At 41.8% G+C, this 70,259-nt stretch overlaps 5 protein-coding genes across 11 annotated transcripts in view; 1 reads left to right on the top strand and 4 right to left on the bottom strand.

The window, feature by feature from the left end:
• Positions 1-4,974: 4,974 nt before the first annotated feature.
• ripk4 (receptor-interacting serine-threonine kinase 4) lies at positions 4,975-16,645 on the bottom strand. Its single transcript, XM_018755518.2, has 8 exons — positions 16,316-16,645; positions 11,842-12,133; positions 11,123-11,271; positions 10,682-10,731; positions 9,227-9,385; positions 8,574-8,683; positions 7,158-7,401; positions 4,975-6,901 (listed from the first exon to the last, which is right to left on the bottom strand). The coding sequence occupies exons 1-8, from the start codon at positions 16,495-16,497 to the stop codon at positions 5,634-5,636; spliced, it is 2,454 nt and encodes an 817-aa protein (XP_018611034.1). The 5' UTR covers positions 16,498-16,645; the 3' UTR covers positions 4,975-5,633.
• A 4,881-nt stretch (positions 16,646-21,526) lies between these two features.
• prdm15 (PR domain containing 15) lies at positions 21,527-36,361 on the bottom strand. 2 transcript variants are annotated; one of them, XM_018755089.2, is made up of 25 exons: positions 36,312-36,361; positions 35,392-35,431; positions 35,119-35,212; positions 34,235-34,388; positions 33,931-34,083; positions 33,726-33,828; positions 33,504-33,593; positions 32,714-32,938; positions 31,290-31,443; positions 31,070-31,191; positions 30,881-30,975; positions 30,643-30,730; positions 30,343-30,513; positions 30,154-30,248; positions 29,904-30,035; positions 29,387-29,530; positions 27,122-27,285; positions 26,869-26,948; positions 26,551-26,670; positions 26,286-26,417; positions 24,640-24,723; positions 24,310-24,485; positions 23,964-24,044; positions 23,659-23,865; positions 21,527-22,979 (listed from the first exon to the last, which is right to left on the bottom strand). In XM_018755089.2, exons 2-25 carry the CDS (start codon positions 35,420-35,422, stop codon positions 22,434-22,436), a joined length of 3,441 nt encoding a protein of 1,146 aa, XP_018610605.1. In that variant the 5' UTR covers positions 35,423-35,431; positions 36,312-36,361; the 3' UTR covers positions 21,527-22,433. The 2 variants fall into 2 exon arrangements, with proteins under 2 accessions (XP_018610605.1, XP_018610604.1); XM_018755088.2 differs by having other exon boundaries at positions 30,881-30,993.
• A 2,838-nt stretch (positions 36,362-39,199) lies between these two features.
• c2cd2 (C2 calcium dependent domain containing 2) lies at positions 39,200-52,741 on the bottom strand. 4 transcript variants are annotated; one of them, XM_029251414.1, is made up of 15 exons: positions 52,278-52,741; positions 51,848-51,943; positions 50,311-50,430; positions 48,196-48,297; positions 47,760-47,876; positions 47,255-47,372; positions 46,543-46,651; positions 46,377-46,441; positions 46,047-46,162; positions 45,793-45,946; positions 45,384-45,494; positions 44,879-45,006; positions 44,451-44,718; positions 42,723-42,759; positions 39,200-41,572 (listed from the first exon to the last, which is right to left on the bottom strand). In XM_029251414.1, the coding sequence occupies exons 1-15, from the start codon at positions 52,560-52,562 to the stop codon at positions 41,380-41,382; spliced, it is 2,019 nt and encodes a 672-aa protein (XP_029107247.1). In that variant the 5' UTR covers positions 52,563-52,741; the 3' UTR covers positions 39,200-41,379. The 4 variants fall into 4 exon arrangements, with proteins under 4 accessions (XP_029107247.1, XP_029107246.1, XP_029107248.1 ...); XM_029251413.1 differs by having other exon boundaries at positions 45,778-45,946; XM_029251415.1 differs by lacking the exon at positions 42,723-42,759.
• A 787-nt stretch (positions 52,742-53,528) lies between these two features.
• atg101 (autophagy related 101) lies at positions 53,529-56,433 on the top strand. Of its 3 annotated transcripts, none has more exons than XM_018755197.2 (3): positions 53,529-53,678; positions 54,054-54,325; positions 54,952-56,433. In XM_018755197.2, exons 2-3 carry the CDS (start codon positions 54,074-54,076, stop codon positions 55,354-55,356), a joined length of 657 nt encoding a protein of 218 aa, XP_018610713.2. In that variant the 5' UTR covers positions 53,529-53,678; positions 54,054-54,073; the 3' UTR covers positions 55,357-56,433. The 3 variants fall into 3 exon arrangements, with proteins under 3 accessions (XP_018610713.2, XP_018610711.2, XP_018610712.2); XM_018755195.2 differs by lacking the exon at positions 53,529-53,678 and adding an exon at positions 53,744-53,930; XM_018755196.2 differs by lacking the exon at positions 53,529-53,678 and adding an exon at positions 53,761-53,791.
• Positions 56,434-65,692: 9,259 nt separating this feature from the next.
• Positions 65,693-70,259, bottom strand: part of zbtb21 (zinc finger and BTB domain containing 21) — a 4,589-nt gene continuing 22 nt past the window's right edge. Inside the window, exons 1-2 of the mRNA XM_018755036.2 lie at positions 70,068-70,259; positions 65,693-69,180 (exon numbers count right to left, since the gene is read on the bottom strand). The exon at positions 70,068-70,259 is cut by the window's right edge and continues 22 nt beyond it. Coding sequence (XP_018610552.2) covers positions 66,143-69,180; positions 70,068-70,176 — 3,147 coding nt within the window. The 5' untranslated portion in view covers positions 70,177-70,259 and the 3' untranslated portion in view covers positions 65,693-66,142. The remainder of the gene's footprint in view (positions 69,181-70,067) is intronic.

The raw sequence follows: 70,259 nt of genomic DNA on the forward strand, positions 1-70,259 counted from the left end.
ATAACTCATAATTTGAAGGAGACCTTCTTGCAGCTGCTGTTTCCAGATCTTTCCCCAGGTTTTCAGTGGGATTTAGATCTGGACTCAGTCCAGTTCATTCCGAACCATTCCTGGGTGTTTTTTCCAGTGTGTTTGGGGTCATCGTCATGCTCAAAGACTTATGACCTGCAACGGAGACCCAACTTTGTGACTGGATTGGCAAATAGTGCTCCAAAATTCTCCTGATTTTATGATACCGCACACATGTTCGAGGCACCCGATTGCAGAGACAGCAAAGCAACCACAAAACATCACTGAACCTCCTCCATGTTTCACTGTTCTTTTCTTTGAAGGCTTCCTTCTGTTTTCTGTAAACACACACAATGGTTTGTTTTACCAGAAAGCTCTCATTTAGTCACATCTAACCACAGGACATTCTTCCAGAAGGATTTTGGCATGTTCATGTGTTTCAGAAAGGTGCAATCTTTCTTGTGCGTCTTTTTCTCAGCAGGTTATAAGTCAATTCACGTCATACGGATGCGAGAGTTGGACAGTGAAGAAGATGGAGAGGAAGAAAACCGACACCTTTGAACTATGGTGCTGGCGAGGAATCCTGCGTTTACCCTGGAGGCTCGAAAAACAAATGCGTAGGTATTGCAGGAGATCAAGCCAGTTCAGACGGCACAGCTTTGACTCTCTTACTTCAGACACATTGCGGAAAGGACAGTGAATGGAAAGGGACATCATGCTGGGCAAAGTAGAAGGTAAACGTAGAAGAGGAAGGCCTGCTACACAGTGGATCGACACAGTCACCACAGCCATAGATGCCCCACTTTCAAGTCTTAGCTGGTTGGCAGAAGACCGGATGCTTTTCAGGACAACTAACCGTAGAGTCGCCATGAGTCGACATTGACTTGACAGCACCTAACAACAACATAAGTCAATGTCAGTATTTTCGGGCATGACTGTAGCCGAACTGAGCCTACGAGCAAAACGTTGACTCTCCTCTACATTCAGCTCTTCAGTACAGTACAGACTGACGGCAAACGGCACCATGAGAAGAGTTTCCTGATTCCACTAGATGCAGCGGCTTCACACGGCCAGCAGATGGCGCAAAACACTCAATCAACTGAACGCTGTAGCGCTCTCATTAAACCGGTAGTGAATTTAGTGTAAATAAAAAGCCGCCCAAGAAATAAACATGTCAGATCTTGACTTGTACTTACATTTGGTCACACGTGTCACAGCAGTTTGCCGAAAAGGCGGAAGAAAACATGTGAAAGTCGATTTTCATTTTAAATATACTGTTAGCAAAAAGCACACCGTATGTTGCATTATAATTATACTTTTAAACATTCAATCAGGCCTACATGGCTTTTTTTGTGCAATATCCACAACTCCTTGCCTGAGCAAGAGCCCACTGGGAACACAGGGCACAAAGCCAAGCAGGCACATCCCGGACAGGATGTTGGTCCAACACAAGGCACCCCTAGCAGGGCAGGGCTCGAACCCCAGACCCATCCCACAGCAGGCACAGGCCAAACCTGCTCTGCCACCACACCCCTACATCCCCCTCACCTACACACTATTAGAGCATTTTGGATTTCATTTAGCACTTGTCCTTCACACACTTCAAATATTTAAGATTAGATTTCAGAAAAAGGTTTGGAGAATTTGTACTCTTCTGTAATGAAGGCTACATTGACATTACAAAAGATACCTATGTCTGCAGTAGTTTGGGGTAACTCTGCCACCCCCTCCCAGCTTTTCCCAGTCCACACACTCTTGGAGAGAAGAATAAATCAAATAGACTGTAGGGGAAAGGTCCACAGAAAAGCTTTCTGTCTCTGTAAATCAGTAACTTTTCATGAGGTAAACAGTAGCCTCATTTACATGTTCAGTCATAAATGTGGGAATTGGCGAGCACAGTTACACAAATGCCGTGACTCAAGCTGGTCTTTGCACTGTGCATGTAACAGCATGCTGAAGCCTTCATCAAAAATTTGATTTTCTTGCCAAACCAGTTTTGCTTGGTTGGGATAAACACTCTGCTGTTGCCAACAGGCCTCACGTTGCAACACTGAAGAGATCCAGCTCACGTCTGGCTTGTGAACATAGTGAGAAAGTTTTTAAAACCACAGAAAATAACATTTAATAATCCACCCTATCAAGTAATTTAGCTATACATCATAATAAACTGAATATTATTAAAACTATAAAGTGTCATGGAAAAAGGTCACTTACAGGCCAGCTGATTACAGTTGGACCTCTACTTACAGACTTAATCAGGACCGAGAGTTGATTCATGATTCCAAAAGTTTGTAAGTTGAATGTGAAACGGAGCAGACAAAGGCACTCCTCATCTGTTCTGTTTTTAATTCTATTAAATTTATTCAACATGCAGCTACTCCTATAGTGTGTGTCAACAAAAATAGTGGTACTGGACAAAGCAACTGCTGTGAGAATCGTATCTCTATCTGTAACACTTCCTTAGATGTGAAATGTGATTTTGTTTTGTCTGAGTTGTACATTGCTTCTAAGAAAAGCATCTACTTAATGAATAAATATGATGTAAATGTTCCAGGCAGCTTCAGTGGGGAAACAGCTGGGTGTTTTGGCCGGGAAAAAGGTGTCATTGTAGACTTTCTCCCTCTTTTTAGCAGATTGGACGCATCAAGGAAGCAGACAGTCCTCTCTTTGGTGAGCCAGGATGCCTTGTGCAAATGTTTGCATGTTCTGAATTCCTGGTAGGAATATTTCCAAGAAGGCATAACTAACTAAGAATGCCCAATAAAAACCAAACCAGGGTGTTGGTGCTCACCGGCAGCTCTGCAATCCCTTCTTTTACTCTACACATGACACAAAATTCACTAACACTAAAAACCAAGTTGTATGTTATTTACCATGAAGTACAGACAACTGCGTGTAAATTTCAAGCACAATTTATTACATGGAGGTGGAAGAGGATGGAGATGCAGCACTTCACTGATGGCTGGTAGAAGGCAGAGGATCATCATTCACCTTCTGTTTTCTTTTAGAACTTCTCTACTATTTTGAAAAACTTAAGGCACTGCTTTCTATTTTTGATCATCTGTTGATGTATTGGGACACTTTGGTGTGCGATTTTAACTAGTATGCTAGCACTGTTTTTGTGAAAAAATAAATATCTCAAAAAGTTTGTATCGGAAGAAGTTCATTACTCAGAGTTTGTAAGCTGTTGACAAACTGTACTCATTTTAGAAAAGTAGTCTATGGAGCCTTGGAATGTTGTCACCTCCAACATTAATAAGCAAAATGTCAGTAAGAAAGGCACCCTGTAAAAGAACGCACAGGAAACACGACTGCCGTGTAAATGGTAATTCTGCAGCACGCAGTTAGTCACTCACTCATCACTATTAGTCATTTGCACTGCATGTCAAGACAGCGCCTGGCCTGGGGAAATTGCAAGGTGGATGACTCATTTTGATAGTGACTGGTTGTCTGGGAGGGATCAAACTGACCTTTGTGGCAGATTCCACAATGGATATGTTATAAATATACCTATCTCCAAATGTATGACATTATTCTCATTAACCTCTACTTTTCTAACACCTTTGTCCAAGGCTAGTTTACAGTGACACATTTACATAGTAACATATCAAAATTCTTTATTAATTTTTTCAACTAGGTAATTTATGCCAGAGCAGTTCTTGGTAAGTACCTTGCTCAACAGTTTTATACTAAGTTCAGGGATTGGAAACCATGTCTTTTAAATAAATTTTAAAGAAATAATTTTAACCACTATAGTACTCACTGTCCGCTGTGTAGCATATAGCAGTATTCCACCGACAAGCCTATGACTACCAAAATACGCATTTGTGCTTTCGACAGGTTGTGTTATCATGGGCCCTTCCTTCACGGGCCTCCTGTACCTGGTGACGTTCAGATGTTTGACGTGTGTGTGCCCTTTGTGGAGAACAAAGAACCCATTGAAGACTTCTGAAACACTGTTGGAATACATCTGTAGTTTTACATGAAATGCTGCACGATCAGCAGGGTTGTCATTTCCAATCTAAATGTAGTCATCCTGACTAAGTTATATTAGCAGAAACACTTTCCTTCAAAACAAATTTAAAAAGTAAACCCATGTTATTTTTCTTTATATGAGCACAGTACTGCTTTGGAGACACAGTAGTGTTGCTATAAAATGGCAGCCAGTGCTGTTTCCTAATACTATAACACTATGTTCCTAAGGTTTTAAAGGACCGATAAGAGTAAATGCAGGTGTTCAGATGTTTTCTTGAGATAAGGGTAAGTAGGACAATTTTTTGTCAGGCTGTATTAAACAAATATATGAATCATCAGACCTTTGCAAAGACAGAAATTAGGCAAAATCTTTCAAGTAAAATAATTTTTTATACATAGTCAGATGTGTGAATGTGATTACATGTACAAGTCAGCTGATGTCCTCTGTGTAGATTTCTCTGTCCATCAACACTTGAGAAGATTGATTGATGCACTCAACTCCAATCCCAGTCCCCATTAAACGCGGCAATTTTTGTCCGGTCCCCATTCCCTCCCAGACTGCTGTGTGTACTGCTGTGGAGCCATGAAAAAAAACCTTTTCTCCAGGTGTGGAGGTCACAGACAGTTACTGAAGTGATGAAAAGGCAGAGTGGGTGGAGGAATTAGCCAGCAGCTCTGGCCACCGTGCACTTACCCCATGGCGCCATTCCCATGGCCGAGCACAGGAGGTTCCTCGCCTTGACAGAGCCAGACATGTCGGCCTCGACCCAGAGCTCCAAGCAAGAAGAGAACTTCCTCACTCGTAAAAAAAGCCATCTTCCACAACAAAAAACACGACTTCCTAGCTTTATTATTATTTACAGTGCCCTTATATGGCCTTTCGGTTGTTCTGTACAACATGAAATTTGATGTTATGACAGGAAAATTGATAATCCATTTACACTTTTTTTTTTTTTTTTTAAACTTGTGCAATTTTTTTGTTAGTTTTTTTTTTTTTTTTTTTTTTTAAATATAAACGCTGACAGGTCTTCAACATAAACAACCCTGGAAGTCTGAACTGAAGCTTCCTGCCTGTGGCACATAGAAGAGTAGAAGTAGCAGTACAGTAAACTCCAGCAGTGACACACTTGTAATGACAAATAGCCAGATGAGTTACGGAGCTAATCATAAGTGTGTGGTGCAGTAGCTGGAAGACAGGAAACCAAGTATCCCTGGGTATCCCTGTACCACAGTAAAAACCAAATACAAGTGTGACTGCAATCACACAAAAACATAACTATAAATATACATGTGCAACAAAATATGAAAACCATGCACTACAGCAGTTTATATTTAGAGACTAATGTTGTAGCCATCTATCAGAGCTGTATTATATACACAGTATAAATATGTATCCTTTTCAACATACAAATTATATTATGAGAGGTAACGAAGGACTGCGGAAAAAGGATTAAAGGAAATTGTATCTCGCCTGACAAGTAACTTCCTTTACTTATTAATTACAAAATATACAAAACATAACTAATTCTCCATCCCCTCTTTCCTAAAAGGTTTAATCACCACAAGTGAAAGCCCAGACAGGAAAGGAAGGCAAGAGTGTTATATTCAGATGTAGGCAGTTCTGTACAATAAAGAGTCCTGCACTTGCCTCAGCTGGAAGCTGAGGTGCCGAGAGATGCTTCCAGATCTGGGGGGTCAGGTGTCTCATGTTCTGTCAGTTTCAGAATCACAATCCTCCTCTGGGACAGCTTCAACATGGTGGACTGGCTGCGATCCTCGTCTTGCTGCGGCACATCCTTAGGTGTTGGGGAGGGCGGAGGCATTTCGGCCCCGTTGGAAAGAAGCGTGTGGATGATGCTTGTGTAGCCTCCTCTGACAGCCAGCTTCAGCAGTGTGAGGCCCTGCTGGTCTGGCAGATTAATGATCTCTGAGCAGCTCTGCAACAGTTCCTTCACGATCTCACTGTGCCCTTCCTCAACAGCCAGGTGACAAGCGGTGCGGCCAGTGTGGTTGACACTCCCTGGGTCAGCTCTTTCCTCCAGCAGCATCTTCACAGTTGGCAAGTGACCGTGCTGGGCAGCCAGATGGAGGGGGGTGCAACCCTGGGTGGTCTGGGCCTCAATATCTGACTTGTGCTTGATGAGCAGCCTAGAGGTGCTGGTGTGGCCTGTCTCAGCAGCCACGTGCAGGGGTGTTCGTAGACCGGCGGCGGTTATGTGGACGTCTGCCCCCAGCTCAATAAGGATGCGTGCCACCCTGTACTGCCCGCGCTGGGAGGCTAGATGCAGCGGTGTCCTTCCATCAGAAGTCTGGCTGTCAATGTTGGCTCCAGCCTGCTTTACCAGCAACTTGACGATGGACAGGTGACCCTGCCAGGCTGCAAAGTGCAACGGGGTCCAGTTGTCTTTCCCAAGCACGTGGATGTCAGCCCCACGACTCAGCAGGACCCGCACCACGTTCTCCTGCCCATGCTGGCAGGCTATGTGGGATGGGGTGCGACCCTCAAAGTCTGGCTCATTGATGGAGGCATTCTTATCCAGAAGCAGCCGGGTGATGGGCTCGTCACCGTTCTGAGCAGCAAAGTGCAGCGGTGTGTAATGGTCCTCGTCCTTGGCGTTGACATTGGTCTTACGACCAAGCAACAGCAGTTCAGCCATGTTGCGCAGCCTCTTCTCAGCAGCCAGGTGGAGGGCTGTGGAGCCCTTGGAGTTGGGCAGGTTGGGGTTGGCATTGTTGAGGAGGAGAAACTTCACTGCCTCCTCGTTGGCCAGTTGTACCGCATAGTGGAGGAGGCTGCAGCCTCCTTCCAGAAGCAGGTCAACATCCTGTGGCTGTAGGATTTTCATTAGCTTGGTAATATCATCCATTCTGATAGCTTCACACAGTTTCTTTCTTTGGACATCCAGTGTTCCCGAGTCTAGAGACAAGTGGAGTTGATCACACAGACTTACTCTTTGCAACATCATTTTATTACATTACATACAAGCTATACAGCACAATACAAGCATAGTGACAGACATACTTTTAAGATATACAATAAATTAAAAATGGATGAATTGCACAACAACGTTGTCGGTGGCCTGTGCTCTTACTTTGTAAGTAGCTTAATCAAAATATGACTATTTATGATGCTTATGCCTTCTGGCCCCAATGTGCTGTGCCATGCCACCTACCGCTGGCCGAGTTCTCTCTCTCAAAGGAGAGTGTGATGGAGCCCTGGGAGGAGAAGGCTGAGTCCACAGAGGAGATGCCTGAGAGCCTCTTGCCAGTGTTGTCCTTGGCCTGGCCACAGTCCTCCTTGATTCGGTCAAAGCTCCGGGAGATGCCAGAGTCCACCTGACTGAGGAGCTCTGTCAGGCTGTAGTCCTTCTCAGGCAGCATGGCAGACTTTGGCCTCACTGGTCTTGCATCTGGTTCCTGTGTAAGAAGTACATCCCTTATGAATAAAAAGCACTTTTAACTGGTAGCTCTTAAAAAAAAAAAAAAAAAAACACTGCATGCATGCATGCATAAAGTCATAAGTCACAAAGATATGATGAATTAACCACATTGACTCTACATTTAAGTGCAGAATATTATCTGTGAAGATAAAAAATACAAAGATTTAAAGTTTGCTAATTTTTGACATTATGAATAATTTCAGTCAATACGCTTGTGGAAGATTGCAGTGAATCACTTTTCTTAAAGTCGATTTCCTCCTTCTTTCACCACTGTGTCAGGATCTAAAGACTCCATAACAGAATGACATGACAGAAGTGGTTGTCTGATCTACAGTATGTTGTCAAACAGCATTTCTTTAACTGATGACTAATCTTTCCAATGTCTCCCTCAGCAGTGAAGTCCTTCTTGGTCTCAGGTGAGTTATATACACACATTTCCAAGAAGAGATGGTTACATGCGTGGCATGTTTCAAGAAAACAAAATAAACTACTTGAGACATCAGCGTGCAAAATATGTCAGATAACCATAGAGATTTTAAGATTTTAGCCTAGGTCCTTTGGAATGTTGACTGTTTTTGTCTTAACTACCACATCAGACTTTTCATTACTTGAAACTCACAAGTGTTTGATATAAGTTCAAGCAAACAAAAACATAGAGCAAACATATCTTTAACTTATCTGGCTGAAAATCAGATTGGATGAAGACTACAATAAAAGTAATCAGCAGACAGAGCAGTGGTTAGAGCCTTTGCCTTGCTCTCAAAGGACCCAGCTTCAAATCCTACCAGTTTTTAAGTTAGATAAAGAACGAGCCGGCAGATGAGATGAGGAAAACAAAAAGCTCCCAACTGCAAAGAAAGGGAGAAGAAAAAAAAAAAAAAAGGCACTTTTGGGTCCAAGTACCAGTGATTGCCCACGCATCCTGGGCAAACTAATGTGTTAATCCTTTTGGAGAAAAGCATCAGCTAATAAATGAATATATAACATTTAGTGAACAAAAGAGGAATATCACTGTTTATGTTTTGGCAAGCAGAAACTTAAAAATTCTTGGGAGACATGAAGGAACCAGAATTACACAGTGCATTCATTTACATTTGGCCTGGTGGAATAGCCATGATGTGTGAGAGAAATGGTGGTCAACAGATATACCTGGTCAGTGCAGCCATGTCCAGTGCAAGGACCAGCCTCTGGTTCAGCAGTGAGACACTTGGCATCTTCCTGGGGTTTAGAGCACAGCTCCTCTGCCTCTGATGTAATCTCTGGAGGGAAGATCAAGGGCAGCATGGTAAGCATGTTCACTGCCAGGGCAGCCGATGGGAGTGGTGCACTTATTTATGACACATCACTCCATAGCCGCGCAACTTGTTTTCATCCAGAGGAACAGAGCTGCGTAGTAACAAAGCCTCTTTGTAACTCTCCCCACCAGGCTGAATTCTATGTTTAGTTGGGGTTATCGAGTTCTGCCTAAAGTATGTACTGTACAGCTCAGAAAAGAGTATCTCAAGAAATAAAAAAAAGTAGAGTTTCACATTTATTTAATCTAACTGATAGGGAAACTGATAGATCAGTAAGAGAGCAACGTGTGGATGCTATAAAGCAAGTCCTTGAGGAGAACTGTTTGCTGCTTTTCCAGCTTTTAATTGTTTGATGGAATTATTTATAAAACCACATTGACTATTATTTCAGTTCAATGAAAGGAAGCTGAGAGACCCAGAGGTCTTTAAGCAGCAAGCCAGACCACCGAGTAACAGCCAGGTCCAGAAAAAACAGGGTCTTGTGCAGCCTAGTGCAGCCTGACTTACCCTGGAAGCTGGGCCTGGCCTGGGGTGACTCATGCCAGCACTTTTGCATCAGGGCCATGAAGCCAATGCAGGCCTGGGGCCGATTGCGGGGCACTGCCCCCAGATCGGGTCGCACACCCTTCACCACCTTCACCATGATGTGTAGAATGTTATTCTCCCCTGTAGATAGAAAGAATTGGGGGGGAGAAGTTAGTGAGTGCAATGCTCACATTACATGATACTCCCTTTGCAAGGCTAGGACCTCTGGGTATCCCCAGACCAACATGTGACATTTGAGTTTGCACTCCAGAGGGTTATCATCCCATAGGAACTTCATATGATTCTTAAATGAATTACAATATACTGCATTGACACACACCTTGGTAAATTATTTTATATTTGCTTTATATACGCTTTTACATGCAAAACTGTCAAATTTTTTTTTCAGAGCAGCTGATAAGCCATGTGCTCAGACTTAGCGTTAAGTAGGTATGGGGATTGAATTGACTTTTTTTAATAAATGGAGGACAAATGCCAGGGAGTCCTCTGTGGACTTCTTCAAACTCAGACCTTGTCCACACTGTAGATGACTGCTAAGCAAACTAAATTTCTCCCATCACATAATAGGCCTGGGAAACACAAGTAGCCGGCGGTTTTCGTAATTCCCTGGAATTTTGCATGGAAACTATGCTCATACCGAGTAACCAAACCGCTTGTGTTACCAAAGAATTACAAAAAAAAAAAAAACAACACTTACAGGTGACCGTGTCATACTGTAAATGTTAAGGGAGTGTAACAGTTCACTTCAGGGTTCTAACACAGGGTTCCCTTTTTCAGTGGAAAGGGAGGTAGGTGAAAGTCATGACCTCATAAACCCAAACCTTATCAGTTTTCAAATGTAATGCAACTGGACTCTTAAGAAGATTAATCTTATGAACTCGTATTAAGTTCTTTATTCTATAGGTACTTGCTCACTCATTCACTTTTGTTAACCACTTGTTCTTGTCAGGGTCATGGTGGTCTGAAGCCTATCCCAGAACCACTGGGCGCTAGGATAGGATGGGTATACACACACACACACACACACACACACACACACACACACACACACACACACACACACACACACACACACACACCAGAGTGAATTAGAGAGCTAGTTCATCTATGCTGTGTGTATTTAGATGTGGGAGGGAAAAAAAGAGCACCCAGAGGAAATCCACACAGAAACAGGGCGAACAAACAAACTCCATACAGACTGAGCAGGATTCAAACCTGTGCAACCAGGCCAACCTACTGCACCACAGTTCCACCCAATATTCTACAGGGAGCATTTATTTAGTTTTTCAGACCCCTTAATATTGAGTTTAATGACATGTACTGCAAACTGAAAGAAAGTGAATCCACTTTAACTGTTTACACAGAGAATTATACTTTTTAAAAAAAAAAAATCTGTTAAAATGCATCTTTCATTACCTTGGTATGGCTTCTTTTGGGTGAGAATTCCCCAGATCACAATAGAGAAGCTGAAACAGGAAGTGCAAAAAAAAAGTAAATGATCACATGACAGTTTTTTTTCCATGCACTGATTGCAAAATAATCTTTTATAAATACCGGACTCTTTTCCACTTTTGAGCACGAAATCAACTTCAAAGTAAAATTCCTGCCGTAAAATTTAACCACTTCCAGTAACAAATACAAAGTTAGGAACACTGATGATAGACAGGCGACTAAATTGTGACGACCTTCAACGATGTGAGTAGACTAATTGACCTGGTGACCTTTGCGCAGGAAGAATGACCATGGCATGAAGTAGGGACCTTGAACCCAGCAGTCACAGAAAGCTGCCACTACCCTGATGACTAGACTTACATAAAAAAAGTTTAGCCTCTGAAAAGTCCGGATGAAGAAGGTCACCTGTAAACATCGTGCTTGGTGTCGGAGACCCTCTCCTTCTCGATGATTCGCTCTGGCGGGAGGTAGGCGATCGTGCCACAGAATCCATCACGGCTGATGTCGTTGGCCCCAGAGAGGCCGTTCCACCTTGCCAGGCCGAAATCAGATATCTGCGAGACAAGGCAGCATGGGATGTGTTCAGACAACATCTTGGCATGTGCATGGCGAACGCAGTCACGGGTTAACGGGACAAGCTCCAGCAGGCCGACCAAGGGTGACCCCCGCCCCCCTCCATCGGGCTGCTCTTTGTCTGGCTTCAATGCTTGGTGGGTGTGTAAGCAGCCAGGCCCCTGACGGGTGCACTGGAGAACCTGACTCAAAAACGCCTCTATTTTGAGCTGTCTTTCACGGGTGAGCCCTGGCATTACCACAGCTCACCTATTCGTGTCAAAACAGGCTCCGCAATCCGTGTTTACATACAGAATTTATAAAGCTGTGCTGCGGGGCTCAGAGTTTCCACCCTTCCCTTCCATTAGTCATCCCGCAAAAGGTGCTGCAATACTGCTGGGAACCGGCTTCAGGGCTAGGCTAAGTGCTTTTGCCCCAGGGCAAACAATGCGACAGAAATTAAAAAGAATGAAAACATGTCGACCAACAATGAAATAAGAAATTTAAACACCAGGGTTCACATTGAACTCTACCTCACATTACAGTGCCCCTTGTATGCCCTGCTGCCTGACCTTGACATGGTAGTGGCCATCAAGCAGGATGTTGGCAGGCTTGAGATCCAGGTGCAACAAAGGGGGGTTCATGCAGTGCAGGAAGTTCATGCCCACAGCCGTCTCATGGATGATGCGGAAGCGAAGCTCCCAGGGTAATGGCTCGGCAGCCAGCAGGGTCTCCAAGGAGCCTGTCTCCATATACTCCATGACCAACCCCAGGGGGTCACCACAAATGCCGTACACTGGTAGGATGTAGCGGAACTTGGCGGCCTCCATCTTCTTAGCCTCCTCCAAGAGCTCAGCACGCTCCCTGGAAGATGTCATTGGAGAAAACACATGAATGGGCCAGCAAGAGTGACAACATTAATGGACATGACGTGGGAAAGACTGACACAAAACTGCCTAAATGGATTAGTCAATGTACACGTATTGAACTGCTTGGCTGATACAAAGTAATCTCCCTGCAAACTATGATTTCACACACATTTGTATAGTTTTCTCCATAAGATAAAGTCTCCCATATCGCCTTTAAACTGACCCATGCTTGGACTGCAACATTTTAAGCTGCTTTTAATACATATGTGGTCACACACAAGTAAGCAATCCAGAACAACAGATTTATTAGGCAGGACTAACTCTTGAATTTGTGAGCAAAGGGTTCGCTCCAAACTTAAGCTCTGCTGGCATTTGACAGTGTTTCCTTTACACATAAATCAACAAACCTCTCATACCCTGAAGTATTTTAGACATTATTACGCTCTCAAAGCATTATTATACTCTATTATACTTTAACTGTTTCACAGCCCTGCCAATCCAAAAAAGAGCTCAAACAGCAGAGGCAAAAGGAAAAGAAGGCCAGATTTCTCTCTCATTTATACACATAAATCCAAGCACAAGTAGAACACATTTCCTTATTTGATACAGATCACACTGAAAGCTTTATTTGTATCCCAACCCCAAATGTGTATCTTTAAAAAATTTTAAACCTAGGAAGGGCCAGTCTTTATTAATTTAAAAGGAGTTCCACGTCATTCATTTTAATGTGCTATGTTAGTTTTCTGGTAATATAACCCTTGGACAACAGCTGTGTCTGCATGGCCTTATGGTTTATGATCATACAAGTAAAATTAAAAGTTACAGTTGGTGGTCCAGTTAATGTTTTTTTGCATTTGTATTTCACATTTTCGTTGAATAAAGTCTGGCATTTCTTTACAGGCAGACTGTATGAACTGCGTTTTCAGCTCCACTTTCGATCTCTTGGCCTCTTTGTTGCATAGGATCAGCTTGATTTCCATTATCAACAGATATCTAACAATAAAACTTAAGTTCATATTATGCTAGAGAGTAAACATGGGCTGATACGGAGAATGTATGCGCGATATCTCTACAGAGGGCTAGTGGTGGAGGGGAATTTAGGAGCAGGAGCCCTCAGGCTGATTTCTCCACTGAAGTCACTCCTGGAGCTCCTCGGGATTAGTCCATTTTTAATTTTAAAGGCAGTCCAGCAGAACAGGTTCTGCAGCTTACAGCTTCAGTCATTGTCTCCAAAAGCAGCGAGCGGGGAGAGCTTGGAGCTTGGCTCAACAAAGCATTCTTGTAAGCCAGAGGAGCAGACATATCAGAGCTTATGTTGCCTGCAGATGCTTAGAACTGATAGGCTTTCAGTTCAGGTTTGCTCACCAAGCTATGCAATGGGTTCAGTGAGGTCACCATTGTTTTGTACAGGTCAATAACTTCCTTTTTGTGCTTCCTGTGCACCTAAAGGTGAACGGTTATCAGTTGTCCATTTGGTTGATGCAGATCTGAAATCTGCCTACATCAAATGACACAACAGAACCCTGTATATAAAGGAACAGGCATATCCCTCTACATAGCATATTACAAAGCAATAATTTGATAGGTCACTGTTCCCGCTGTTGAGGAGCTCTCATCATACAAAGTAATTATGACTAATGCTGTGGGTGTGGACACACCTTATGTCTTCTTTTCATAAAGCCATTTAAAGAAGCTTTCAGATGTACTGTGCTAAATGTGTGCGCACACACAGACACACACACACACACACACACACACAGTCTGAAACCGCTTGTCCCAAGCGGGGTCGCGGTGAGCCGGAGCCTTACCCGGCAACACAGGCCGTAACTCTGGAAGGAGAGGGGACACATGCAGGATGGGACCCCAGTCCATCGCAAGGCACCCCAAGCGGGACTTGAACCCCAGACCCACCAGAGAGCAGGACCCGGTCCAACCCACTGCGCCACCCGCCCCCCCGTACTAAATGAAGGGATCCTAATATTTCTTTTTTCCCCCAAGTCAGTCTCTAAAAAAAGTGACAACAAACTATACTACAGGAACCAAGAAATCAAACGAACTACAAAAAAAGGGGGAAAAAAATATGCAAAATATCTATGAAATGGAAAAGGTGAGGAAGAGCGGTACCCATTAGGGCACAGAAAGATATCCAAGTCCTCTTTTTAAGTTGCCCAACTGTGTACAGATACACTTTCCATCAACACGTCAAGAAGCTTCCTGTTGGTTTCAAAGCGGAACACAGTGTTCCAGAGAAAGCGACAGGAATCTTCCATTTCAACATCCTTATGGCAGCGTGATCAGGCACTCGCGTAAGCGCACAAGTGGATATGAGGTAGGTATGCTGGCAGAGGAAGTGGTGTGTGTGTGTGTGTGTGTGTGTGTGTGCGTGCGTGCATGCGCGTTCCCCGTGTTTAAGGCAACAACCCAGTGCAGACATTTTTGAAAAACCTGTGTCTGTACAAAGGCATGTGGACGGCACCACCACATGCATGATGCACTAATTTACACGCGCATACTAAAATAAATATTGAAATACCTTTTATTCCAAGATATAAACTGCAACATTTCACTGCAACTTTTTCCACATGACATATCACCTTATGGTTCAGAAATAAAATATGGAGAGCACTTCCTAACTTGGGCAGCAGGTAGCATGGAAGTTAAGAACATATACTTAGAACCTGAAGGCTTTTGATTTAGGCCATACTTCCTACTGCTGTAGTACCTGTGGACAAGGTACTTACTGTGAATTTCTCTGGTAAAATATGCAACTGTATCAGCGGGTCACGAATTGCAACTTGCTTTCGATGAAAGCATCACTAATCACTAACTAAAGATGTTTTTGTCTGTATTCTTTGTAGAGGTTTTGATTTGCTTGATGCTGTAACACCAACACCCTGTTCTCCAGTTTTGTATCATCAATAAGGATATCATATTTTTCAAGAGTTTTTGCTGATGTAATCACCTTGGTGGAATTACTTGACACGTTATCTGACGACATTGTATTCACAGAGCTATGACTGGTTTATTCATGACTTTCTTCCTAAAGCCTATTCACAGAGAACGCTACAACAGTCTCAATACCAATTAAAATGAGTGATATCTCTGTCTGCAAAACTGTATCAAATTGTATTAATTTTGTAAAGAGATTTTAAACATTACACTTAAACTGTCCATTTTCTAAAAATTATCGTGACTAAAAAGGTCAGATGCTGTTTTAGAGAAGCTGATTAGAAAATTTCAGAAAATAATGCACCATTTCAAAGATTAATGTCTTTATGAAAAGGTTTTGTTTTGACTTATGGCTGTTTCATTAAGTAAATGAAATACCACTGGATTACAAATGAGGTCAAATTTCTATAAATGCACATTTCTGATGAAATCCTTCCTAAGGGGAAAGAAGCTGTAAATTGTGAATCCTTATTCAACATATCCAGTATAACATATTTAACATGCTACCACCAAGGAAGGCTGAACATCCAGGGCTGAGAAAAGCAGCTGCTGTGCAGTTAGGGGACAGTCTCTAACACATATACATACACATATGCACACACATTAACTGAAACTGCTTGTCCTGAGCAGGGTCACGGCAAGCCGGAGCTTAACCCGGCAACACAGGGCAGAAGGCTGGAGGGGGAGGTGACGCACCAAGGACAGGATGCCAGTCCATCAAGGACCCCACGCAGGACTCGAACCCCAAACCCACCGGAAAACAGGCACAGGCCAAACCCGCTGCGCCACTACACCCCCCACAACCCGTATACACTCAAAATGTGTTGTTAAACTCACAAAATGTTGCTATCAATCAGTGCTAACCACTGGACCTGAGTTGGGGGGATACACAGCCACTTCACTTACAGCATTAACGTATATACACATATTACCAGGTAGTAAAACTTCCCAGCCCTAATCAAATACAGCTTTTCTGGCAGATGATAAACCAGGGACATTGCAGGGATCAGCTGAAGGCCATAAAATGGCTAATGAGACTGGCGGTTGCTGGGAAGCGTGTTGGGAAGAGCCCGGTTCCCGGTCCCCAGCATACGTCACTCCTATGGCCCATAAAACGGAGTCCAGCGCCTTCTGTATTTACACCAGGGACAAAAAGGGTCATGGGGCAGCAGAGTAACCTGACCCTTGCCCCTTCGATAGACGATAAAGAGGCTGAAGAGCTACTTACTTTTCGTCCACGTGGAGGCTTGGAGGACACTTGATTGCGAGACACGTTTTCCATTGAACATGTCTCACTTTGTATACTTGTCCAAAGCCTCCCGAGCCAATCTTCTCCCAGCTCCCAAACTCGGAGTAATCAAAGGTTCTCAGTAGCCCCATAATCCCAGGAGAGCTTTCCGGCGACTCCATGTCCTTCGACACAACTGCTGTATGTCCAGATGATAAGATCCCTCGTTCTTCTTCTTGTAAGCTTCAACATTCACGCAAACACGAACGTGCGCACACACGCACCTGGCTGCTCCTTTTGCCTGTTGTTTTTTTTTCCTGCTGCCTGTCCAGTTTCATAGAACTCCTCCCACAGACAGGTATAAGGAGGGGCGGCTGCAGGTGACATCACTTCCTGGCCGTGCTGATCTGCACCACAAGAGGCCGTGCCAAGAATCTGGGCCTTTTCAGTTACTCTTCTCATTTGGCCTCTATACTTTAACTTATAGTAGTTTCAGTTGAAAATTAATCTGAGTTATCAGTACTGAAGTCCAAGTGTGCAATGTTACACAGTGTTTTTTTTCTTTTTTTTTTTGTGAAACAGATTAATAGGATTTTCAAACTCCATACCAAAGGAAAATTAAAAATATGTTTTAATACTATGTTACATGGTACAGCTCAAGCGTGGAATAAGGTTTTTTATATTGTGCTTAATATTTATATAGTTTAAAATCCTTTCTGTGGAAATTCCAGATTCAGGCCTTTTTTATGGCCACGATTAGTTGCTTCCTTAATGAGTCATTAAGTTACTATCACATTGACTCAGCATGTCTGCATGTCCACTGTTTCTAACACTCTTTTTATTACTGGTGCTCCTTTGTCAAGTGGCTCTCTGAACTGTTCTTCGGACTGTGTTGGGAACTACGTGACACGTGTGTTACAACAATAAAATTCAGAGCAGTTAATTAATAGTTGATGATTACTGACTAGGGGTGGTGGTGATATACTGCTAGAGCTACTGTCTTTAGTGTTGGAGGTCTCCGGTTCAAATCATGCTCCTTCCTCTACTACCTTTGAACAACATATTTATGTTGAATTGCTGCAATACAAATTACTTGGCTGTATAAATGGATGAATTGGCATAGGTCGCTTAAGCCACTTTTGAGAAAATTGTCAGCTAAACAACTAAATTATTTATTCATTTAATAAATGATTCATTGAGCTGATGCTTTACTCCAAAATAATTTACAGCATTAAGCTATATATGTAACTTACAAATCAGCATCACATACAAAACTTGGTAAACAGAGAAAAATCCTGAAATAGAGAAAAATGTCAATGAACAACCTGTTGATGTTCGACTGCGTTAATGGAAGAAGTGGAGGATTTCAGGGCCATGATGTTTGCGGTCCTGTTCTCCATACCACTCTTTCAGATCCTCTCCAGCCAACAGGACTGAACATGTTTAACGCTGATGTGAAATAAGGAATTTATATTAAATTATAAAATTAATTGAGCTGGACACAGAATTACAGTAACATTTGTCTCTGGAGGTAGACTGTCTGCTGTCACTCATGGAAGGAGTGTTCAAAAGGTTGAAATCATTAGCATTTGGAAAGAGGTCACACTTGTACACTGGGTGTCATGGGGGCCACTTTTGAAATGCAGGTATGTGGCACCAAGAAACAGTTTCACCCCTGGAGGCTATGGAGACAGTCCAATGGTAGCACTCTCTCCCAGAGGGGGTCCAGACAAAACCCCCGTAAACCCCCTCAGGACAAAACTCCCCTCTTGTAAAAACACAGAGTGGGACAAAACCCTCTCTACTGAAGTTTAAAGTAAGAAAAAACTTTCTTAATTAAATTAAAAATTTACAAAAGCCCCAGATTTTTTCTGTTTTTGCACTTTAATGCCATTTAATACCATTGTAATTGGAAATACATATATATATATATATATACTGTATATATATAAATTAATTAATTTGTTACTTAAAAAATCATAAAAAATATTATAATCTTTCTCTGTGTTGCTTCATTTAATCTGATCATTGGTTTGTCTACTTGAGTAGTTTTCTAACAGTGATCTGATGTTGTCAGGCCATCACTTAGAGCTGCTAAGGAGGGCAAATCAGTTGTGTCAATAAGGGTGTTAGAGGTAATCAGAGGCATCAGTTCTACTTCAGCCATCATGGAGATCATCAAGAACAACACAGGAGGCCCTAAATTATGTACAGAAGGCTACTTATACATGAAGAAGAGCGTAAACAAGAAATGAATACGTTGGGAATGTTCTCAGAGGAATGACTTCCTGATGGAATACTTCTTCCAGTGTGCATGGGAAGGATATCTCCCCTGTTTCCACCATAGTTATGGAATGTCCATCAGACAACCATTGATGATGAGGATTGCAACAACCTATGTGAGAGTTGGAATTTTGCTGTTCATGGGCTTGTGGGGCATGCCCACCCAACCATATAGAAGACCATTGAAGGTATTAGAAAGGATCAAGCGCTTGCATCAACAGCCCTAACTAAGAATTCTTGTGGTGAGCCTCCAAGACAATGAGTCAAATGGTAGTAAATGAAATTTAAATAAACCTTAACACTCAATGGTGTGTTTAATATGAATTTTTTCTGATTGTACAAGTAATTTAATGTTGTAAAACACTGAGCTGTGAATTTATTTAAAAAAGTATTAATGTAGGCTACAATAAATGTAGTATTTTACAATTCAGAGATTTGTTCATAAACTACAAATAATCAGAAGAATAAAAATTTTTTTGTTAATGATTTGTCTGAAGGGGTTATTATCCTGGGGGGGGGGGTGTTGTCCTAAACTCCTCTGAGGGGTCATTGCAGTCTTACAGCATAAATAGTTTCCTGAAAGAGTCCTGATCTATACCATTTGAAATCTTTGAATTTCTGAAAAAAACTTAATGACAAATTTTTAAAGGGAATTCCACCTTTCTTCCAGACTAGATTTTCTGATCAAGGTGGTTAGCATGAGATGGGTATCATTGTTTTATTTCATCTGAGCTGAGCATTCCAGAATTTTCTGAGAAGTTGTGGCAAGTTTGTGTGTGTGGCTCCCCCTGTTGGTTAATGTCTCTTCAGACCAGACCTGTGTTGTGGACTTCGAGCCGCTCTAAGCACAGTGAACAGAGCTTCCACACGGCCTACTTTCTCCTTCAGCATTGACTTTATTTGTCCTTGATGTTCAGAAGACACAAATCAGAAGAATGGGAAAAGAGGAGATGTAGTCATCTGAATTATTCTTTTAAATGAAGCTCTTTCACACTCCTGCTTGTCGCAAAATCTGCAATGAAATTGTTCTGATTTATGCTGGTGCAGAGGTGCACTTTACATTTTATCCATACAGCTAAAGTATAAAAAAAACCTGTGTAAATTATTAGAACATAACATTTATCTTACAACTTTCTCATAAGCAACTTGCAATTATTTATCCATTTATACAGCTGTGTAATTTTACTGGAGCAATTTAGGGTAATTACCTTGCTCAAGGGTACTACAGCTAAAGGTGGGATTCGGATCCAGGGTAGCAGCTCTAATCGCTACACTACCAGCTAATCCCATATAAACATGACCCTTACAGTGTAGTGGTTATGCAGTTTATGGAATATGCTACCGAGGGTTTTGAAGGACTTTCACACCAAATCTGCTTTGGAAGCATGTTATTCATGTCAGATAGGAACGTATTCTTAGTCACATTCCCCTGTAGCCAAAAGCAGCAGAACTTGATGTTAGAAGGTGATGCCAGATAAAGATCTGTAGATATGGCTCTGCAAAAGGACACAGTGGAGTCACATACTTCGCGCTCAGTGAGGCTTGGTTCCTCTCTGTGACCAGATAGCTCCTGTCATTCTCTGTTCCAGCACATATTCATTACACAGCTGTGCAGCATAAACTCAAAAAGCCAAGGTCTGTATGACCTTCATGTGCTATACTCTGTAAAACATTCAGCATTCTTTGCAGACCAAGCTTATCACCAGGTAGAAATCCTTTTAGGAAGCAGGAATCAAGTATCTGCTGACTTGGTATACTGCTAGAGCTGCTGCCTTGCGTGTTGGATGTTGCTGGTTCAACTGCCACTCTCTCCTCTACTATCTTTAAGCAAGGTACTTACATTTAATTGCTCCAGAAAAAATTACTTGGCTGTATAAATGTGCAAATTGTTGTAGGTAATTGTCAGCTAAACAACTGAATTATTTATTCATTTAATAATTAATTTCGCTGATGTTTTAATCCAAAGTAATTTACATCATTAAGCTATACTGTATGTAACTTACAAATCAGCATCACATGCAAAATTTGGTAAATTGTGAAAAATCTTGAAATAGAGAAAAATCTCAATGAACAACCTGTTGATGTTCGACTGCGTTAATGGAAGAAGTGGAGGATTTCAGGGCCATGATGTTCGCGGTCCTGTTCTCCATACCACTCTTTCAGATCCTCTCCAGCCAACAGGACTGAACATGTTTAACGCTGATGTGAAATAAGGAATTTATATTAAATTATAAAATTAATTGAGCTGGACACAGAATTACAGTAACATTTGTCTCTGGAGGTAGACTGTCTGCTGTCACTCATGGAAGGAGTGTTCAAAAGGTTGAAATCATTAGCATTTGGAAAGAGGTCACACTTGTACACTGGGTATCATGGGGGCCACTTTCAAAATGTGGCACCAAGAAACAGTTTCACCCCTGGAGGCTATGGAGATAAAACTTGTTGCTAGAACATTGAAGTGTGTCCAAAACAGAAAAAAGCTGCTTCCTGGACTGAGAAACCTCCCCGAAAATTTCACACCGCTTCCACAAGACCTGCCATGTGGGACCTGGGCAGTGATTTTGTTCAGCCACTCACCTTCTGCCTTGAAGTGGGAACATTTCCTTGACACCTACGAGAGCATCAACTGTGTTGTTCAAGCTGACGAAACATCTCAGACCTGATCTGGACATAAGGTCACAACAGGTGACAAAATGGTAGATCACAGCCATTAAAAAAAAAAATTACAGATGAAGTATTTTGCTGACAACTATAAGTATTATTCATTTCTGATGAACCCAGTGAGAGAATGGAAAGTGCAGTTTTCTCTTTTTCTATTCCAATTTTAAAACCATTCCTTAAAAGTGATACTGCAAATGATCTGAACACTGCTAGACATGCATGTCTTATACTTTCTGCAATAAAGTTTATATTTATTTTCTTGTTGCTTTTCTGTTTGACATAGTAAAGACTGAAGTTCAATATAAATTCTGCCACGAAGAAGAAAATAAAACTCCAGTGAAGTACACCCCATTCAGCTGGCGTTCAAATGAGGTTCATCGTAAAATAAAATATTGTAAAACAAATAGTAAAACATATTCCACTGTGAAGACCCTTGGCCATTCAGCATGGTGTTTGGCTTTTCAAAGAAACATTTACATTTACACTTTTCTACTACAATCTGTCCAATCTCCAGTCCATACATTCTCTGTGAAAAAGTTCCTGCAACAACAGTATGGAAACACAAATCCTGCACAATACACACACTACAGCAGTCCAGATAAAGGGCTGTTTCATTCAGGTAAAGCTCACATGATGTTCTTTTGCAGTGGAAAGATAAGGACACAAAGATAATATTTTCACATTATTTGTTTGGTTCTTTGATAGGCAACTAATTTACAGTGAGTTAGTCGATTATGGTAACTAGTGCAAGCATGTTTATGACAGAATTCAAAAACATTTTTAATTTGTATTAAATTTGTTTTCGGGTCTCTAAACTCCATTTAAAGGGTTGACTTGGTGAAACATCTTTTCCTCATACAAAACTGACTTTCTTGTAACTTTTAGACATATTTTCAAATGGGAATTTCCTAACAATTTAAGACTAAAGGATGGCATGACTGAGTGGCTCAAAATTCACACACGAGGCACAACCTTTGCACAGAACCCTTATTTACCTTTAGCTCCAGTTTTCAGTCTATCAAGGGTGAGAGTGTCTCAAGCTCTCACTTTTGCAACATGAGGGCATTTTTTTTTTTTTTTTTGATTTTCCCAAGAAGCTTTCTCTATACCCATCTCCAGTTGCATCAGTTAACATGGATGTGGGACATGGGGGAACGCTTTATGCTCTTGGACTCTAGTAGCTATACATCTGCTGTGGGGCAGGCGGTTGCTGCGGCTGTGCTGGGGCCTGTGACTGGATGGTTTGGGTTGGTTCTGATTGCGGCACTTGTGGCGGGCCGGGAGCCTCGGTCTGAGCGTCCTGGGGCTCCGCCTGAGGAGCGTCAACACCGGTCGTGGAAGGGCTGCCCTCAGATGGTGTCACGGGCCTCCAGGCCAAGGACGGCTGTTCCAAGGGGTGGGCGATAGGGTTAACAAATGTGGTGAGGTTGATGAAGTGTGCAACAGACTGAGGGGTGGTGCTGGTCTCTGGTGGCAACTCTGCTGGCCGGTTGTGCAGCACAGCAGAACCACTGACTGCATCAAATGTAACCGTTAGTATGGAGCTGTCCAGGGTGAGGGGCCGGTCACTGGGGGTGAGGTGGCCCATGGCCACGGGCTGGAGGCTGGTGAACTGAGCAGCTGCTGGGGTGGTGATGGGAGTCACAGTAATATTGGTCAACCCCACAGAGCTGGAGGGCGAAGGCGAGGCTGTTGCACTGGGATCTGTCAACACAACCACCTGTCCACATAAAACATATACCCACTATGAGCAACAAAAGGACCAAAGTTCACTCACTGTCAATAGCTGCTTCTGCCAGAAGCACATATGTACTACTTTTTTAAAAAATTAAAATAAATAAATAGATAAATAAAATTACAGCCACACGACCTAATGCATATGTTTAAGTGGAGACAGCTGGTAGCGTAGTGATTAGAGGGACTGCTTTTGGACTCAAAGGTCTCAGGTTTGATTCCCACCTCTAGCTATAGTACCTTTGAGCAAAGTATTTACTCTAAAATTTTTCCAGTAAAATTACCCAGCTATGCAAATAACTGTAAATACCTTAACACTGTAAGTCACTTTATAGAAAGTGAACAAATGTAAATATAGGAACCTCAACAAGTTACTATTCAGCTTTTTTTCAGGGACAGCTGGTAGCATAGTGGTTAGAGCTAATGCCCCTGGATCCAAAGGTTGCATGTTCAATTCCTACCTCCAGCTGTAGTGCCCTTGAGCAAGGTACTTACCCTAAATTGCGCTAGTAAAATTACCCTGCTGGGTAAATAATTGTAACCTTAACATTGTAAGTTGCTTTGGAGAAAAGAGTCAGCTAAATGAATAAATGTAAGTGTGGGAAGATGCAAATGCTCAAACTGTATGGCTGCAGGTGTCACATCTGCATAGCACCAACACTCACCTGCTGGATGCTCTGCACTGCAGAGCTTGTCTCATCCCCCACAGCTCCTGTGAACTCTGGGCCTTTGGCTGAGAAGCTGGCATAGTCATCAGAGTCTGACAACTCCTCATCCTCTTCCTCCATCGGCTTCAGCTTTTTCTTGGGCGACTTTGCCACTCTGGAGGGCTTCTCAGCTGATAATGGCTCCTTGTCCAGGGCCAGAGAAGGCTGCACAGGAGACACACAGAAGCTCAGCATGAAACCCCATGGCCTGTCAACTCTTACGTCACCAACTCAATACCTTTTATAGAGGGAACTCTAAAAACCTGCACAATGCTGATAGTAGAGGCATCGACAGTCGTGGTTTCCTGGAGCTCATCGTAGTCATCCACTCTAACAGTCACGACCTTTGGTTACAGAACAAAGTATGAACGTTTAGCTGAACACTGAGTCATCCAAAGAAACAGCTGTGATCTTCCTATGCTTTATGTTTTGTGGAAATTTACTAAGCACAGGGAAAATACTACCTAGATATTTTATTCAGGTGCTCTGTACCATCCAACCTCAACAATCATGGAGACTTGTGCTAAGGAACTGTAGCTACTGTGCTACTTGTCGTAGTGTGTCAACTCAATTTAAGTAAAACGAATTCCTAAATGCTGGGCCACTTACTTCAGGGTGCTTACGTCGCATGTGCCGGTTCATGGAAGCTCTTGTAGACACCTTGGTCCCACATAGATGACAGCTCTGGGCCTCCACCTTCTCATGGGTCAGTTGCACATGTTTCTGCAGCATGTACTCTGTCACATACTTCTTATCACATATAGAGCAGGACCACGTTTTCCCCACTGTGGGCAGAAAATCTGCTGTCAACCTGATGCCTCATCGTTTGAAACACCGCAGATCCAGATTGACTGCATAATAAAAGCTAAAAGACGTAGAGAAATATTTCCCAAGATTAAGGCATTTTTAGTGACACCAAAATGAAAAGGACACACATACCAGTGTGAATCAGTTTGTGAGTCTCCATGGTGTTCCTCTCACTGAACGTCTTCCCACACAGCTCACACATGAAATCCTTGATTCCTGGGGAAATAAAGGCTGTTTAGAACTTGACCTCTCACTGCAAACAGCAGCTCAGATAACAAAAAATATAAGGCAGCAGTCTGAAAAACAATGAAAGGAGGAAGGAACTTCAGGCAGTGGAGGAAGCAGTGGGCGACTGCCAATGAGTGCTGGTTACAGTGATAGACAGTCAGGAACCCATGGTGATATGCGGGTACATGTATGCACCACAGGGTAAGACCTTGAACTTTACACTTTTATCTTTCCCAGAGACCAAGTGTACCATTGAGCACACCAGACAATGTTTTCATGATGAAGCATTAGGCAGCGAAAGATAAGGAGACAATGGAAATGGAAATCTGTTAGAAAGCTGCTGCAAAAATTCACTCCCTCACTCCTCACACTGCAGCTAAGCATGCAGGTAGGGACATGATGGAATTCGAAAGACACTAATAATTCATCTTTCTCTCTCAAGTATAGACTGCAAACCACTGGTTCTATTGAGACCACAGTGTGGAGGAAATAATGAAAACAACTACTCATACATTCATATCCAGGACAAAATGAGGAGTAGGGTGACTTTTATCCTTCAAAACAGCTTTAGTCTTTCTCGGAATGCTGTCATACAAGTTGCTGACATTCAGCATAGTGGGATATTGCACCACTTTCAAGAAGTGAATCACCCATTTCTCTGAACGACGAAGGTGGTTGAAATCTACTTCACTCTCCAGAATTTGTCATAAAGGTTCAATAACGTCTAGATGTGGTGACTAAGGAGGTTGTGAAAAGTACTTGACTTCATCCTGGTGCTTATGAGCATTACTATCCAGGAATCTGGAACACCAAGAGGTAACAGAGTTTGCACCATACAGTGCACCTGGTCCTGTAAAATGGCCTCACATTCCTTGACCATTGACTCCCGTGACATGGCTGTTCATACTGTTACGGACATCCGACTACGTTTAACAGCTGGCAACAGACATTGTGGGGTGGTGATAAGGTTTCTTCAAATGTATTGTTCTCTGACATGTAAGTTACTTTGAAGAAAAATGTCTGCTAAATGAATAAATGTAAACATGTCCAAATAACCTTGAGACAATATTACATATACTTTGCTCAGGGGTCCAGGTTCTGCGTTTATAAATTCATAAATTCCATGGTCATAAATTCAAGCTTTGTGAAGCTCACAATGTTCAGTTTTTCTTGAGACTGGATCACAGAGGTGCTGATTTGATCCATTGTTAATTTTTGAGGCTGTACTTTGGTGACATTTAACAACTCTCCTCTAAGGCGTCTATTTATCCCTGTCGGTGAGTATCAACTTGCGACCACTGTTTCTCCTTGCCAATGCAATCTGTCTACTTTTGGAATGTGCTCATGATTTTTCAGACCGTTCCTGTTGTCAGCGCTCTTTTATCATATAAACATACTGCTAACTGGCAGTCTACATAATACGACTCACCTTTCTAATTGCATTTGTAATTGTGATTTATTAACTTCAAAATTAAACTCCTTTCTCATGTCGCATTTCCATTATTTTGTTCACCTGCTGTAGCCAGCTTGACTGGTTTCCAGACACTCACCAGTGTGACGCTTATAGTGCTTCAGCATGTTGACCTTCTGGGCAAACCTACGGTTGCACTGCTTGCATTCATACTCTTTGATGCCCTTGTGGAGCTTCATGTGATGCCTCAAGGCATGCTTGGTCTTCATCCCTGAAGAGAGAGGACACATCAAGCAGCTGCCTCGAACACCGAGCTCATTCTGACAGCTTCTGGGGAGCATGACGTTGTGAAAGATAAAATAGGGTACTTATAAGGGGCAAGGAGGGACTCCTCCTGACCTCACCCTTTCCACACTCAGCACAGAGGAAGTCCCGAATGTTGTCATGAACCCTCAGGTGCTCCTTGAGCATGTCCTTCCTGGCAAACGATTTGCCACATTGATCACAACTGTGACTTTTCACACCTGGTATGAAAACAGAAATGCACACTGCAATGAAAAATTTGATCCAGGTCCATACCTTTCCATTATAGAGGAATGTTGAAAGAGCAAAAAAATACAACTTATCCATCAACAATTGTAATATCTACATCACATCATCATTTTCTCAAAGAAATTAAATGTTCACTGATAAAAAATAAAATAAGCTGGCCTTGCACTCACCTGTGTGGATGATCTTATGCCTCTCCAGGTTGCCAATGCTGTTGAAAATGCGGCCACACATTTCACAGGGGTGAATGTACCTTTAAATGAAACACAGATTAATGCATGTTTCTGAGTATCCTTTGATTCTCCATCCCCTTAGTACTAGACTCACTAAAATAAACCAGCTCTAGATGGGCACGGCTCTAAGAACACAAAGCACACCCCTGCCCCTGAAGGCACATTTTCATAGCCAGTCACCATCTTCCTGTACCTCTGCACCTCCGGATCTGGGAGCTGCTCGCGGTGGATGACCATGTGGGCATTGTAGGTGGCCTTGAGGGCGAAGCGCCGGTTACAAATGATGCAGCCATAGCCTCGCTCCTTGTGAAGTTCCATGATGTGCTTCAGGTAGTCTCTGCCTTTGGCAAAGGTCACCTGGAACAGAGAACAGACAAAATACTGTTGGTTCTCAACTAGGGTGATCCACTGACGATTTTACAGCCAACAGAATCAGTGACAATGAGTCCAGGACTGACTAATTCTCATGGAAAATACAATTTATGCATTATGTAACTATGTAGTATTATCAGCCCACACCTTATTTACCAAGGTGACTTACACTGCTTTATACACTACTTAAAATGGGTCACTCATCCATACATTATATTTAGTAGGTGCTTTTCTCCAAAGTGATGTACATCTCAGAAAAAATACAATTTGTGCATTACATTAGGAGAAAGAGAAACAGCTGCAGACATGTGATTCTTAAGTAAACCTAGTTTGTTTCTTTCCGCTTCACACACCGATGTTCATTGCACGAGTAGGTGCATAAAACTCATGATAAACGAACCCTGATCACCTTCCTTACATTTCGTTTTTTTTTAAAAAGGTACACACACACATTTTCAGAACCGCTCATCCCATACGGGGTCGCGGGGAACCGGAGCCTACCCGGTAACACAGGGCGTAAGGCCGGAGGGGACACACCCAGGACGGGACGCCAGTCCGTCGCAAGGCACCCCAAGCGGGACTCGAACCCCAGACCCACCCGAGAGCAGGACCCGGTCCAACCCACTGCGCCACCGCGCCACCGCGGTACACAAACATTTACATACAATACAGGAGTAGCGGCTGTGTAAAGGCTTATCTGGGCATGAGAATAAAGTTACAGTGCATGAATATTTGCACCATACATGTGCTTGAGAGATTATGGGTGAAGCGAATTCAGAAAAAGTGAGTTTTCAGATCCTTCTTGAATGTAGACAGAGTTTCAGCAGTTCTTAGTATGAGAGGAAGGTCATTCCACCACAACAGAGCCAGAATTAAGAACCTCCATGCTTTACCTTTCCTGTGCGGGACCACCAAGCAAGCAGAAGTAGACAAGCAAAGCAGTCTGGTTGGGGTGTAGCAGTTGATCAAGTCTTGTAAATAGCTAGGATCAGTTCTATTGATGCATTTGTAGGCAATAACCAGCATCTTGAATTTGGTCTGGGCAGCTATAGGAAGCCAGTGCAGAGAAATGAATAGAGGAGATACATGGGAATGCTTTGGCAAATCAAACAACTCATGCAGCAGCATTTTGTAAAGCTGTAGAGGTTTGATGGCAGTAGTGGGAAGGCCACACAGAAGAGACTTGCAGTAGTCCAGACGGGATGTCACCATGGCCTGGACAAGTAGTTGGGCAGAGTCAATTGTGAAGTAAGGACAGATGTTACAAATATTATGCAGGATGAATCTGCAGGTCTAGGTTGTTGCTTCGATGTGCTGAGAGAAACAGACTTGAGTCAATCATCACTCCCAGACTCTTAGCCAAGGAGGTAGGCAAAAGAGTGAGTTGTCCACTTTGATCGATAGATCGTGACAGGAAGAGAGGCCAGCTGGGAGGTGAAGAATCTCTGTTTTGGTGGGTTTGAGTTGGAGTTGGTGATCAGACATCCAGACAGCAATGCATGCAGAAATGTCTGATGCTCCAGGTGGAAAGGAGAGGAAGAGCTTGGTATCATCAGCATAGCAGTGGTATTTGAATCCATGGGAGGCTATGACCGGGCTGAGGGAGGAGGTATAGATCGAGAAGAGAGGAGGACCCAGTACCGAGCCCTGCAGGACATCGGCTGAGAGAGGCAGAGGAAAACAGGAGCTCTGTCAGACCACTTGATAGGATGTCGGATAGCTAGGACTCAAACCATCTTAGTGCCGTTCCTTTGATCCCAAGCTGACTAAGAGAGGAGAATAGAATAGAATAGAATCTGGTGGTTTAAGTGTGTTCCATACATCAGTGGAACACATGTTCTCTTGTCATTCACACACTATGGGTGAACCTGAACATCTTTGGATAGTGGGAAGAAACCCACACAGACACGGGGAGAATATGCAAACTCCAAACAGACTGAGCAGGAATCAAACCCACATCCTCGTGCACCACTCAGGTCCTGTGAGACAGCAGCATTACTCGCTGTGCTACGCTGTAGCTGTGACTAGGGCTGTAGCTGAGAGCTCCAGCTTTGTAAGTGGTCAGCTAGTTGGTTGCACAGATTACCTGACATTTTTTGCAGCTGTACTTGTGACTCTCCGGATCATTGTCGGCATCCTCCTCGGCAGAGTTGCCATCGCTGTCTTCCACAGAGATTCCAATTTTCCGGATGAAATCCTCCCTCTCCTGCTCATCCATTAGTGCAATGTCCTAAAAAATTACAATGAAAAGGCGAACTGGTATATAAAACAGAACATCTCTTAACATGCCATGCAGCCCTTAACTTGATCCGACTTAAACTTGCTGCAGTGGTTCCACTTTCATGAAACTGGGTTTTGGTATTTTAACACCAAAATGAAGCAATGTAAATTAGAAAACATTTTTCTTTTGAAGAGCTAATAAACAACAAGCATTATTATCAATTACCTCAAACAATTCATTTATTGGAAACCGAAAAAAAAACGAACAAGTTCACTTTTTAAAATAAATTATCAAAAAAATTAGTTATTTACTAACCAAAACAAAAATTAAACCAGAATAAAAAGCAGTACTGTTTAGGTAAAAGGGTGTCTACATCTCACACCTTGAAGTGCACGTGAATGTGATCTCTCAAGACATCAACACGGAAGAATTTGCGCCCACATATTTCACAGGTGTACTTCTTATCTCCATGTGTTAGCAGGTGCTTGTTCATATTGCTCCTGCAAGAGAACACCTGAACCAAAAAGACAAATTCAAGGATGACTTCTGATGCACAGTACCTATTTGACAGCTCGAACCCTTAATTTAAAATTAAGTCTTGGAATATATCTGTATTATGATTAAAGGAGCACCTTTCCACAGATGGGACATGCTGAAGGCTCTTTCCTGTATTTTGTTCCCTCTTCACCATTGGCTTCAAGTTCCTCTTTCTTCATGTGCTTTGGCCCTAGAGAAGCGGTGGGGGGGGGGGAACCATTGCTCTTAACAGCACCAATTAATAGTCATCTGGTGATGAAGCAACTGTGTGTCACAGAACGCACCCACAATGGTGTGTCGTCTTTTATGATCCTGCATGACATCCTTCCTGTAGAACATCTTGCTGCAGATCTCACAAGCATACAACTTCTCTCCATGCTTCTTCTTGTGCTTCGATAGGTTGCTATTGGTGGAGAAGAAGCGGGAGCAAATTTCGCACTGAAAGGTCTTATCATCTGTGGGAGGGAGGAAAAAATATGCATCCAGAATTCATTATTTGATATAGCATTCACTCTACACAAAGACGATGGTCAGTATACAAAATAAACAACCAGAAGGGTTGCTGAAATATGCATGTGCATTACCTGTCCTGCAGTTGTGAAACTTCAAGGCATTTTCAACACGGAAAGACTTCTCACAAGTAGTGCACTTGTACTTGTATTCCATGTCGGGCTGTGAACAGAGTCACATGACAACACTGACTCTACATGTATGATGGTGAACAGACCTAAATAAGTAGGCAACCACTTAATATATCCTGCTTACATTTAAATTTGCACACAAGACCTAAAACCCCCCCAAAAAACTGATGTATCACAATACCTCATTTTTACTGTGTTTGTACGAAATGTGCTGCTTCAGACTCTCTTTGCGGCTGAACATCTTGTCACATTCGTCGCACTTGAAAAGTTTATCGCCTGAAATAGTACACATGACTGGAGCAGTTTGTCAAACACATAGCTTTGAGAAGGTTCAGATGGAAGCATTTGAAGGAGGGTCAGGCTACCATACCGTGGGAACGGATATGGCGGTTGAGGTTACTGCTGTTCTGGAAGACCTTGTTGCAGAGGCTGCACTGGTATACCCGTTTATGTTCTCCGCCCTGCTTCAGCAACCTCTTCCGGATTGCTACCCTACAGTGGAGACAGATCACAGTACAATACTATCAACACAAAGACAAAAATGACACCTTCTCGCCAAAATCCACCTGTAGTCACGGAGTGGTCCTTACTTCCCAGAGTGCACTGTGTTGCGGGGTGACTTTGGCAACTTCAGTGATGTGCTGCCAGAGCTGATCACTACATCAGAGCTGCGAAGCAGAGAGAGGCCCACATCTGGTGGCACGGTACTGAGGACCTGCTCCATAGGAACCACGGAAGCAACACCTGACAGGAAAGGCAAACAAACCAGAAAACTCTCAGGTAATCCTAAATATTCCTCCCAGGAATCTCAACAATTAAAATCTGAGCAACTCAGCCAGCTCGTAAACCAGACTGGCCAAATTCCATCTTGGTCAGATGCACTTCATGCCATAAAACATGAATGTTTTCAAAAGTATTTTATCAAGAAAGCACACTATTAATATCCTTTTGCTTTAACAACAGTGTAGGCATCCGTTGATTTACAAACTCTCTTTATACAAAATTTTGGTATAATGGCTCATGACTTCTGACAGCTAATTATCAATTTAAGGAACAAAATTCATCAGAATCATGTCCGAAAAATTTGAAAAAAAAAGTTTTTTTGCAAGTGAAGCAAAATGCAGCGATGGACTGAGGTGGGCACATTTGGATCCAGCTCTCTCTGTTGGTGTATTGGGAATGTGAGAGTGTTGCTATAAGAGTGGGGCGTTGTGGGAAGTGTAAAATGACTGCAGAGACAGCAGAACAATTAGCAGAAAAAGTTTAGCTGATGTTTTTTGTGTATGTATTTGCATTTTGGCAGCAGTTTTAGAAAGCTGTTCACAATAAATGCAACATGCTTAGTGAATCCCTACTTGGTTTATTGCTCATCTGCCAGAGAATTGATCAATTAAAAAGAAAAGTAGGAATAACCCTAGAGCACTAACTTAGAAAACTTTCCTTAGTTTTTGATCATGCTCTGGAAGCAGGACAGCAAACAGGTGTAATGCACTTTTTTTCTATTAGTTTTTCTGAAATGTATGTTACTTTAGAGAAAAGCATCTGCTAAATAAACAGATGTAAATGCAAACGTGTTTTACATTGTGCTGAAATCATGGGTTAATAGTTATGTAGTTGTTTTACAGCATTGTAGCAATATATTTGTGAAAACTGGTTTCCTGTTTTAAGATATGTAATCTCAGTCTCTTTCCTATTTAAAATAATTGGAAATAGTTTTTTTGGTATTCAAAATTGTGGTATCTGCATCTTCAGGAATTTCACGATTTATTTAGTAAATTGAGGGATGCCTGCATTTCACTTTTGTTAATGAAATAATTTATATTATTGCATCTTATTGAAATTAATGTTTTTGTCTTACATTAGGGATTTAAAGGACAATAGGATTCAATTTGTTAATGTTTTGTTTCATGTAACAGAAAATTAAAATAACTGTGTGTATATCAGCAGAACCAGGACATATGTTCATTATTAGAACTTAGCTGAATCGTACAAAGTGGTGCTTTTGGTCACGAACCTTTTCTTGTTTCACTTTCAGGTGGAGTTGCTGCTATGCAAGATGCCTTGGGACCTCTTGTCTTCCGTACCCGGACAGTCTTTTTCTTGATCTCTGGTGAGGCTGGGACTGCCTCAGTGCCAAACACATTACTGGGGGTTGCCATCTTCATATCTTGCTGGACAGGGTGGTTGGCAGCTGGTGGAACTATGCTCTTGACCTCCTGCAAGTGACTTAGCAGATGGTCTAAGGCCAGGGAAGAAATAAGGGAGAGAAACACAGTTCAGTACTCCTGGACTAGGAACAAAATGAAGCAAAAAAAATAATGCACACGAAACGAAACCAACATGATAAACTTTGGCTGCTTAGGGTTCCCAGCTGGTGGTGATAGAACATAGGTGCCAAACACCTATTAGGAAGTCAGGCTCTAAACATTTAGATTTATTTATTTAGCCGACTTTTCTCCTAAGCAGATTACAATGTTAAACTATGTATAATGATTTACCCAGTTATACAGCTGGATAATTTTTACTGGAACAATCCAGGATACGTGCTTTGCTCAAGCTTAATAAAGAAGGACATGGGATTTGAACCTGGACCTTGTCAGTGAAAGGCAGTAGCTCTGACTACTATGCCACCTGCAGTTGCCTCGGATATAGTTTATGCACCCAGAGATCAAGACACTTGTTTTTTTTTTTTTTTTTTTAAACAGAGAGATGGAAAGAAAAGAGTGTGTTAATGGGGCTGTCTTTCTCAGTGTGACCAAAGTGCTGAGGATCTTGAGAACCTGATGTGGAACCTGGTGACACACCTGCAGCATTCTCTCCGGTGGATGCAGAGCCTTGGCTTGCCCCAACACTTGCCTCAGTCATTGTCAGCTTTGATGGGGACATTTCCATCTCTGAGAGAATGAAACAAAGGCCTCATTAAGGACAGCAGTGAAGCTGTGCATCCAGACACATATCTCTGTGGGGTTAGTGGGAGCAAAATCAAACTGAAGTGTCAATTGATAAGATGCTGCTAGAGTTCATACCACCTTGGGGCGGGGACACCAGTGGCTTGAGGAGTGGCTTCTCCATCTTCTTGGCATAGAATGCCCCATACCAGACCCTCAACTCAGCACCTGGCTGCAGATCCTACAGAAAGAAAATATTTTTAAGAGGATGCAAACTAATTTGTTCACTAATCCACTGGAAGAGAGAGAATAAAAGTTCATAATTTCTGCTTAGAAGGAGTACCCGGGATGTGTTGAAGTAGACCTCATCATCCTGCTGGTAAGCTGTCAGATTCTGGTGTTTGTAGTCTGCTGCTGGTCGCACCAACATCATCCAGTTGCAATCGTCTTCATTAGAAGTGTCAAAGCAGACCACTACCCCGTCTCTCAGGAAAATCTAGAGAATACAGCCAATGATCATAGAAAACTACATTTCAAAAGCACAAGCTTCAGCAGAATGGGAGACCGTGCACCAGTTTTTATGGCCAACACTGGCAAATGTTGAACTTCTTCATCAAGATCCAGAACTTCTACAGCGTTACACACACCTTTAAAGGAAACTGCACTTGTTTGTCCAAACGGGCCACTCGTTTTGCCTCAAAAGGCCCAAACCGTGTCCTCTTTACCAGGTGCTGCAGCACAAATACCCCTTCCTGTCCATCATCGACCTGCCTGATCTCCAGACTATCAGGTAGAGAGGACCTGGACAAACATAAATCACAGTCACATCAACCACTCAAACTTACCGTATAAGTCAGAAGAAATTTCTAATTTCATGTATATGGCTGGCATACAAATAGTAATTAGAAAATGATGCCCATCAATAAAACAAAAGTGCTCCTTGGATTAACCCCTTGGATAGAAGGCACAGTATCTATGAGTAGCTTGCATGAGTTTCTTCACAGCAACAATTAAAACAAAGTGTGTGTGCGTGTATGATTACTTTTGTATCAAGTACTGAGAATTTCCCAGGAATGTTAACCTAACAAAAAGTATTTGGAGCAGAATTTCCAAAGGCTGATGCATTTGGTAAGGGGTACTGAAAACCTGGCATCACTACACAATCTTGCACAAACTGTGGCTGTATAAAGGTGGAGCTTCATTAGAGCAGCAGCTGAGCTCTCAGACCAGAGCAGAATATAAGGCTTAATGCCAGGTATAGATGAGGGAGCAGAAACAGGGCAAGATTTATACAACAAGAAAGACTACATGTAGGAGGGTCTAAGCATGAGTAGCAAAACACTCCATGCAGACAGAATATGAACACTTTTCACTAAGAGATGGCCTTAAATCATGTTAAACTGCATCGCTGAAATGTTTGAGTCAGGCTCAAAGCCTTAGTTTCTTAGCTTCCCTTGATGCGGTTCTTCATGTACACTGTTTTGCTGCCAATAGCCCTAGCCCTTACCATGTGACAGACTCGCACACTCACCGAGCACGGCTCAAAACAAAAGAGTCCTGGACCGTGACCACAGGACCCAACTCTGGACACTCCGAGTCATGGAACTGTCCGCAGTCCTCACACCCTGTCACATGGACATATGGAGAACTTAAACGACAGCCGTAACGCACTTCCCTGTCAGTCATCTTCAGGGGAAGACCATACAACTTCTCACTTGGGCAATACATGTGTGTCAGTGTCAACAGACAAACATTCTGAACTTGAAACAAAAGAGGCTGGGGCAAAAATGGCCCCGATACTCACAAATAAACTCATCTGGTGTCCCATCAGCCATCCTGACCAACTGAGAAGGAGAAGGCAATGGAAACAGTTACCCCAAAAATTTCCGCACAGGTGCGATTTCAACACTGACAGGTGTAGTAATGTTTAATAACAAACAAACAGTACTTACAATAACAAATAAAAATCAAACATTGTTCATACAAATTGGGTCTTCTATTTAGAAATGCATAGGCTCAAGAAAGAGTCGCTACTGCTTCCAGAATATATTCATTCAACACGTTTGGTACCTGTGGGGGAGGAACACTTTAGCAAGACCCTTATTTTATTAGTGGAACTGACACTGGGTCTTTATTTACGATTCGTAGTTTTGCAAGGTCCTCTGTCTGGTGTGAGACAAGGCATGGCGCTGTACAGAGAAATACTAGTTAGGAGCTGCTGAGGGGAGAAGGACTCTCATTGTCCAACTTGTGCACATGGTGGTCAGTGGCCTTAGCCACACGCGCCGCGAAACCAGCGGAGCCATCGAGCACGCGCAGCCACGGCTCTGCGCTGCGAGCCACTGACTGCGAGCAAAACAAAAGGCAACGGCAGCTTCCCCACCAAGAGCGCCGAAACGCACGGCTCTGGGCTCAGTAAACAGAATCCGGCCGAGACGGGATCCGGGATTTCACCAGATTCCAACCTCTAGCCGGGTTTTAACTCCGATCTCAGCCCACTCGCTCTCTTTTAGTAATGCAAATGTAACAAAGAACAATCGGCATGGCGGATGGAATGGAGACGAGTACCGCATCTGGATCCTCTACACATGAACGTCTAAAATTGCAGGGATATGTCACTTTCCAACCTGTCTGGGCGCCGTGCACGCTACAACTACACCGTTAGTAAAAACTGCTGCAATAGCGCAAACAAAGAGGGCGTAAGTGGATGAAAACAGATATTACCTCCTTTCCAACCGACCACACATTTATTGAATCCTGACTCCGGGTTCCAATCCGCTCCAGAAACCGCGCAGGACCGGAAATAAGATGCGCTAAGTGCGTCATGGGAAATAGAGTTTTATTTTCTTCACTCGTCTCCCATGATCGAAACAAGGGGAGTAATAAGGAAGTTGTTACAGATGTTTTCAGAATCAGAGTCAGAACGGGCTTTATTGCCAGGTATGTTCGCACATACAAGGAATTTGTCTTGGTGACAGGAACTTCCACAGCACAGACAGAATGACAGTGACAAGACAGATGAGAAGATAGACATAGAGAGTATGTGAATAAGCCTAGGGATGAAAAATATATAAAAATATACAGTACCCAATATTATATACAAAAATGGTCACTAGTTACAAATGCAAGGGAATGTGAGTAAGAGATATGATGTGATAAAAAGTTATAAATATAAATATAAATAGCATTATTATGTATTGCACTGGTGTACTCTCTAGAGGGGGGGATTTAGCTGTTCATGAGGTAGATGGCCTGAGGAAAGAAACTTTTCTTGTGCCTGACAGGTGCTCAGTGCTCTGTAGCGCCGGCCAGATGGCAAAGGTTCGAAGAGGAAGTGGCCTGGATGTGAGGGGTCTAGAATGATTTTGCTAGCCCTTTTACTGACTCTGGACGAGTACAGTTCTTGGAGAGCTGGGGGGGATGTGCCGATGATTCTTCCGGCAGTCCGAACTATCTGCTGCAGTCTTCTGATGTCTGACTTCGTAGCTGAGCCGAACCAGACAGTTATAGAGGTGCAGAGGACAGACTCAATGACTGCGGAGTAGAATTGCATCAGTAGCTCCTGTGGCAGGTTGAACTTCCTCAGCTGGTGAAGGAAGTACAACCTCTGCTGGGCCTTCTTCACAATGGAGTCTATGTGGGGCTCCCACTTCAGGTCCTGTGAGATGGTGGTGCCCAGGAACCTGAATGACTCCACTGTTGCCACAGTGCTGTTTATGATGGTGAGTGGGGATAATGCTGAGGTGTTTCTCCTGAAGTCTACGATCATCTCCACTGTTTTGAGTGTGTTCAGCTCCAGGTTGTTATGACTGCACCAGACAGCCAGCTCTTGGACCTCCTGTCTGTAAGCAGACTCGTCACCATCCCGGATGAGGCCAGTGAGTGTGGTGTCGTCTGCGAACTTCAGGAGTTTGACGGAGGGGTCTTTAGCGGTGCAGTCGTTGGTGTACAGGGAGAAGAGCAGTGGGGAGAGCACACATCCCTTTTTTTACATGAAAAAAGTTTTCTGTCACCGGCGAAGTGTGAGTCAAGCATGGAAATATCTATTCCTTAACAATCGCAAAGAAACAATAATATTGCGCAGAATAATAGAAATGTACTGATTTAGTAAAACACACACACACACACTTTCAGAACCGCTTATCCCTTACGGGGTCACAGGGAACCGGAGCCTGCCCGGTAACACAGGGCGTAAGGCCGGAGGGGGAAGGGGACACACCCAGGACGGGACGCCAGTCCCTCGCAAGGCACCCCAAACAGGACTCAAACCCCAGACCCACCGGAGAGCAGGACTGCGGTCCAACCCACTGCGCCACCGCACCCCCTACATTTAGTAAAACATTTTCTTTTTATTTTCAAAATAAGTGTCCAGTCTCTCCCAACTCCCAACTCGCAGCCCTCTCCCACCACGAAGATGACGTAACCTCATATCAGTGTCAAAAGAAAAAGCCACTGGACTAACCAACTTAGAGAATATGTCCGTATCAGTTTTGGCTTTAGGTCTATGTCTTGCAGTAGGCCCTATGCTTTTATTATTATTGTAACGACCCGCGGGAAACAGGTCTACGGTAAATAGTTGGATTCTGGGTAAATTGTAAATAAAGTGTTCAACCACTGGGGGGAATTCCGGGGAGTGTGAAGGGGGGGGTTGTGTTTGTGGGTGTTGGGGGAGAAAGCCTGGGGGCGCTAAGTAGGCTGGGAAGGTTGTATTGAGACACATGTCCTTGAGGAAACAGGGTCTTTAGACTGAGAGTATCATTATTTCTCTGTATGCGGGTGTTTTAACAAAACGTTCATTATGAACGCTGCATGTGCGTCCTTCTTCGCCCCATCCAAACCCAGAGCGCCAAGTGCCACATGATTATTATAATCTTACAACTTAATTTTACAGTGATATACCCATGCAGTGTGGTATTCTTACTGTATCAGTTATTATTCATTCTTAGCCCATAGTAATTTAGCTTATATTTAATAATAAATATTTTGCTCAAGATAACATACATGATTAGACCAATTCACATAACAGATCAGACGTGCATGCTCACAAACTACTGGCAATTCAGAATCAGTAGTTCGCATGAAATACATGTCTTTGGTTGGACTGTAGGGACACCAGAGCATCTGGGAAACCCAGAGCAAAGTGAGAACATGCAAACTCTACGGAGACATAGCGAGATTAAAACCCACATCTAAACTTGCAGCTCAGGAGATGTAAGACACCAGCTTCCAGTTGTGCTGCTGAAAGTACTTAATCAAAAGTACTACAGCAGAGGTGGAATTTGAACTGGAAACCTTCCAGTTACACTGTTGTATGAAATATTAACCTCTCTTGGAATTCTTCCTATTGTATGGCTGTCTGTGACACAAACATGGTTAGAGGTATGTCTATATTGTATGTTGTAGTAATAAAAAGTTGTGATTATTTTAATGCAAAGCAATAGCTTATTCACCCCAAAGGCTAATTTCCTGATTAATACTTAAGCCAAAACATGTATTATTAGTCTGGAAACTCAAATGTGACCAATAACAATTAAAAAAAATCAGTTAAATTGTCAGGATGCTTGAATGAAGACAACTACACAGTTTTTATTTACTAAATATTTATTGCTTGAAATTATAGTCCTGATGTTATAGTCCCTGCATTGCATTGACCAATCTGTATCACGAAGCATCAGATATCTAATTTTTTTTAGATGAAACTGATGCAAATATAAAATGCCAGTAAGCAATTAAACATTACAGGCCATCTGCACGTTTAGTTATTTAATAATCTAAAACATTACAGGTAGATTTGTTAGACTCAGCAAGAGTCTGCATGATTTAAATGTACTCAGTTTCTGGATTAGCATGACTTCTGAATATTTTTGGTTTCTGCATATAAATCAGTGGCAAGATAATGAGCTGAACAGGATGCTTACTAAAACAGTAAATATTTAATCCACCACTGCTAAAATGTAATGCAAATGGGGAGCCTGTAACCTGGCTGCCGTTTAAATCACACATTTTGGGGAGACAGGTAACATGCATAGGGAAGGTTTTTTCCTTTACACGTCTGCTGAAACCTTGCAAAAGGCACTACATAACATCCCCCACTGTAAACACAAAGCTGCTGCTCCATCTCCTTGTACAGTTCATATTTTCAAAAGTAAAGGGATTCCACTCGTTTGGTACAAGTGATGACAGCAAGCAACGAAAACCATCCATGCTAAATGTCATTAGATGCTCTTTCGCACTGGTCTCAAGTGAAAACAGATAGGGACTTCCTAAAAAGCCAGAAATCCATATACAGCTCACACAGTCAATTAAAGGTTTCTTGCATACTAAATACAATGTAGGAGCAGCACCCACCCTGGCAGTAACTGAATGCTGCTATGTCAACCTGGTTTGATCCAGTGTATGGTAAACAGCAGATTTCTGGCTGTACAATGAAGTTCAAGATTTCAAGTGGAGCCCACTGTAATTCAACATACTACTGAGCTATAATTATGAAAATCATCTCAGTAGGCCTTTTCAAGGAATAGTATAGTCTAAACCTGTTTAATGCAAGTCTGATGCATTGCTCATAAAATGCATTCCTACTGTAGGTAAAATCCTGTAAGAACAAAACACACATCCATTATAGCCACTCCACCAAGAGAGCCATGTCCTTTCATCAGGGATTTTAAAATTCCCATTTACATCCAAAATGTGTCTGTATAAATGAGAAGTCACATGACAGGTGTACAACTATATGATAGCGACAAACTGTCCCTTATGGCAATTAGTGTTTTTTTTCCTGTTCTCTACAAACATTTGCCCTCTAGTTTGTTCAGCCACATTTTAACTGAACAAGCAACTGGGTGATAAGAAAATCAAATGGAAATGTCTGGTGCATATGATTTCTATGATAAAGTTAAGCATTAAGAAATATTAAAGGCAAGAACATTCAGATGTTGATTTTCAACAGCCCAGCAATGTTCTTTTACCAAGCGAATGACAGAGCAGGAGTGTTCTGTTAAATTAAATTACACCTCTCAAAACACCTCGCTTTCACTAAGCTCGTGAGTCTCTGGACGCCTAAAATATATAAAAGCAAAGACAGTGAGATGAGTTTTTCAAGATAACAATAAGTTAAGATTATGTAAAATGTATGTAATTAAAATCAACATGGAATCACAATGAGATATACTGATGAATAAATTCTTTCCATTTGCCTTTTATGTGACCTTAGGGTAGAACCTGCAATAGAAACTGACTGGTTTGTCCCTAAGAATTTAACTTCCATTGTGATACAAAGTAATTTCATTGAGATAATACACAAAGCATGTGTAAAGCAGAACCATCACTTTAGCACACAAGTTTTGCTCTTGTATTAATGCATACAGAGGAAGCTTGGACAAAGCTAAACTTATAATTACCATTTTTCTTCCAGAAAATGTGCAAATCATCCCAATACTACTTCCTGTTTGTTTTCTCTCAGGTCAAGTCTATAGATATCAACAAACAAGTTTTATATTCTGTATCAGGTATAGCATGACCAATGTGTTCAGTGGAACAGATTTTAAAGGCCATGGTCTTATACATAAAGACAACAGCACTTCTGTTGCAAGCGATGATAAAGTCAATGGTTGAAGTGTCTTGCGCTGCATCTCTCTGCTGTGCACACCACATCCTGCTTAAATGTTTAAATGGAAGCACAATGGGTTCTCCATCACCGTATTGAATGGGTGGGTGGGGGGTAGGTGTGCTCCGCAAGGACCCTAAACCCACAAAACAGGCTTATGGTCAGGAATGTGGCTAGCCTGCTGAACCATTAGCTTTGCTCTTGCTCTTGGGCAGCAGCTTCCTGCTGACAATGCGAGTGAGGGTTGCGGTCCTCCGTTCCTTGTCCACAGCTGTGGGCTGCTCCAGGTACACCAGGTCGTTCTGAGACTGACTCATACCCGGGTCCTTGCGTTGGTGTCTGCGACGAAAGAACAGCTTGGCACTCTTGTGCAGGAAGCTTCCTGAGGTGGGGAGCAAGACATTAAAGTAGAGTTAGTCTTGCAAATTCAAGTGTCGCAATTGATTAACCTGTCTTTTTTCTGGGAATCAAGAGCAAAAAAAATCCCATCCTCCTCCTATGCTGACTACCACAGTAAGTACAACACTACACTGCTATTGGAACATTCTCCACCAAATCCACTAATCAATCCATGCAAAGCCTCTTGGTTTCCCATAAACATGTTCATGCCAGAACTTGAAACCAGCATCTTATAAGCCACACAGAGGTCTAGATCTTTAACTAAAGAAAACAAATGTGTCAAGTCAAAACAATGCCTACAAGACATAATGAAAGTTGGGGTTACATCTGTTAGTATTTTAAGGGGCTGTGGCCTGTACTGTGACCTTAATATTTTCCTAAGCATCTTTCTTGGTTTTGTTATAAAAATCATCTAGTCTCAGAAGAGTGCGGATAAATGTCAGAATTGTAGTGGTACATAAAATACTACCACTGTCCGTGACAATCCATAAACTAACTAGGTATACTTAACACTAACTATACCTAATGATGGGCAGCACAGTGGCACAGCAAGTAGCACTACTGTCTCACAGTGCCTGGGTGGTGTGAGAGGACATGGGTTCCATCTCCACTCAGTTTGTGTGGAGTTTGCATGTTCTCCCCGTGTCTGTGTGGGTTTCCTCCCACAGTCCAAAGACATGCTGTTCAGATTCACCTATAGTCTGCGAGTGACAGACAGAGTGTGTTCCACTCATGTATGGATGAGTGACCCTTTGTAATTAGTATATCTAACACTGTAGGTCACCTTGGTGAGTAAGATGTGTAGGCTGATAACACTACATAGAGTTCACTGGAAGTTGTTTTTGAGGAAAGCATCTACTAAATAAGTAAATGTAATGCTACTATATAGAATAAACGATCCCTTTTACACAATTGTAACGGTCTTCCCTGATACTAAAAAAAGTTATACTTCACAGAATACCACAGCCATTTTGATAATGGCTATATTGAAAGAATGAGTGTAAAAACAGACAGTACTTAAAACTAACCAATTCTAAAGGTTACAGAGAATTAATGCCTATAAAAGTTTTAGGACACACTATATTTGCAGTAACTCTACGGAAAAATGGGAAGCTGCTCAACAGGAAACTTACTCGGAAGGTAATAATTTCTGGTTAGCACTTGTTTCCTCTTAAGATGGCAAAACAGGGAAAAAAAAAGTGATAGGGAAAGGAACAAAGGATGAGCACATCAGAATGAAGAGACAATGAAAAGAAAATCTGAAACACATTTACACACATACAGACTAGACAAAAGGGAATATTTGGGGTCAGTAGATTCAGTCCCTCAGTAACACCAAGTGATTTTAATCTTGTAATTGCTCTCCACGGTGTTTCATACACAACATTAAGTAGTAGTAAGAAAAAGTCTGTGAACCCTTTGGAATTAGCTGGATTTCTGCATTACTCATAAAATGTGGTCTAATCTTCATGTAAGTCCCATTAATCTGCTTAGAACAATCTGCTTAAACTAATAACACAAAAACAATTGTACTTCTAGTCGATACTGAACACGTAAACATTCACAGTCCAGGCTACAAGAAGTAAACTCTCATTTGTAACTGGTAGAACTTCCTTTAGCAGCAATAACCTAACCTCCATCAACATTTCCTGTACTTGCTGATCAGACCATTGCTCTTTGTAAAACTCTTTCAGTTTATTGATCTATCTGGGATTTCTTACTTGAACAGCTCCCCTCAGTTCATGCCACAGAATCTCAGTTGGGTCTGGACCTTGCCATTTCGGAGCGCAAACTTTCTTTTAAGCCATTCTTTTGATTTACTTCCTGATGGTCACTGTCTTGTTGCATCACCCAACTTTCACAAAGCCTTCAGGTGATGGACCACTACACTGGCATTCTCCTGTAAAATTTAATACAATTTTGAATTTTGTTTCTTCTGTGACAGCATGCTGAGGTATCAAAGCAGCCTCAAACCATGATGCTACCTCCTCCACCATTCTTCCAAACTTTGTGTGTGTGTAATTTTTTTTTTTTTTTTTAACAAATAGGGCAGGGTATCTCCAACCTGTACATCCAATCTCATCTCATTGACAGGAACACTTGACTCAAATTAGCTTCTGGAGAAGTGATTAGCCTAGAGGTTTACATACTTTTCCCAGCCTGGACTGTGAATCTTTAAATGACATATTCAATATCAACAATTAGTACAATTCTTTGTGTGTTAGTTTAAGCAGATTTAGTTGAAAATCAAACCACATTTCAGTAATTCAAAGTAGAAAGAAAGAAAGAAAGAAAGAAAGAAAGAAAGAAAGAAATACAAAAATCCAGGCAATTACAAAGGGCTCATAGACATTCTTTTGCAACTGTAAACATACACCTTCAAATAATATTTCATCAGTCTGCATCATGTTGGCTTAAAATGTGAAGTTTTGTATGAAAAGACTCTTGAATATTGTGGCTCACTGAATCGTAGAGCTTTTAAATTAAATCTATGCACAGGGAATTGGTGAGATATCAGCAGACATTCCATTTCTGCACTTTGCTTCAAATCCGGAAATGTCCAATGCCATCTGTGTGTTACGCAGCAGATGTACGGGATTGGCAAATCATTTCAAAAGTTTCCAATGGACTTCAAGAAACTTGGCAAGCATACATACGGCTGGCAGAACTCCTAGTGTAACTGTTAAACAGCTCTTCTCTGTAAACTGGATGTAAAACAGTCACCAAGTGTCGTGGTCACTGTGGTTCCTCTTTAATACCAAGAAACAATGTGATTGTGTTTGAACCCTTATGTTATTCCTGTTGAATCTGCAAATTTTATATTCTCCCTAAAAACACTGAGCTGCCTTTCAGTGGCTCACCTTTCCCTTTTTTTGAACCAGTCTCTGAGACACAGAGGGACAGAGCAGACTTCTTGTCCGTGTCTGCATCTTGTGTAGACCTGCTGTCCCAGTGTGTTGCATCATCTGCTCCACTGGGACCCTCCACAGGGTCAGTTGGGTCCTGTGGACCAGTGTTGGCTACAGATTCCATGCACATGTCATGGGGGCCACTACCCCCCATAGAAGCATCCATAGCAGCAGCATACCCTGCCATGAGTGCCAGCTCATCATCCTGAGACAAGGGAGTCTGAGTAGAGGGGTGCAAAAAAAAAAAAATTGAAGTGGATAAATACAATCTACAAATATGCAGAGGTTTCTCTTATTTCAATTATTTCCTACAGAATTGTGTGACTTTGTGATGAGCACTAACAAATGGGTTTCTAAAGCTGATAATGTACCCTGAGTACCTTGGCCACTCCTGAAATGATTATGGTGCTCTTTTTCACTGGAGACTTCATTTTCTGTTTGGCCGACTCATGGAGCTGTCGGAGGGCTGCCTCTGCTACCGGGTCTGTCCCGTTCAGCATCAGGAGCTCTGGACATAGGAGATGGAATGCAGTGAGAAACACACACACACACACACACACACACACACACACACACACACCTCTGGTCAATGTACCTGTCCATGGGAATGTAAAGACACAGCATTATTGCTAAAAGGACACACGTACATCATTACTGCATATATGTGCTTAAAGCTGCAAATCTGGTTCTTTTTCCCCCTTGAGTGAAATGCCCTGCATGATGCATACACATATCCCAGATAAGGTTTTAGTAATCTGGGTTAATCCATTTCTTTGGGCACCTCTTTCTTAGCAGGGGAATATAAAACAAAAGGTAACTTTACAGATGACATATGATGTGAATGTTGGCAATCTCCTCAAAACAAGTCTAGACAGACCAGCTGACCTGTATCAGAGGAGGACAAGGCCTTGTTCACGGTGGTGCCCAGCAAAGACTGCTGCTCTGAAACTCTTCTTTCAGCTAGTTTTGTTTTGCAAGGTGCCTTAAGGGGGGATTCTAACAGAACAAAGCAAGAGAAAGGATTCAGGACACTGAAATCAAATATTCAGACACTAGGGAGAATGCTTAAAATGGTGAATTTTAAATTAAATTTTTTTATATCAAAGTAAACAAGATCAACATGGTGAAACAGCACTGAAAATATAAATGCAATATGGGAGAAAATTGGGGGAAAAAAACAGCAAATTACACCTTTGTGTAACACTAGTTATGCCTTCCGAGTTTAAATTGTGAAAAAACTCTAATCTTTGAACATTACATGTAAAGTAAAGCGGAGCACCTGCAGGGAATCCACCTGGAGAGGGCCGGCCTGGCTTGCATTTGACAGCAGTGATGGTGGTGACGACTGTGCCGCAGGGCATTACTGTGCGGTCCATCTCTACCTTCTTGGCAGGTGTGGGGGTGGGAGTTTGCCAGGACCGCACTTCACTGGGCTCCAGGTACGTCAACTTAATAGAGGGTGGAAAGGGCCAACAAATTACTTGCAGACAGCTAAAATACCTAATAATAATAATAATGATGATGATGAACAAAAATTCACATATTTACCTCAGTAGAAAGTGAGCCAGTCACATGGTCTTTGACCATGAGGGTAAATATCTGCAGTCCTTTAGGCTGTTTCTTAACCAGGTCAAAAGGCACTGCAACCTCACCCAAAAATGAACCTACCACAAAATAAACAGAATCTTACAGGAAATTAATTCATCCTGTTGAAGTCAACTCCAAACCTCAGTTACTTTTTGAAAGGTGGAAGGCAGTTCCCTCAAAAATTCAAAGGATGGCTATTCTCAGCTGACTACAGCTGAATTTGACTACTCAAGCTTTACTGCACCTGATCCTCTTAAGTCAAATTAAATGCATCGTAGCTTTAGAACTTACTCTCCTGTGGCTTCCCCTCATCCAGGAGCTGGATTTTCAGTTCTTTTGATCGCCCACTCAACTCACTGGAAAAAGAAAAAGGGAGACAGCAGTTGACAACACCGTCAACCTGTGAAATCTGGTAGACAGAGACTGTCAGCATCAGTTCTAAAAATTAAGTACTCACAAGATAAAAGGCTGGTCCCATGAGGGGCTCCAGGAATTCTTGGAGACTGGACTGGATAGTCTTTGTGGAGGGTCATCAAGTTGTAGAACACAGTAGGAGTTCATGCTGCCTGAAAAGTCAAGTGGAACTGAGTACCACTGAGAGACTGGAGACTACAAAAATGAGCATGAAAATCTGTTCGGATTAGAAGAGCTTTAATCACTTATCAGCCAAGAAAGACGAAGGATGTTACTGTAGTACTACTCTGAATTCAGGCCCACAGCAAATTTTTCTCATGGTGGCCTTAGGAAGAAAGGGGGAAAGGCTACAAGGGACTAAAAGTCTGAACACTATGTAGCAATTCATTTCTGTTTGGAAGAGGAAAAAGTATTTTCTGAAACAATAATGCAAACTTAAATAGCATTAGATACAACCAGCACACAAGCATCAGAGCCATTGCAGCCACAGTAATTATTAAGCTACATCAGACTGTGTGCTTAAAAGATGCAAATCTCATCATGATGACATTCAATATACACATTATTTAATGCTCAAGATATTCAACACGCTTATAGCTCACTTCAGTCATGAGGACAACACAATAATTGTCATAAGTTCATTAGACATTGCAGCACACATATGGGGACATCTGGTCTTCGACGGTATGAAAATTACACAATTCCAGCCCTAGCGGCCTCATGCTAACCATCCATTCTGCCACAATAACACATACCTGCAGCACCATCCTCCTGGGTAATTGTGGCCCTGATGTTCTTCACCAGGAGCTTCCAGTCATGGGCTCGTGGGGGCTTCGGGGGTGAGGCCACCTGAGAGACCTTATTTCGCATCTCCTGGTAAATATAGCAAACAGAGTGTGGCATAAAGGAGCTTGTGCACTGATGATGATTAAATGTCCTCTAAAGTGGATAATAAGGAAAGACAGTCAGCACATTACTGCACTGAACTACAGCAGTTTGGAAAACTGCTCTACAACAGCATATATACCAGGGGCAAGAACATAACAGAAGTACAGAAGTGTACAGTTATAATACAATGAGTGAATATCCAAATGAAACTTTTTCCTGAAGATTCGATGTGCTGAAATGTTTATTTAGTTATGCATCCTCCACAGGAAAAATGTGAATTAAAATGACAAAAATATTTTAGTGGAATGGATGATACAATACTTAATTCTGCATTCTTGTGGTCCACACTAATTGTATTTGAGAGGGGCTCACCTTCAGCTCTGCTCCCTGTGCAGGCTGGCTAGTCAGCAGCACCATTGGGTGGGCTTCACACAGGATTTGCCTAACAATATCCTTGACTACTGCTATGCTGGGGGCTGCTGCATTGCTCTGTGATAGACACACACACACAGACATACACAAAGTTGCAGCACACATGCCTGTGTGGACAAGTTCCATATTCCCAGATCCTGCTGCTACTTTCGAGATTAGAAACACAGTTTTTAATCAGCAGACGTTAAAACCTGAAATGTAGAATACCGTTAAAAATCCCTGCATAATAAACGAAAAATTAAATGTTTTAATGTTCCTGAAAATCAGAAATACTGGTTGTGCAACACAGTAGTCAGAAATTCCAACAAAGCACATAGTTGCACATGCAAAATCTGCCTGAGTGGCTTCAGATCACAGCTACAATTTTAAAGCACACCTGTGTGTGACTGGGTGTCATCTGCAAGTCCCATGTGTCCAGATGCGACAACGCCCAGGAAATCTGCACCTCCCCTGCTGCCTCTCGCATCTGCAAGTCCAGCTGCAAGGTACAGACAGCTCAGTCACAGCCTCAGTATGATTATAGCTGAGTAATGTGACATGCATGGATATATCCATATAGTGATGGACTTGAAATATAGGAAACAAATCACATACTTTACTTCTACAATATAAAATGCATTCCTTGAAGTGATGATTTTCACAGAATACTCAAAGAAAAAAGTGTGAATAAAACTGCTTCTTTTACAGATGTTCACAACTGAGAGAAAACCAAAGGGTTGCTATATTTCCAGTGTTAAATTCATGGCAGATGCATTTGACCATGAACGTGAATGTTGAAATTATTTAAAAATTGCACTTTTTACAGATGCATTGGAAATACTGCAGCCAAATTAATGGCAAAGACAGAGCACAATTATATCCATTATGTCAAATTAAACACTTAAATTACATTCCTGGGGCCACCTACTGCAAATGAAAAGCCTAGAAAGGTACACAATGATGAAACAAAGAGTGAATACAATGCTTAAAACACATGCAAGTACAACACGGTGGCTACTGGCAGGGTTACACAGCCAAAGCACACTAGGCAAACAACAAAAGTGCATGTGTGCACATAAACATACCGTACAAAAGAATAACTAGTAGAAGGACTTTTCTAGTGTTACTCACAGTCTTAATACTACAGTATATTGCAAATGCCCATGGACTTTTGTAGATGAAAGTGAAGCTAATGAATAAACTTAAATAATGACTCTCTCAGTGCTGGGACGGAGACAAAAAACCAGTTGTTCCTAACAATTAAGTAACCAATTTAAAAATTCTTATTTTAATCATGTCAGGTACTGTTAATAGCTGAAATATGCAATGCCCCATGTCCAGAGCAAAACCAATCAAGAGGAAAGCATGCAGCCACTTCAAGCAAACTGCCAGCCTTCATGGACTGCCTTTCCCACAAATAGCCAGGCCAAACTTCTGTGGATTATGGCTATAGGTACTTTCTTCCTGGATGACAGTTCTATGGTGATATGTACATTTATTCATTTAGCTGATCTTACAACGTTAAGGTCTTAACAGTTATTTACCCATTTATATGGCTAGATAATTTTACAAGAGCAATTTAAATCAAGTGCCTTAGTACTACAGCTGGAGATGAGATTTGAACCTGTTACCTTTGGGTCCAAAGGCAGCAGCTCCAACCATTATGCTACCAGCTGTCCCAATCCTGATTCCCCTGTCCACATAAAGAGTCCTCCAGAAGCAGACTCTCTGTACAGCCTGCACAGTGCAGAGTCAGCATGCAGGGAATTGGGTCAACGAACTCGTAAAATGCAGACTAAAGATCTTGTCGGTGTTTTCAGCCTCTCAGTTGTATCAAACTGACTGCAGTTCACTTGGCTGTATTTGCCAACAGGCCCACTAAGGTTAAAAAGCTGCATTCACTGAAAAAGTTCCTAATCCCATTGAGGACATGCAGTTCCCAAATGACAATGCACCTTGAAGTACTTGCACAAGTTTCCTGGAGCACTTCAGTGAAGTGCGCTGCAGCTGACAGTGATGCAAATAAGATCTTCAGGCCATCCCTGCAAGCAGCAGTGGACTCACAGCAAAGTGCATCATACCTAATAAATCAACCATTCAACCCATAAAACCATGGAGGAAAGTCAAATTGATCCATCTCCATGCAGCTCTCTTCTTACAAAGAGTGCAAAACACATTTTATGGCCATTTACAATAAAAGCTCCAAAGTCAAAATGTTTCACGTTTTAAATGCTGGCATCAGTCACTATGAAAATTCTGAGAAGCCCAGAAAAAGATTTGTGTTGCCGATCAGCTGTGGTGTTTGTGCTGACATATGCTCCTGGTGTTTTCCCCACTGTTCCCTGACACACCTAGCTCTGCTTCCAATATTGATCATTTCTGAGAAGAAACACCATCTGACTGAAATCTGTAAATATGTGAAACATAACATCAAAGCTCAGCAAAGGATTATAGTGAGAATTTAGCATTTTCCTGTTTGGTGGGAAAGAGCTAGATGAAATGAGAAAGTTACCTGCAGTTGGAGGGGGGAAACTGTAATGTTGTATCTCAGGGGGCCTGCATTTGTGGTCGCCATGGGTGACACACAGAGGGAGAACTGCAACCTGTCCCCGATCACCTGGCAACATACGTTCTGCAGACGAACAAAGAAAAGCACTACATATGCACACATGTGTCAGATAAGGACAACACATTCTGCACACTCACAGTCTCACACAAAGCTGCAAGGTGATCTCTCAATTAGATGATGTGAAGCGCCTGCTCCCAAAACACTATGTTGCTTCACTCAATATAATGGCCAAGAATGGCCGTTAGGCTCATTTCAGAGCCTCAACCCAACAGCGGGGCTCTCCTTTCATGAAAAGGGGAAAAAAAAAATCCTTTTGTGTTAAGATGGTTAGTCCATTTGTAGCACTGGCTTTGTCATCACTTCTTCAAACTCCATCTGCTTAGGTGTGCCAATTCCTAGAGCTGCAATGTAATCTCCTTAAGGCAAACTTCTTGGGCCTACGCAGAAATAAGCTCCTGCTGAGTGTTTACGAGCAAGTAGCACTACCTGCTCACAGTACCTGAGAAAAATGCAGAACACACAGCCAAAGGTACATCTGGTTTGCAGGGCAAAGCTGTACTGAAAAAATTTTAGGTGTAATTAATGGAGCTAAATAAGTTCTTTGTGATTCAAGTCTGCCTACAGTACCTCAATGAACTTCGAAACATATTCAGTTTGACAGGAACGCTGCAAGGGAAAATGTGTAAACACTGGTAAACCAGTAACCAAAAAAGTGTCAAGTAACTCACATCTTAAAATCTAAAGAGTGAAATTAACTGCAAGTTTCAGTGAGGTACACAGCCATGGACTCTGTATGATGAAAATATTATGTAGGGGGGGCGCGGTGGTGCAGTGGGTTGGGCCACAGTCCTGCTCTCCGGTGGGTCTGGGGTTCGAGTCCCGCTTGGGGTGCCTTGCGACGGACTGGCGTCCCGTCCTGGGTGTGTCCCCTCCCCCTCCGGCCTTACGCCCTGTGTTACCGGGTTGGCTCCGGTTCCCCGTGACCCCGTATGGGACAAGCGGTTCTGAAAATGTGTGTGTGTGTGTGTATTATGTAAAAAAGGAAATGGCACTGGCACAGGGATCAAAGTTCAAATACTTAGTGATACACAAGCAACTGATCATGTACATATGCACATGGTTAAATGCAATAAAAGAGGAAAAAGTTCCATAATAAAATTTCAGAAAAAAGTATACCTACAGACTAACTTGGGTCTTATGAAAATCAGCAATATCCTTCACTGTGATGTTAATTGTGCTACATCAGTGCACTTCATCTGTGATGTAGTGCCTATGCCAAAATTACTCAAGAAGCATACACACAGCTAAAATTTAAAAAAAAAAGGGGGGGGGGGGGGGTTGCAGGTTGCCCCATGGTGTTTTTTTTTTTTAAAAAAAAAAAAATTCTAAAAAAAGAATCACATGGTATTAAACTGCTCTCATACCAAAACCTTTTTTCTCTTTCTCCATTTCTCCTTGAGACAAGGCACAAGTCACTTACCTTGCGCTCAGGTGACGCCTTAAAGCTGGTGACATGACTGACCACCAGCTCTGAGGACTGCGGACCATCCTCTTCGAACATGAGGTGGACAGGTCTCTATTGTAAAGGCATAGAAGTTCATGCAATAATAGACAAAACTCTCACTCAGGATCACTAGCTTTGAACATTAATGTTTTATCATCCATAAGCGTAGGGCTTATCAAACTTGTCCAAAATGGGATTATTAAAAAAACAGAAGAGATGGTCATAACTGAAGCACAATGAAACAGGATTACACTGGAATGCTGAGAACAGGAGAAAGCGAGTTTGCCGAGACCTGCTCAACAATTCACCTCATTGAGCAATTAATCCGTCCTGACAGAGGGGCTTTTCCACAAACACGACGTGTGATTTATGCTGCGAGACCGCGCGCGAGCGAGAAAACACACACCTCTGGACTGGCCGCCCGCTCGTTGAGCGCTCGCACCCAGGCTCTCCTCCACTGACACCTCCAGCTCTTCAGGGACAGCGCCCAGTTGAGCAGCGCGTCCGCGTCCGCGTCCACCTCCTCCTCGCGGACGGCCGGAGCGGCGCGCGCCTCTAAGCCGCGCGCTCGCAGGTCAGAGTAAAGACACTGCGCGAGATATACGAGCACCGTGACGACGGAGGCGATGAAGAGCGTGACGAGACAGGGCCACTGCAGCTCTTCCAGGGCGGAAAGCACCGGGAAGGACATGATCTTGACTTGAGCTGGCTCGCCGCTTAGCGTGGAAAGCCTGCCGTTTTAAAATCACATTCGGCCCGAAAAAGTGTACTCTTGGGTACAATAGAAAACACAAAATAATATCAAAAAAAGCAGGTGACTGAAGAAATAAAAGTTGTTTCCTAACAACCACTACTACGTATGGATACTGTACGTATACTATTTGGCCGTTTTTATAGACAGCGCGTCATTTTTATTACCCTCTAACTTTAATACTTGAATCCTTCGTAAAAAGAACTGTCGTTCTGTCGGTCCTAAACAACGAAGGAATGCGAGGGAACTTCAGGTAAGACCGTAGACGGCTAAAACGGGCAAACTCTCTCTGTCATAAGCGAACGGTAACGTTTACAGTGGATCTGAAGGACACCTCTCTCCATCTGTCCATATCGAGTACATATCCTGGTCTACTACTTTCGAACCTCAACTAATGGAAATACGCATCCTGCGGACAACTCTTGCAGAGGCTAGCGGACTAGCTTAGCGCGTATTAAACCCGAGCAGCATGTCCGATGATCATCATGATCATGATGTCCCAAACCAGTAATAAATATCCCCTCAGTGTCTATATCTGCGTACTGAGCCAAGATCAAAGCGTAAAAACGCCGAGGTTTCCGCTTCATCCAAGCAACATCATGAATGAAGTAATTTTGTAATCCCTTAGCGGCAAGGTTTCAGCTCCAGCTGACACAACCCACAACAGACAGAGCCGCCTGTGAAAGTGATCTATGTGGCAACAGTGCGTACCAAGCGGACACTCATTCCCAGAAAGCAGTGCGACATCTTAAAGGTGCAGTGTGCAGGTCCAATATGGGGCAGCAGTAAGTAATTCCTTCCCAGAAACCATTGCGACTCTTAAAAGTATACTGTGCACCGGCTGTAGAATGTGCTACCGGTAAGCACAGAGGCGTTCATTCCCAGAAAGCATTGCGATTCCTTAAAGACACGTTGCGCTGGATTTAGAATATGATATAGCCACATTCCTATTTCGGATCACTTATGAATATGAAAAAATGTTATATTGAATCCTTATAATTAGATATGACTGATGTAACTGCGACCGATTCCACCTAGATAATACAACAGACAAACGTAATCCCAAAAAGTGTTATTGAGCTTTCCGGCATGCCGTAGTTCCGCTTGTGTTTACCCTATTGGCCCCGCCCTTCTTCTTGAAAGCGACATTTTACTGTCATCCAGCTGGTGTATGTAACGTAGATCAGTGTTTTGTTTACTTTCCTTTACTATCCAAAGGACAGGGAACGATTTCCTCTTATACATTACTTTTCCAAGTTAACGAAGTAATAAAAGTGCCCGTTTCGACTGCCAGAGTATAGCTCGCAGGTAGCTAATCTGACATCTGTGTGTGCTTGGCGGCGCAGTGAGTGTTCGGCACATGAGCGTCAATAAGCTCCGGATACTGGAGTGGATAAGAGACTCTTCCTTTGTGATTTCCTCCTCTTGCAGTTGTGAGGAAGCAGGTTGCCATGAACTGCCGCTCGGAAGTGCTGGAGGTGTCGGTGGAGGGGAGGCAGGTTGACGAGGCCATGCTGGCCTTGCTGCACACGATTCTGCTGCACCGCAGCACGGGCAAATTCCACTACAAGAAGGAGGGCACCTACTCCATTGGGACCGTGGGCACGCAGGACATCGACTGCGACTTCATCGACTTCACCTTCGTACGAGTGTCTTCGGAGGAGCTCGACAGGGCCATCAGGAAAGCAGTTGGAGAATTTAAGGTGAGCTGGACCAGTGACTTCAATAATAATGAAATTAACAGAGCAGGGTCCCCGCTAAACATTACATGGCAGATTCATTGATTCACAATCATTCAGTCAGTGTTCCAGTTGTGATCTTCATCTTGTCTCGCTACGTACTTGTCTTTCCCCGAGATGCGTCGTAGACCCGCAGGAGGAATCATTTTAACTCGATTAAAAAAAATAATGAAAAGTTTTTCTTTCTGTATTTTTAAAGTATTGTTTAATATGAAGCTGTCTGTGGAGAAAATACTGGTACATACTAGTACACCATGTTGTTGCATTTTTCTGTAGCGGTGAGAAGATGCGTTTTGTTTTCTGCCGGTATTTGCATTCGAATCACTGCGCTGTACTAATGTACATACATCATTCTAAATATATTTTTCGTCAGATAATTTCGGCATGATTTGTTTAAATATTTCTGTTTTGGGGTACACATTTATAAGGTTTGGCAGCATACAAGGGAAATTTATCAGTGCTGTTTTTTTTTTTTTTTTTGCAATGAATAGAGCTTCGCATTTGTGAATGTGTTTTTTTTTTAAATGTTTTTCAGTTGAGTGTAATGTGTGCTTCATGGTGAAATGTAAAATGTTTCTTCATGTGTCCAGGAAGCTCTGAGCAACTCTGGCAGTGATGGGATGGGTCAGATTTCTCTGGAGTTCTACCAGAAAAAGAAGTCCCGTTGGCCATTTTCAGATGAATGCATCCCCTGGGAAGTCTGGAGCATCAAAGTCAACGTAGTCAACCTGGCTAATGAGCAAGAGAGGCAGATCTGCAGAGAGAAAGTGGGCGAGAAACTGGGCGAAAAAGTCATCAACATCGTGGAGGTGATCAGCCGCCATGAGTACCTGCCTAAGATGCCCACGCAGTCTGAGGTGGACAATGTGTTTGACACCAGCCTGAAAGACGTCCAGCCTTATCTATACAAGATCACATATCAGATCACAGACTCTCTTGGCACCTCTGTGAGCACAACTATGAGAAGGCTCATCAAAGATACATTGGCATTATGAGAGAACTATCATCAGTCATCAGGCTCTGATGACTTATTTTTGTGTAGCCATTTAGTGTCACACTGTAGAGGAAATTTAGAGTAGGGAGCATCTCTGGTGATACTGAAACACTATTTTTCTGGTTCCTCTCCCAAGTTTCTTTCCTGGATGAAGCGCTGTATACAGTTTCAGAGGTACCTGTTTGAAAAACATGGTATATTTTGTGACATACGGAAGTCATGCTGTTATTTTACAACTAAATTACAACAATTAATTTGTTTGTGGCATACAGGAACAGCCTGAGGGAGCCCAATAACTTAATGTAAATAACCTTTTTTTTATTTCAAAGTATGATACTAAAAGTGCTGAAATGTTATATTGAATTTAAACATTTAACTTCTGTTGTATTATAATGTTACATGTGCCACCATTGCACTAAGAATTATGTATTATAAAAATAAGCTTAGTTTCATTTACAGGGTAAATAAAAGTGGTTGCTTTATGAAATCATACTAAGAATTAATTCAGATGCAGACCAATATTGACTTTGGTAATGACTGTAGTTACAGAAAGCTTTATAAGTAACAAATTGCTTTGCAGTTAATGTTCCCCAGTTAAAGTTCACAACTCTAGTGATGGGATCAAATTACCTTAAGTTAAACTTGAGTACAAGAATACTTTTGTGGCTAGACTATCATACACTACTGCATGGTTTCATACAGAGATGCAGACTCACTCTTGCAAAAAAACTAATTAAAAAAGAAATACATTGTTAATATGACATATACAATTTGTCTTCAGATTTTCCTTTGAATTTGTGTAAATTGTTTTCATGTAGAGGGTAATGACGTATGGGACATGTAAAATGTGTGCTTTAATGATTTCCATTTGGTTAGTATTCCTCAGGGAACCATCAGTGAATATGACATGCCGAAATTCACTTCCTGAATCCAAGCCAAGAAATTAGTCACTTCTGTTCAAGCTGCTAAAAAAAAAAGCTTAAAAAATCTTTTTGGCCATGGCAGCGGCCATCTGGCCAAAGGTTGGTCTCTATCCTGTTTAGAACAGCCTTAACTCAAGGCCACTTCAGAAGGTTCACAGGCCTTTATCCCAGATGCAGTCATATGTAAGAGACAATTAACCCCTCTGATATCGGCATCACACATTTGACAACAGTAAGAGGAAGCGTAATCACCATTACCTTTAACAAAATAATGAATACAGAAAGTAGTATCTTGGAAGTATTCAAACCACTTGAAAGTAGTCATAATTTCCTTGATTAGAAATTATACTTACACATTTTTCCAATCAGCATTTTTTTTTATCATGAACGCATACTCTCTAACACTAAATTTTTTTGTGTTTTGCAATGTCTACAACCACCCATCCCAAGCAGGGTCACGGTGAGCTGGAGCCTACTTGGCAACTCAAGGTCAAAGGGGGAGGGGACACACCCTGGATAGGACACCAGTCTGCCGCAAGGCACCTTAAGCGGGGCTCGAACCCCAGACCCACCATACAGCAGGCACAGGCCAAACCCACCGCGCCTCCGTTTACATTAAACTGTCAGAGCCAAAATAAGCTATTTGTTTGCAGATATTTGGGGGGGAAAAAAATCCAAGACTGAAATATACTGCTTATATAAGTATTCAAGCCCTGGAGCTCTGGAAACTCAAAAGTTTGCACAAATGAGAAACTACTTGCAAACAAGGTCACAGATTGGACATAACTGGGTTGTACCTGTAAACCATTAAAGTAACAACTTCATTTTCTAGATGGAGAAAAAAGTTGTTTTAAAGATCATTGGTGAGGCTGTGGGGGGCGCAGTGGCGCAGCGGGTTTGGCCGGGTTCTCCTCTCTGGTAGGTGTAGGGTTCGAGTCCTGCTTGGGGTGCCTTGCAATGGACTGGCGTCCTGTCCTGGGTGTGTCCCCTCCCCCTTCAGCCTTGTGCCCTGTGTTGCTGGGTTAGGCTCCGGTTCGCTGCGACTCCGCTTAGGACAAGCGGTTTCAGACTGTGTGTGTGTGGTGAGGCTATGAACCTGAAGGAAAGACACGGACATGAAGACTAAGGAACATACTGCAGAGGTCAGAGGTAAAGTCAGAGGAATACATAAATAAATTCCAAGTATTTGGATTTCCCAGTCAGTACTGCTGGATCAATAACCACAATAGGGAAGCTACATCTCACTGCCGAGACAAAGCTCCTTTTCAGAACTCGGTGTACGAGAGAGAAGTAGGTTTGTGAGGGAAGCTACAGAAATGCTTTGACAAAAGTGGCTGAAAGTGGAAGGAAGGTGCACCAGTCAAAAATAGAAGAGCACTGCATAAAACTGGCCTGCATAGAAGGGTGAAAAGAAAGAAGCTATTGCCCAAAAACTCATATATCAAAGCATGTGAATGTCCCAGCTAAGATGTGGGGAAATGTTTTGTGGTCAGATGAGAGCAAGACAGCATTATGGCCAAAATTCAAAGCACTATGTGTGGCGCAACCTTAATGCTGCCCCTGCCTCATCTCTGTAATGAAGTGTGGTGGTAGTACCATGCTGTAGGGATGCTTTTCATTAGCAAGGACAGAGCATCTTATCAAAATAGGAGGCATGGATGGAGCAAAAAACAGGGAAATCCTGCAAGAGAACCTACTTCAGCCTGCTGAGAAACTGAAGCTTGGGAGAAAGTTCAGCTTACAACATGACAAAGCCAAAGCAACATTGCAGTGGCTCAAAAACAAAAAGTCAATGCCCTACAGTGACCTAGTCAAAGTCTTGACCTCATTTCCTTTGAGAATCTATGGCACTATTTGAAAATTGTGCTCCACAAGCATCATCCCACTAACCCGAACAACCTGCTGCAGATTTGCAAAGATGAATGGGAAAATAACTTTCTAACAATGTGTAAAACTGGTACATACTTAGGCCAAAAGATTTAAATCTGATATTGCAGCACAAGGAGGCTCAAGGAAATACTAATGTGTAGGATATGAATACTTTTGCAAAGAGCACATTTCAAACAAAAATTCACTTTCAAATTCAAAATATCCACAACTTATTTGGCTCTGACACTATGAGTTAAAAATACTGAATTCAGGCAATATGGTAACTTCCAAAGGGGTTGAATACCTTTGCAAGACACTATATATTCTTTCAGTCTTATGCACTATGGGATTAGTATGCACAGTGACTGGGTGATTTGAATGTATTTTTTTCCAGAGGTACTGTATTTATAAATATGTTGCTCAGATTGTTCTTATTTCATTAGATGCTCTTAACAGCGGACTTGATAACATCTGTGCCATTAGAAAGCTTTCTTTAAATTTAATTTTTACACTGTTCTGATACTTAAATTTCTTAAGTTTAGTCATATTTGGCTTGGTATTCTAATATAAAATACTCAATTCTAATATAAAATAAAATACCCCCCCCCCCCCCCCCCACGTAACACACGGAGCTGTGACTTTGTGCCAAATGACGTTTACTGTGAAAAAGAGGAAAGAAGAGGCTAATGAAGATGGTCTACACTGTACAGTTTTATGCAAAAGTTTAGGCATCCCTGGTCAAATTATGTATTTTGTTAATTTTGTAAGTGAAAAGTAGTAAACTGCTGCAGTAAACTTAAAAAAAACAGTATATTTGCAAATGTTATTGAACAGTTACTTTTTTATTTTGTGAACTTTAAAACATAGGAAAAAAGAAAATAGTAATTGTGGCATGTACTAAGGTTTTGGACACCCTTCCACTTGTCCAGTAAAAAAGACTTTTTCTGCAAGGTCCCTGACCCTAATAACCTCATTAGGCCTTTATAGCCATTAGGAGTTGTCACCTGTTGACAACTGCAGAGTTTAACAAATTCCCTGATATTCCGAACTTTGGGCTGTCACTCAACAATCACAGGCTCCTCTAGGCAACTGAATGAGGATCTGAAAATGAAGCTAATTGATGCCTACAAGAAGACTGCAAAACACTACCAGCTCACAAATTCCATTGTCCGTAACGTCACCAAGAAATAGCAGCTAAGGGGAACTGTGTAAGTCAAGGCAAGATCTGGAAGACAAGAAAATTTTCTGAGAGGACTGCTCATAGGCTGGCCAGAAAGGCAAAGGGACACCTTCATATGGCTGCACAGGACCTGCAGGAGAGTTTGGCTGACACAGGAGTGGTGGTCCACCTTTCCACAGTGCAGCATTGCTTACACAAACATGATCTGCATGGAAGGGTCATCAGGAGGAAGTCTTACCTGTGACCTTATCACAAAGGTCAGCATCTGAAGTATGCAAAACAGCATCTTGACAAGTCACAGCCCTTTTAGAAACAAGTGCTATGGACTGATGAAGTGAAAATTTAACAAGTTTGGCCATAATCAACAAAGGTTTGTTTGGAGAAAAGTGACAACATTTGATGGGGGGAAAAAAAAAAAAAAACCTTTCCAACTGTGAAACTCTGGAGTGGATTCATTATGCTTTGGGATTGTGTGGTAGCCAGTGGCACAGGAGACATTGTACAGGTAGAGGGAAGAATGGATTACATTAATTATAAGCAAATTCTGGATGCCAACATTAAACAGTCAGGCAAGAAGCTAAAGCCAAAAAGGGGATGGCTTCTACAATTCAACTTATTTGTATAGAGTGCTCGTCATGTGCAGTGACACAGAGCGCTTGAACACAGGCATAAGGCAAAGAAACAAAGATAAAGATCCCAAACATACCCCTTAAGCCACAGTCAGCTACTTGGAGAAAAGCAAGCTGAAGGTTGTTGAATGGCCCTTACGGTCCCCTGACTTAAACATCAAAAATCTGTGGGTAGATATTAAACATGCTGTATATGCAAGATAGTTCAGGAATATCTTGGAATTAGAGTGATCTGCAAGGAAGAGTGGGCAAAAATTCCTAAAACAAGAACTGAAAGAGCCTTAGCTGGATACGAAAGGGATTGACAAGGTGTGATATGTGCCAATGGAGGTGTTTACTGACTTAGTAGGGTGTCCAAACTTTTACACATGCAACAATTACTATTTTCTTTAAGACATAGGAATAAAGTTCATGAAACAAGTAACTGCATTAACAATCGCAAAAATGTTGTCTTTTGACACACTGACTACTTTTTACTTACAAAATTAAAGAAATATGTAATTTGGCCAGGGTTGCCAAAACTTTTGTCTGAAACTGTACATAGACAGGAGATGGAATATATGAGAGGAGACAGGACCCAAACTAACTTCCTTAGTATAAAGTTCAGATCAATAAAAGGTCTTCAAACTGATTTTTTTTTTTTAAATCACAATTACAGTGTATGTAATAGCAACATAAGTCAGAAAAAAATGAATAATTTAAACCTGAAAACAGTTCAGTGATAAGGTGTAGGCTATTTCTATAATAGTATTGAAAATTAGTAATCCCAGAGACAGGCCTATTTCAGTTAGAAAATTTCAGCTTTGAGTTCAATTCAATACCCCTTACTTTGACTTGAGGAATTTTTTCACATTTAGAAGAACTGAACTTGGATTTCACACTTGCCTTGGCTGCTGAGTAGTGCGAAACATTTATGTTTTCGTTAATTCATTTACTGGATGCTTTTTTTTTTTTTTGCCCAAAGTGATTTACAGTGATTAACTAGAATTTAGCTGACAACTTTGTTCAAAGTGACTAACAATGTAGATAAACTTTAGGGAGTTTAGTGCAGTGTAACACACACATGCGCACACACTACTGACAATTTAGGGTCACCAACCCACCTGAAACATATCTTTGGAAAGAAACTGGCATGAACACCAGGAGAATATGCAAACTGCATACAGACTGAGCAGGGATAGAACCCAGGTCCAATCGCACAGCCCAGATGCTGTAAGACACTATGTCAGTCTGTGCAGTGAGTGCACATTGATTTGTGTTGCTTTCATACATTGTTTTCTGCATTAAATTAATTAATAAACACATACATATGTAAATATGTGTATGCATATTATATGCGTTTTGTTTGTGACCATTTAAGTGTCTAAAAGTAATAGCAACATATAAGCTGAAGCAATGCAAGTGAACAGACATACAGTATTATAGAAATGATGAAGGGAAGCTACCTTGCTATATTGTGTTACAATACCTAATGTTAACTATTCAAGTAATTGTCTGTTTCAATGAAGTGTGGTAATATTTTAGCATAAATGGGCTTCCCTTGTGGAGCCCAGGAGCACATAAAACTACCATTAAAACCAATGGTAATGAGATCTTTGTGTTATGAGAGTTCCCATTACGAACGGTTTTTCAGGAACGCAATTCCTTCATTACAGCAGGGGAAGACTAATGCCAAAGTGAAGCAGCAGGAAGTCAAATCATGTAACTGACACTTTTTATTTCTGTAACTAAGAAACCCATCACACAAACAGTAGAAAAAAGCACTAACACAAAAGTGATGCTATTTCCAAAGCCACAGTATTACAATTGATACATTTTTAAATATTCAATTTATTGCAGTAATACCAAAAGTACAAGAGAAACAGAAAGTTCTCCAAATTGAACAAAAGATCGTAGGTATGATGCCTTGTAACAAAATTTTCCTGTCTGTGCATTCAGTATCAACCTTTCAACATAAAAGTAGTCAACAACTGTTTCGAAATATTAAGATGTTCAATGTTATTCATAAAATTCAAATTTTCTTATGTCTCACCTGCAGTGACCGAAGTCTAAAAAATGGACAACATAATACAAAACCTGTTATATTGAATTTATGCAACACATTCAGGCAAAGTGTACATTTGTTTACCCTTATGAGTGATAATGCTGCTACAGAAATCAATGTGAAGAACCTCATTTCAAAGATGTGATATCAAAATTCTGAATTACAACACTTTGAAAGGTAGAAATGTTTAAACATTTGATGTCTGGGCTTTTAAAAATACAAATATTGACCAATTTACAATCATTCCTTGAACTTCAGTCAGTCTGGATTTATGCTTTACATACATAAGGGTCCTTGTAGAATGACAGCCTCACCCTTGTAAGACTCAAGCCTGGCAAAACATGAACAAGCATTTTCTTTCTCAGGATTGCTTAAATGTTTCAGGTGCTATTACAGCATCTGAGACATCAGTGTGCCAAAAATTGGTATAAATTAAAAGAAAAACTTCCACCATGCACCACATATAGAAGGCAGGCAGATCACTGTACAGAAACAAAAAAACTTTTACACCATATACATGCATTTCATCTGTCTTATACAAGCCTGACTATGACTTATCTAAGGATTTAATAATTGACATTCTCATATAAATGGAATGTTAAAAATGGCTGATTTCAAAGAATATAAATGCAACAAAAATTGGAAGTCTAAATAAAATAAATTGTAAATCAAAGAACATATAAAAATACTCCAGTTACTCCAGTGCTAAAAACCAAAACAAACTTTATATCTATTCGGAAAGTAAAATAAACTTAAACCAAAACATAAACACTGAAGCTGAAGTGGAAAATCCTGTGCATATTTGTGAATGTGGTGATGATTGCAATCTGATTATGAAGTTCACTAAAGCTTTGTAAGCCTCATTATCTTGGCAACTACACTTCAATTAAATTGTAACTGAAATTTCAAGTCAAATTTCTTCAGCCTTTTAAATTGTTAGTCAGACTTAAGAGTCTTCTGTGAACATTTACTTTGTGAATCTGCTGATAGTCAATACTGGTTTCTTGTGATACGAATGTTCAAGCTAAAATCATTTGAAAAAATTTACATTTCCAAGATTATTTACTTTATTTTTTTTTTCATGCTTTTTCCACAACTCTAAAACATCTGCCAGTAGCAGTGCAAAAGTGACTTGTGTCTTGTGCTCCAGTTGTTAGGTGGCAGTAAAGAGCACTACGGCAGAAGAAAAAGTCAGGACGGACTTAACTGAACTTGTATGTGTAATCTGCAAGTGTCCGCCGTTAATGGCAAATCCAATGATGCATGTTTACGGGATGAATCCAATAATTAAATAAATCAACCTACAGTATTTTCAGTAATTATTTTCAGTATTTGTTTTAATTTTACTGTATGACTATATCCAAGACTTTTTACAGATACTAACCTATAAATAAATCAAGGGACTTCCATACCGTTAACATTCTGATTCTTTAGATAATAAAACTGAGAAACACTGCACATGCTTTTGAGATAAGTAGATCAACACCCTATTAAATAGGTAGTGGAAATGACAAAATTTTTCAATTTTAGACAACTAATTCAAATGTTTGAAGTTTTTAAAAAAAAAAAAAAAAAAAAAAAAAAAAAAAAAAAACACCTCTTGAAATACAGATGCTTCTCTACATACGATGGTTCGACATGATTTTTCAAAGTTACGATGGTACAATAGTGAAGGTAGAATATGCACTTCGAATTTTGAGTTTTGATCTGTTCCCGCATTTGCAATATGTGGTACAATACTCTCTCCTGATCCTGGGCGATGGCAGTGAGCCGCCAGCATCCACTCAACCACGATCGCAGTCTCAGTTGCCATCATGCCAATACGTTTAAACAACTGATACTGTGTTGCAAGTGTTTTTTATTTTGTGTTCACACATCCCATCATATCTACTAAATGCCCATGTGTGTCTCCTGCTTAAATTTGCCCAGCTGTAGGCTGTGGTAAGTGTTCTGAGCATGATTAAGGTAGGTTAGACTATGATGTTCGCCATGTGTTCTTTTTCGACATACGATTTTTCCACTTACATTTACATTTATTCATTTAGCAGACGCTTGTGTCCAAAGCGACGTACATCTCAGAGAAAATACAATTTGTGCATTACATTAGAAGAAAGACATAGCTGCAGACATGTGATTCATAAGTAAACCTAGTTTGTTTCTTTCTACTTTATGCACCAATGTTCATCACATGAGTAGGTGCACAAAACTTACGATGGGTTTATCAGAAGGTAACCCCATTGTTAGCTGAGGACCATTTGTACACCAGAGTACTTTTTAAAAATTTCTTATAGCATTATCTGAGGTTCTTACAAAACCCAACCAGCAAATAAATCGAGGATGTCCATATTACTAAGCTTTCATTGTGACCTAGTAGTAAAAGTGACTTTGGATGTACAAAGAAATACAGACTGAACTTTCACCCCAATTGTGTTCATAAACTGAGGAACCAGTGCATTAGAATTTGCAAAAGATATTTAAAATACAGTGCACAACATGAAGAGAGCATGGTATTATATATTATTTGTACATTTTTTATATTATTCCATTCACTATAGGAAGTGAGCTATGGCAATAAAACAAAAATGTATTGTTCTATAAGTGCTTTACAAAAGGAACAGCATTACTGGTTTTATTATAAAATAAAAACACAAGAAAATGGATTCAGTTGGTATCCTGCTTCACATGATTTCCCCAAATTAAACTTTAAGGCACTATAACAGGGATTTCTATATAACTGAAATTGGAATTGATTTGAAGTGAAAAAACTGGATGAGGGGAAAAAAAGAGAAAACATTAAATGAAACATGAATATGACACACACTACATTTTTCTCCGTGAAGAAAACAATTTAAAGAAAAAATAATATTTGTTGATTATGACCTCAAGGACAAGGCTGTCATTTGAGAAGTATTTCTAAAACAAAAAATTATTTAGCCACAGACTCACTTGACAGCCAATAATACCATCAAAACCAGATCAAAAATTACAGCTGTGAAGTGAAAGACTAGAATAATTTAATAATTTTCTTTATAATAGTTTTTAATTTCTAATTTATTTAAATTACAGAATATACAATTACCACTGAATCTGATACTTTACTTACTTTGAACATAAAATGGCTTTTATCAACTTCAGAAAGTGCCATTTCTTTAACAGTGCTGTCAAAGCCTGCTACGCCAAGACAGAAATAACAGAGCTATATTATTACAATCTATTTACACTACCCCATACACATACAATTATTAGTCTTTTGCAAGAGCACTTAATATTAAATTGTAATGATGTTTTTTTAAAAGCACTTGTACAAAAAATAACATTATACAGAACTTTACTGGTACATCAGGTGCTTGAATTCCATGATTTCAAGGCAAACTATGACATTGATGAGGTTCTAAAGCAAGCAAAATAAACGAGTAAAACAGCACTGCCAAATACATTCATTTGCCGCACCAAATACTAACTTTTAAAACATCTGTACCAAAGCATGCTGACATTTCTGTGTAAGGTTTGGTGAGAAGCCAACCACATTCGGTCAGCCAGGAAAAGAGGGCGGGGGGACTATTTGAAAGGCAGCATTGAAAATCCACTTGGCCTGTTGTATAATTTGGTTTTCAGTTTATGCAATTTCCTCACCAGGCAACCGTTCAGTAGTAATTCAAAACTAAACGGGGAACCAGTGTTTTATTGATCCCTAAACATTATTCTGTAGTAGTACCTGACAACAGTGATTCTTCAACAAAAAGCACAATTCTTAGGCTAATACAGAATTAACCATCCTTCATTCTACTAAAAAACGTATAAAATAAAAAATATTTGGGCTGCGACACTGGCCATACTTATTGCTATGAAAGAAGCTATTTTATACTTGGATTTAGACTTATGGATATTTTCAGAAATACAGTGACAAAAAGCTAAGAAATCCTTTGATTAACAAGAAACACAACCTAAATCCAATAACCAATTTTAACAACACTATATCAAAATCAGTCATAAAATCAGAAATGTAACACTGATGGAATTTGTTTCCTGCTTACAGTATTTGTATTTCACCGCTACAGCTACCAGAAGTAGCTATATAGGCGTCTCAAAGCCCAGATCTCTGCTGAAGGGAACTAGGTAGAGTAGGAGACATCGGTAACTAGCTATGGGTTAGAGTGGCTTTGCTCATGGCTCCAAAGACTGAATGCAGTCTTGAAAGTTCTGTGACAGAGCTTGCACATGTATTGCCTCTTAAATGTCAGGGCTGAGAGAGTAGGTGCGTGGTAAAACAATGTGTCCGATTCCTGAGGAGTGAGAGGCTTTTCTGTAATGTCTGCCTTGGGCAGAGGACAACTGTCCTGCTTTTTTAGCTCTGGTGACTGGAGAGCAGGAGCTGCTGTGACAAGGGGCTCAGCTCCTGTTCCTGCTTGGGGTCCTGCTCTGGGTAGGGTTGGGTTTGGTACTGATGTTTGAAGAGGCGGAGATGGGGACGGTGAGGATGGATGCCGCTCACTCCTCTCCCTGACCCCTGGGTCCTCTGGACCTGTCATGTGTGACTGGAAGTGGCTCCACAGGCGGAAGTTGGTCCGGAAGGCTTTATTGCAGATATGGCAGATGAAGGGCTTGATGTGGCACAGCAGCTCCTGGTGGCGCTCCAGCTGCCTGCGTGAAGTGAACAGCTTGCCACACTTCTCGCAGGGCCACACTCCAGACTCCTCGGCAACTGCATCAGCAGAATCCCTTCTGACCTGCTTGTCTATGGCCTCCTCCTCTGGCTCCTCCTTCACCCTTAACTCTCCCTGGCTCTGGGCAACACTCATGTCCTCTGGCATGAAAGACGATTCTTCTGAATCAAACATCACCGGACCAGAGGAGTCACTGAAGACAACATCCTCCTTGGAGACTCCAGCACTCATGGGTTCTGGAGGCCTGATTAGATCAGATACTTTGCTGTTGCTCTCCTGCTGGTGTTGGGACAGTTGTTCTTTTGCTGTCATTATGTTCTGGTTGTGGACCTCCACCTGGTGACGCCATATGCTGAAGGAGGACTTGAATGTGCGCATGCACTCCAGGCATGTCAGCTTCTTGTATTCGCAGTGGGTTTCATGTTCTTTTTTCACTGTCGGGCTCGAGAACCTAAGGCCACAGTAAAGGCACACTGTTGCATGCCGACATCCCCTCTCGTGATCACCCTGCTCAAACAGTGATGTCAGCTTCTCGTTGCAAAGTCTACAAGAATAGACTTCATTACTTCTGCTTTCTTTTGGATGCATGGCCAAATCTTGATTCTGAAGCATGTTGTCTTTCCTTTCTGCCTGAGAATCAGACTTTTCTGAAGGGTGCATTTTTAGATGCTGCTTGAACTGAGACTGAAACCAGAAGAGTTTTCCACAATATGGACACACATTAGTCTTGGACCTTGCTCTTAAGTTCCTCTTACTAAATGGCTGAGATTGGAGACTTCCCTGCTTATTTCTCCTGAGCTTCATAATAAGGGCTTTCTTTATTTCCCTTTCACGAACGATGTCAATCAGCTTTCTTTGGAACTTCTCATCCAATACTGAGTAGGAGCTGGAGGAGGGAGCTGGATTCTGTATGATGCCGTGCTGTGTCTGACAGTGAGTCCACACTTTAAAGTTTGTATGGAATCTCTTATGACAAATTTCACACGAATAGGGCTTCTCTGGGTTGTGATACATGTTCACGTGACGATAGAGTCCAGCATTTGATCGGAAAACCTTTAAACAATTCCAGCACTTAAACATTTGGTTTTGATGGGCTTCACCCCGGTCATTTAAATCTGAATTTCGAGGTAAAGTAGTAGGTTTGTTATCATCTGTTTCTAAACCGGATTCATTTTTACCTTTGGACTTTTTAGGAGTCCTTCTGCCATCTAGTCTGGCCTTTCTTTTTCCAGAATGTTTGAAAAATCCTCTGGGACCTTCATCAAAGTTCACCTGAAAGTCTCTGAAGTTCACAGGCAAATTATCTCCAACTGTAATCCTTATAATCTCAGAGGGATCTGCCAGTGGGCTACTGGGTTCTGTTTTTACATGGACCTCACTTTTGTGAGGATCTCCCTCATCATATATACTGTAGTGCCTGGATTTGCAAACAAGTGTTGGGGTTGTGTTGGAATTTTGATGGTTGTGCTCTGCAGACTCCAAATCAGTTGACTTTGTTGCCAGTTTTACAACAGACTGCTCTCTACTTTTTTCTGCTCTGAGTTCTAGTGCTGGAGAGAAGACTGGTACAGGGCTGTCCATTGATAAAGATCTGCGTAGCAGGCTTTTTATGAGCGGGCCACTTCTGTCAACGCTCTGGCTCCCATCCCGAGTTTGGCCAGCAAACTGTTGCCGGGGATTCCACAGAGGGGACAGCGATTCATCCCTGGCACTCACAGTGCCTGCCTGCAAGCTGCCATGCTGTATCTGAGATTCGCTGAGGGAAACCGAGGAGGTCAGCTGTGGTCGTGTGTGTGACAAGTCTATTGCTCTGCCTCTTGGGATGCAGGTCGCTGAAGTGGATGTGTGGGTGCTGTTTTGAGAGGCTTCTGAAGAACTTCCAAGTTTGGATGTTGTGCTTCTCGAAGTTTCATTGGACTCTTCATATTCAGAAGAATGACATGGACTTTTGATAGAAGAGCTTGACAATACCTGATTAGGTGCCACAGAAGGTGTCTGTCTGTCAGATGTTTTCCCCTGCCGATTTAGGCTTTTAACATGAGAGGAGCTGCTGTTCTGACAGACAATGACACTCCTTTTCTGGTAGTGATTATTATCCTCTTCAGAAAAAGAAAGCCTCTTTCTGGAGATGCTGTAAGAAACCTGAGGCTTTGCTGACATGATGTTTGTCAGGAAAGGGATTCCTAAGCTGTACCCAAGCTCCTGGATGGCTGCCAAACTCCCCTTTTCCACAAAGAGCGAGGACGAGTAAATATAATTGAGTACATTTTCAAAGGCATCTGGCTCACAGAAGTCCAACTGGATGGCTGCATGGGCCTCCGAGTCCGTCCTGGTAAACAAGGACTGGAAGTACTCGCTGCTCGCAGCCAGAACGCTCCTGTGCGCCTCATACTTCTGGTCCCCTACGATCAAGATGACATCGCAGAGCTGACCTTTCAGCCGCTGCTCATTGAGGACGCCGAGCAAGGAGATGGCATGTGCAGGGTTAATGTAATGCACCAAGTTCTCCATATTAGCTGTCAGAATACAAATAAGATAAGGATTTGAGATTCGGCCTTCTCTTTATTCTAAAGCACTTTCGCTGCCTTGTAATGTTTCCTTAAAATATGGGATTGAAGCCATTAAGGTACTTATAGGCCTTTGGAAAGTTCAGCTGTATATGTTCAACTAATTTTGAGAAAATATTTTTAACATTTATTGCAAAAAAGGGGGGTGGGATAATACCTAAACGGCTAAAAATACAAATGAAGACAGCACAAACAAAAGATAACATGAAATAAGCAACCTACAAAATCAAATTATGTGTGTGTCCATTTTTGAAACCAAAATTACTGCAGCAAATAAAAGAACAAACAAGTAATTTGCAGTCAAAATTAAAAGGACTGTAAAAACACGTCTCCGCTTATAGGTGAAAAATAATAAACGTTCGACGTAACAGCTGGAAGTGGCGCGACCTGCATAAACTTACTCTGCACAGCAGGTCATGCATTACGTTTTTAACATGCATTACTTATTTTCACACAAGTGGTAGACTTGGTCAAGTTACATCAGGAAAAACTATATTTTTATTCAGTGCAATTTGTTCAAATTAAGCTAAGTGTAAGTGTCGTAACCACACACTTGATAAAACTGAACACTGCGCTACAGTATCTATCATCCGAACGAGCCTGGAAAAAACCGTGTTTAGTGCGCATGCGCCCCCACGGGCGCGCCTGCCGCGCTCTCAGGGCGCAGACTCAGCATCCGAAAACATGTAGCCACGAGTGGCTACCGCGAGGCGAAGGAGAAAGGGATCACCTCAGCGTTACGTCAGGAACGGCCGTTTTTTCCAAAACACCGGATTACAGGATAACGCGAACAGCATCAGCAGTCGCGCCCGAAGAGTTTCAATATTTCAACTCACCTTTCCGATTTATTTTTGGTGCCGTAGGCAACCTGAAACGAGGCTCGGCTTTAGAATTGTGTTGAGCGTGCGGCTGTCGTGATTCCATCCATTTTGTATTTGACGTCATCCCACACCAGGGATGAGCTCATCGCCGAGAACGCTCGTAACGTGTGCTTCGCTGTGATAGGCTCCTTTTTCGCGAGGGCGTAC

The sequence above is a fragment of the Scleropages formosus genome, chromosome 4 (assembly GCF_900964775.1).
Source record: "Scleropages formosus chromosome 4, fSclFor1.1, whole genome shotgun sequence".
NCBI classification, from domain to species: domain Eukaryota; kingdom Metazoa; phylum Chordata; class Actinopteri; order Osteoglossiformes; family Osteoglossidae; genus Scleropages; species Scleropages formosus.

Excerpts from the sequence above, each read along its gene's own strand:
- ripk4 (XM_018755518.2), bottom strand. The coding sequence starts at position 16,497 with ATGGAGTCGCCGGAAAGCTCTCCTGGGATTATGGGGCTACTGAGAACC. Across the intron at positions 11,272-11,841 it reads ATGGCCACTACCATGTCAAG|ATATCTGATTTCGGCCTGGC; the intron begins GTCAGGCAGCAG and ends CTTGTCTCGCAG. Across the intron at positions 8,684-9,226 it reads GGCCAGGCCCAGCTTCCAGG|AGATTACATCAGAGGCAGAG; the intron begins GTAAGTCAGGCT and ends TCTTCCCTCCAG.
- prdm15 (XM_018755088.2), bottom strand. The coding sequence starts at position 35,422 with ATGGCTGATGGGACACCAGATGAGTTTATTT. Across the intron at positions 24,045-24,309 it reads TGCGACGTAAGCACCCTGAA|GTCGTGACTGTTAGAGTGGA; the intron begins GTAAGTGGCCCA and ends CTGTAACCAAAG. Across the intron at positions 22,980-23,658 it reads CAGTGCAGAGCATCCAGCAG|GTGGTTGTGTTGACAGATCC; the intron begins GTGAGTGTTGGT and ends TTATGTGGACAG.
- c2cd2 (XM_029251413.1), bottom strand. The coding sequence starts at position 52,562 with ATGTCCTTCCCGGTGCTTTCCGCCCTGGAAGAGCTGCAGTGGCCCTGT. Across the intron at positions 51,944-52,277 it reads AGCGGGCGGCCAGTCCAGAG|AGACCTGTCCACCTCATGTT; the intron begins GTGTGTGTTTTC and ends CCTTTACAATAG. Across the intron at positions 44,719-44,878 it reads TCATTTCAGGAGTGGCCAAG|ACTCCCTTGTCTCAGGATGA; the intron begins GTACTCAGGGTA and ends CCCTCTACTCAG.
- atg101 (XM_018755197.2), top strand. The coding sequence starts at position 54,074 with ATGAACTGCCGCTCGGAAGTGCTGGAGGTGTCGGTGGAGGGGAGGCAG. Across the intron at positions 54,326-54,951 it reads AAGCAGTTGGAGAATTTAAG|GAAGCTCTGAGCAACTCTGG; the intron begins GTGAGCTGGACC and ends TCATGTGTCCAG.